This window comes from Panthera uncia, chromosome B4 (assembly GCF_023721935.1).
Source record: "Panthera uncia isolate 11264 chromosome B4, Puncia_PCG_1.0, whole genome shotgun sequence".
NCBI classification, from domain to species: Eukaryota; Metazoa; Chordata; class Mammalia; order Carnivora; family Felidae; genus Panthera; species Panthera uncia.
This window is the reverse complement of record NC_064809.1, coordinates 74485450-74555963: the sequence shown is the minus strand read 5'-3', so window position 1 is coordinate 74555963 and position 70514 is coordinate 74485450. Positions and strand designations below refer to the sequence as shown.

General features: G+C 47.7%; 2 protein-coding genes across 3 annotated transcripts; both read left to right on the top strand.

Moving 5' to 3' along the window:
• Positions 1 to 11790: 11790 nt before the first annotated feature.
• Positions 11791 to 18982, top strand: BCDIN3D (BCDIN3 domain containing RNA methyltransferase). The gene is made up of 2 exons (XM_049625422.1): positions 11791 to 12272; positions 14819 to 18982. Exons 1-2 carry the CDS (start codon positions 12039 to 12041, stop codon positions 15461 to 15463), a joined length of 879 nt encoding a protein of 292 aa, XP_049481379.1. The 5' UTR covers positions 11791 to 12038; the 3' UTR covers positions 15464 to 18982.
• A 13709-nt stretch (positions 18983 to 32691) lies between these two features.
• NCKAP5L (NCK associated protein 5 like) lies at positions 32692 to 65881 on the top strand. 2 transcript variants are annotated; one of them, XM_049625419.1, is made up of 12 exons: positions 32692 to 32827; positions 51901 to 53195; positions 54586 to 54654; positions 54779 to 54817; positions 55543 to 55662; positions 58315 to 58428; positions 59748 to 62368; positions 63274 to 63436; positions 63647 to 63728; positions 64086 to 64394; positions 64473 to 64615; positions 64983 to 65881. In XM_049625419.1, the coding sequence occupies exons 2-12, from the start codon at positions 52866 to 52868 to the stop codon at positions 65193 to 65195; spliced, it is 4203 nt and encodes a 1400-aa protein (XP_049481376.1). In that variant the 5' UTR covers positions 32692 to 32827; positions 51901 to 52865; the 3' UTR covers positions 65196 to 65881. The 2 variants fall into 2 exon arrangements, with proteins under 2 accessions (XP_049481376.1, XP_049481375.1); XM_049625418.1 differs by lacking the exons at positions 32692 to 32827; positions 51901 to 53195; positions 54586 to 54654; positions 54779 to 54817; positions 64086 to 64394 and having other exon boundaries at positions 54835 to 55662.
• The last annotated feature ends 4633 nt before the right edge of the window (positions 65882 to 70514 follow it).

The window sequence follows — 70514 nt, the reverse complement described above, 5'->3', positions numbered from 1 at the left end:
TATGAAACTCATTATGCCCAGGCAGTGGTACATGCTGAAAACGTAAGTAGGTTCAAACAACATTTAGAAAAATTTACAGACGCTAAGTCCATAGTGAATTCAGAAGGGGAACTGAGGATGCTTAGAGACATCATTCCTAACCTTAGTAATAAGCTGTGTTGGGGGTTTTTCTTTTCTGACTATAAAATTAATATGTGTGCATTATTGAAAGCATGGGAAATACATTAGTTTGAAGAAGAAAATAAAATGGCAGTCAGAGGGAAAAACAAACTGGGAGAGAGATGGAAATCAAGGGCATGAATGTGTGCGCAGACACACACACACACACACACACACACACACACTTCTCTTCCACCCACTCCCTGGCTCCTTCTGATTTGGTTGTCAATAATTGTGAATTAATCAATATTCAACGTTTACCTTATTAAGGTTATAAACCCTGTCGACGCTGAACTATGTAGTATACGGTGATTACTTTTCCTTTCTTGCACCATGTTTTGCTTTTCTGGAGGTTAATTGGTTATTGTGGTTAATTGTCCATTTGCTTAATTTCCTATGTCCTTATTAATAACTTATCTTTACTACTTACGTGGGTAAATATCCTCTCAATATGTCCAAATATATTAGATGTTCTATCAGTTTTATCTTGTTGACACCTTATTATCTTTCCAAATCTTCTGACTTCTCTAACCTGCACCGGTTGCTCCAAATATCTGTTGTTCAGCTGTTACACAGGAATCCTCGGGCCTCCCCATTCTGGGGAATACCCTTCACCACTCTCCTCTATTAGAAACATGCATTCTAGAGTCCATGGATTTCTTGGTTCTTACCTCATTTTGGTGGAAAACCTTTCCCAACGGCTTCCTGAGGAAGAGTTGATGGGAAAACATGTTTTTGGCTTCTCGCATGTCTGGAAGTGTCTTCATTTTGTGTTCACACTTGATTAATCATTTGGCTGTGTATCAAATGAAAGATTGGAAATAAATTTCCTTCAGAATTTTCAAAACATTGTTTCATTGCCTTCTAGCTGCCAGTGTTGCTGTTGAGAAATCCACTATTATGATTCTTGAACCCTTCCATGAAATCTTCCTAAGAACATGTAGGGTTTCCTCTTTTTCCTCAATGTTCTCAAAATTTACCGTGTTGTATCATGATGGGGAACTGTCTTTATCTATTATACTTCACACCTGATCAGCCCTTCAGCTCTGGGAAATTTTCTTGAATTAGTTCTTTGATAGTTCTTTAATAGATTGATGGTTCCGTTCTCTCTGCTTTGTCTTTCTGGAACTCCTATTATTCGGATACCAGACCTTTGGGGCTGGACTCTATTTTTTGTCTTCTATTTTCTATTCCTGCCTTCTTTGCTCTACTCTGTGGAAGACTGTCTCAATGTCATCTTCTAACTGTTCTATAGAGTGTTTCATTTCTGCTATTATATTTTTAATTCCCAAGACTTCTTTTTGTTCTTTAAATGTTCTTTTCACCCAATATTTTATTATGAAAGTTTCCAAACATATAGAAAAGTTGGAAGAATTTTATGGTAAATATCCATTTAACCACCACCTAGATTCTTTTTATAGCTTGTTTCATGCATGCACTATCTCTCTTATTTCTTAGAGGATGTTAATATTTAATATGAATATTTCATGATTTTTTATGCTTTCTTCTCCCTGCATAGTCTTTGCTCCTCTGTTTCTAGGCTGTTTGGACTCTTTCATATTAGAGACTTGCTTCAAATGTCTGATGAGCCAGGGTCACCCATCCTATTTTAAGAATAGTCCCCCCAATGGGATGTAGTAGGAAGAGTACATCCTCATCTAGGTAGTTTTCCTGCTCAAAACCAAATCTGAATCTGATTAAGACTCTAGAGCTAACCAACAATTCATATAGAATACAAAGTTAAAGAAACTTACTAAATGATTTCTACAATTCAGAATATCAGAAACTCTATAGGAGAATATATCTAATTTCTTCAACAAATAAGCTGTTAGGCTAAAGAAACAAAACCAAAAACACGCACACAAAAGAGGGAGTCACTACAGATTGAAAGACATATCAATCAAATGCCAGGTGTGGACCAACTGTAAAAATAGATATATTTATGAAACAATCAGGAAAATCTTATCCCTTACTAAATACATTTGATATTAAGAAATTATTACCTTTTCCTTTTTTAAATTTTTTTTAATGTTTATTTATTTTTGAGAGAGAGATAGAGTCAAGCAGGGGAGGGGCAGAGAGAGATGGAGATATAGAATCGAAAGCAGGCGCCAGGCTCTGAGCTGTCAGCACAGAGCCCGATGCAGGGCTTGAACCCATGAACCGTGAGATCACGACCGGAGCCAAAGTCAGACACTTAACCGACTGAGCCCCCCAGACGCCCCAAGAAATTATTATTATTAAATTGTTGTAGGTAATATGTGGCTGTATTAAAAAAAAAAAGTCCTTACCTATAGAAAGATCTGTGTATTTACAGGTAAAATATGACATCTAGGATTTGCTTCAAGACTTAGAGTGGAGGCACAGTGGGTAGAGGTATGCAAGAAAGAAGATTGGCTCTCTGTTAGTAATTGTTGGAGCTGGGTAGCAGGTGCATGGAGATTATTATACCATTCTCTCTACTTCCACATATGTATGAAATTTTCCATTAAAAAAAATGAGTGGGGCACTAGGAAGCTGATCACAAACTCTGAGCTGGTGGAGGGGCTTGTCTCTATGGGCTTCACTGGCTGGTGTTCTAGCTGGGCCATTTCCCTAGAGAACTCCTCCAAGAAGCCTCTTCAACCCTCCCAGTCAAAGGGTACAATCCTGGATGTCAGTTATCTAGAAAGTGATAGGTCAGGAAATCTGAGGTTTTCAACATTCAATGTATACATGTTTACTTAAGCTTGCCATAGGGTTATCCTTGCCACCAGTGGGCTGGTGTTCCCTAGACCAGAGATCCTCTATTTTACCTTTTCCACTTTCTTCTGGGATTCGTGAGAAGCAGTCAGATGCCTGCATTGGGTGGTTATGAGAGTGGGGGTATAACTGCTTCTTACATCGATTCTCTAGTAATTCCTCTTATTTAAAAAAAAAACTTTTTATTTTGAAATAATTATATGTGCACGGAAAGTCCCAAGATGGTTCAGTGAGGTCCCATATTTCCCTTAAAAGAAACCCTGTATCCATTAACAGTCAGTCCTTACTCTTCCTTTCCACACATCACTGCCCCATTCCTAAGTAACCATTAACTATTTTCTGATTCTAGAATTTTGCCTATTCTGGACATTTTATATATGGTATCATATAATATGTGGTCTTTTGCAACTGGCTTCTTTCACTTAGCATAGTTTCGAAGGTCATCCATATTTTATTAGTACTTCATCTTTTTTATTGCCAAATAATATAAATATACCACATTATAACATATTGTATTTAGCCATTCATCAGTTGAAGGACATGGGGGTTGTTTCTACTTTGGGGCTACTATTAATAATGCAGCTGAACATTTGTGTATAAACTTTGGTGTAGACACGTATTTTCATTTACCTTGGATATACACTAGGAGTGTAATTTCTGGGTCATAGCATACTCTACATCTAACTTTTTGAGGAACAGCCAACTATTCTCCATATACAATGTACCATTTTAGATTCTCACCAGCAATGTCTGAAGGTTCTAACTTCTCCACATTCTCATCAATATTTGTTATTATTATCTGTCTTTTTCATTTAATTTTTTTAATTTTTTAATGTTTATTTATTTTCGCGCGAGAGAGAAAACGAGAGAGCGGGGGAAGAACAGAGAGAGAGAGAGAGACAGACGGAATCCAAAGCAGGCTCCAGGCTCTAAGCTGTCAGCACAGAGCCCTACACGGGGTTCAAACTCACAGGCTACAAGATCATGACCTGAGCTGAAGTCAGATGCTTAACTGACTGAGCCACCCAGGCACCCCTGTCTTTTTCATTTTAAACATTCTAGTGGGTGTATGCTTAGGAGTTTTTGTTGTTTGTTTGTTTTGTTTGTTGTTTTTTATCTTTATTTAATTTTTAAAGATATGGTTTTTTTTATTTTTAAGCAATCTCTACACCAAACTTGGGGCTCAAACTGACAACCCCAAGATCAAGAGTTGCATGTTCTACCTACTGAGCCAGTCAGGTACTTTTGTTTGTTGTTTTTTAAAAGGAATCTGCCAAACTATTTTGGCTATGCCATTTGTCATTCTCAACAACAACATATGAGAATCCAAAATTTCTCTGCATTCAAGCATTTGAAGATGTCAGTGTGTTTTTTTATTCTCATTGTTCTAATAGGTGTATATGTATCGTGGTCTTAGTTTGCATTTCCCTAGAGGCTAGTAATGTTTAACATCTTTTCATGTGTTTATTTGCCACTGGTATATCCTCTTCAGTGAAATGTTTCCAGATCTTTTACATATTTTCTAGTTAGATTGTTTGGTTTGTTTTTTTTTTTTACCATAGGATTCTAAGAGGTCTTTACATATTTTATTTTTTTTAATGTTTATTTATATTTGAGAGAGAGAGCATGAGCAGGGGACGAGTAGAGAGAGAGGGAGACAGAGGATCTGAAGCAGGCTCCTCGCTGTCAGTGCAGAGCCTGATGAGGGGCTCAAATCCACCAACTATGAGATCATGACCTTAGCTGATTGGATGCTTGACGGATTGAGCCACACAGGGACCCACAGAGTTGTTTACATCTTTCCGATACAGATCTTTTGTTAGATGTGTAGTTTACTAGTGTCTTTTCCCTATTTGTAGCTTGTCTTTTTACCCTCTTAACCAGCTTTTTCACAAAGTAAAAGTGATTAAGTCCAATTAGCTTTGATTAAGTCCAATTCATTGATTTTCTTCTTTTATAGCTCATGCATTTGGTGTCATATATAAGAATTCTTCATCAAGCCCTTGGTCCTAAAGACACTCTCCTATATTTTCTTCAGAAAATTGTATAGTTCTACACATTACATTTAAGTCTATTATCCTTATTAATTTTTGTATATGGTGTTTAGGTTGGAATTCTTTTTTTCTTTTGTTTTTTGCCTATTGATATCTAATTGTTCGAGCATCATTTATTGAAAGGAATAATTCTTCTGTTTTTGAGACACATCTACTCGCCATGTATCAGAAGTGTTTTTGCCATCAATTCCTGAAATTTTAGGGGACTCCATAGCATGAATTGTGGTTCTTCCTGACTTTCTTTTCCTAATGCCTTAGGAGTGAGCTCTCCCGGTTAGCTCAATCGGTTACATTTGCGATCCACTTTCCAGTGTCCCACATTTTGTTGCTATTGTGCTTTCTCCAATTTTCTTTGTCCTTGAAGGTTTGTGAATTTACTATCATTTTAATGAGGTTTTAGGGGCACCTGGGTGGCTCAGTCGGTTAAACGTCCAACTCTGGCTCAGGTCATGATCTCATTGTTCGTGCGTTGCTGACAGCTCAGAGCCTGGAGCCTGCTTCGGGTTCTTTGTCTCCCTCTCTCTCTGCCCCTCCCCCACTCATGCTCGGTCTCTCTCTCAAAAAGAAATAAACATTAACAAACAAAATTTTTTTCGATAGAAATAAATAAATAAACAAACCAATGAGCCAACTAATGTACAAAAACCCAGCAGCAATCTTCTGGTCAGTATTCCACAAATATTCACTCCCTTCCTCCTCACTCATTCTTCCTGGACAGAGATCAGTTGGTTTTATCCCAAATTCACGTTTTCTTTTCTTTTTCTTGGGCACATTGCTATATTCTGCATCTCTCTTGCATCCATGTGGGCCATGGACCTGAGTTCTGGCCAATAGAATGTATGTGGGAGTAAAGAATACCTCTTCTGGATCTGGCTCCTAAATTATCCCTTGAGATTGTCCAGTGTCTCTCCTCAGCTGCCAGATATGGAGGACTCACTGGAGGACTCTGAAGCCCCAGGGAAAAGTGGACCTTCTAGATGGGTCCATGAAGTCTCTGAGAAGCAGAGAGCCCTTCCCTCATTGCCCACTGACCCACAATGGACTGTGACAACGAGGAAGAAATAAACTTATTATGGTACGGCACTGAGATTTGGGGGCTTTTTATTATTGTATTTAGCGTGCCCTGACTAATTTGGCTCCACCTTTGGAGAAACTGCCTTTACCACCTGGATCTCTGTTTCCTTGTCTGAAAATGAAGGGTTCAGAATAGGAGTTCTCTTTGTTGCCTTTCAGCTATAACATTCCATTTATAAATTGCATGGTTATAATTTTCAAGTGGTTTAAAATTCTGCAAGGACTAATTATAGAATTTCTCAACTATAATAAAGAGTAAGTTCTCCAGGGATGCCTGGGTGACTCAGTTGGCTGAGTGTCCAACTCAGCTCAGGTCATGATCTCACAGCACGTGAGTTCGAGCCCCACACCGTGCTCTCTGCTGTCAGCGTGGAGCCCACTTCGAATCCCCTGTCTCCCTCTTTCTCTACCCCTCCCCTACTCTCTCTCTCTCTCAAAAATAAATAAACATTAAAAAAATAAAAATAAAAAGGATAAGTTCTCCATTTACAGATGCAGTGTGTTCCGAAAGTCCAGGCAAGAGTCCCTTGCTGGGGTATTGTTTCTGTAAGGAAATAGATTCAATATTTAAAAATATACACAGATTCCTACTTAACTCTCAGCTCTGAGGCCCTATGACCCCCAAATGGAGGCAGTGAGTGAGGTGGAACAGCAGGGACTGAGCAGAGCCTCTAGGGCATGATTTGAGAGGGAAAGAATGGGAGGGTAGGATGGGCTAGACCATGGGCCAAGATATCAGCGGCACAAGGTTCCTTGGGAAGCTGTAGAAATCATTATACATGTCAACTGTCCCTTCCTGGGATATTTCCAATTCTGTATATATACCTCTTCGTTTTAGATTTTCTTGGGTACATGTTCCGTGCAGAGCAGAGATTAATTTTCCACGGAGCTAATGAAGCTCAGGTTTTAGGGTCCTCCTCCACATGTAGAACATAGCTAAGGCCCTAGAAATATGTTTACAAGGTCATTTGTTGTTGAATTTTTACCTGCTGCCCAGATGAAGGAAGAGTTCCAGAAGTCTCTTATCCACCCATGTGCTGACTCACATGATGTTATGACCTGTGGATGCAAGGCCAGAGTTCAAATCAATATCTAAACGTGTCCTACATTTAGCACCCGGCACCAGAAGTGTGCAGGAGTAGAGGAAAATAAAGCTTAGAAGATGTATAAAGCCAGAAGCTAGTCTGAAGAAAATTCTTCCGATTGTCAGCTGTGCAAAATATAAGCAGAGGATTCTGTCCATGTTGACATCCAGTCAAAACAAGTTTTGTCCTGTTGGCAATATCCTCAATAACACAGTATATCATTAAGTGTACCATACATTCTTTTCTTTTTTGATGGGAACTGTTCAAAATACAATTTCTCAGAATTCCTAGCTTTACATATTTTTGATGACACAAATGACTAATATCAATGCAGAAAAGGAAAAACTCATAATACACCAATTATAATGAGGTTTTCAAAGGCAAATCAGCTAGTAAATGTAGTCAATTTGAAGAGTATATCTAAGATTAGTCCCTGTACAGGAAAAATTTTTAAAGCTGACAAACACCACAAATATCACAAAAAAAACTCCCATAATAATTTGATGAATTAAATGCCAGCCACGATTGAATATTACTTTTTTCTTACATTTTTGGGTGCATATGTTTTGGTTGCTTCTTCATATGGCAAGGATTTAATAATACCATTTTTTAGAGAGGACAAGAAACATAATTCAGTCTTTTTTTTTAGCATCACAGATCAAATTTGCCTTATTGTTTGATCATTTAGAAAAGTCTGTTTCGGGGGCGCCTGGGTGGCTCAATCGGGTAAGCTTCCGACTTTGGCTCAGGTCATAATCTCACCGTTCGAGCTCCATGTGGGGCTCTGTGCTGACAGCTCGGAGTCTGGAGCCTGCTTCTGTCTCCCTCTCTCTCTGCCCCTCTCCCTCTTGCAGTCTGTCTCTGTCTCTGTCTGTCTGTCTCTCTCAAATATAAATAAACACTTAAAAATTTAAAAAAAATCTCTTTCCAATTCACAATTTGTTATTGGCAATGTCATGTAAATGTTATCAAACTGGGGGAAAACCTTAAACAAGTTTCTTTCACGTAGGAACTAAAATTCCAGAGCTTTTAAAAATGTGTAATTTGGTGTGATTTCTCATTGTAAATAAATATTCACTTTTACATCTGTCTTTGTATTTATAATTTTTTTTCTTTAAAGCATCCCCACTCCCACAATTGTGTATGCATTGGGATCCACAAAACCTGGCCAACTGCAGTGTAGCACATGCTCTTAGGTATCGCTATAGCTATTTGAAGTGTTCAGGCTGGTGAAAAGGCCCCAAACCCAGGAGCTGAGTATTGTCGGGTCATCTGGGTCATTCAAATATGACAAATGGGCACAGGGTCAAAAAGTCACCAGTAAGTCAAACTAAAATGCCTCTTTATGGGCTCATCTCTGAGATATTTTAGGTCCCCAGTAACATTACCAGACCCACCCCTATCTTGCTTCTCAAGGATCCCAGAATTAGGAGGGGCATGCCATTCACCATCAGTCCTGGCCCCTATTTTTTTTGCTGGCGAAGAGTGTTTCAAAAACTCAAAAACATACCAATGTCATTAATGAAATTAAACACTTAAATACTGCCAAAAATACATACTGTGTGTGTCTTTTTAAGATTGATTGATTGATTGATTGATTTATAGCATGAATAGGGGAGGGGGTAGAGGGGGAGAGACAGAGAATCCCAAGCAGGTTCCACACCCAGCTTGCAGCCCAACACAGGGCTCAGTCCAGCGACCCCTGGGATCATGACCTGAGGCGAAATCAAGAGTCAGATGCTCAACCACGTGAGCCACCCAGGAGCCCCTATGCTGTGTTTAAATACGCAAACAAAAAGGTGTTTACAAAAGCAAGGTGATTTCCAGCTGCTTGAAAATGAAGGGTATCAAGTGTTTGCTAGCACCATCTAGTGACAGAAAGAGGTAAGTCTGGCTCACCAAAATCTATCAAATACTGCGGAGAGAAATGGTACCAGTGCTGCTGTTCCACCCCCACCCTTTTCTGGAAGCTGTTCAGAGTACTGTGGTTTACTCAGTTCCACTGTGACTTTTGGTCATTAACGTATGTCCCGAAATAGATCAGATCAGGCAGAGATGAAAGTATGAAGTAAAAACTGGGAGGGAAAGAGACAAGGCTCATTTTAACCTCTGATAGCATTATCTCCAAACCGCAGGCCTCATGTAGTAAGAGGCCCTTTAAAATGGCTGGTCAGGTGGGGAGAGGTCAATACAACTCTGCTGACCCCTGGCTGAACCTGTTGCGTATTCTGGGCCATCTTGGCTTCTAACTGGAAACTGCTATCTGGGCTGACCCTTCAGTTTCTCTCCTTACCAGCTCTTTTTTTTCCCCCCATCTCTGGCTCAGCCCATATTTTGTCTACCTCCATTTCACTTTGTTTCAGTTCAGTTCCTTTCTTTCTTCCATTCTAATTTTCCCAAAGCAAACTTGGCTTTAGTCATTGACTTGCAGCCTCTATTGAGTTTGGTTTTGTTTTCCTAAATTTTATTTCATGTGGTAAGTACACTTAATATGAGATCTACCCTCTTAATGGATTTTGCATAACTAAAATTTTATAGCCATTGATTAACAGCTCTTCCTATCCCTTTCCCCCCAGTCTCTAGCAACTACCGTTATATTCTTTGCTTCTATGAATTTGACTACTTCAGATATCTTACATAAGTGGAATCATGCGGTATTTGTCTTTCCATGACTGGCTTATTTCACTTAGCAAAATGTCTGCAAGATTTGTCCACGTGGTCACATATGGCGGGATTTCCTTCTTTCATAAGATGAGTAGTATTCCCCTGTATGTAATATCACATTTATTTTATCTATTCATCTGTTCAGTGGACATCTAAGTTGTTCCCGCATCTTGGGGCGCCTGGGTGGCTCAGTCGGTTGATTGTCCAACTTCGGCTCAGGTCATGATCTTACAGTTTGTGAGTTCGTGCCCTACATCGGGCTTTCTGCTGTCAGCACAGAGTCTGCTTCGGATCCTGTCTCCCTCTCTCTCTCAAAAATAAAAAAACATTAAACAAATTTAAGTGGCTGCCACATCTTGACTCTTGCGAATAGTATCACAACGAACATGGGAGCGCTACTCTGCCTTCAAGATCTTGATTTTGGATAAATACCCACATATAGGATTGCTGGGTCATATAGTAGTTCTAGTTTTAATTTTTTGTAGAATTTCCATGGAGGCTGCACCATATAACATTCTCACCAACAGCGTACGAGTGTTCCACTTTCTCCACATCCTTGCCAACACTTGTTGTCTTTTGTTTGTGTTCTTCCATAACAGCCATCCTAACATGTATGAGGTGATATTGTGGTTTTCATTTGCATTTCCTTGATGATTAGTTACACTGAGCATCTGTTTATATACCTTTTGGCCGTTTATATGCCTTCCTTTGGAGAAATGTCTATTTAAGTCCATTGCCCATTTTTTAGTTATGTTACTAGTTCTTTTGCTATTAAGTTATAGAAGTTCCTTATATATTTTGGAAATTAATCCTTATCAGATACTATATATGGTTTGCAAATATTTTCTCCCATTCTGTAAGTTGCCTTTTTAGTCTATCAATGGTTTTCATTACTGTAGATAAATTTCTTAGTTTGATGTAGTCCCACTTGTCTATTTTTTCTTTTGTTGTCTGTGCTTTTGGTGTCATAGCTATGACATCATTGCCAAGATCAGTGTTTCCTCTATTTTTTTTTCTAGCTGTCACACAGTTTTAGGTCTTACATGCAAGTTCTGAATCCATTTTGAGCTAATTTTTGCGTAAGTTAATGGTCCGCTTTCATTATTTTAAATATGAATATCCAGTTTTCCCAGCACGATCTGTTGATATTGAGTTTTCATTCAACAAATATTTACTGAGCATCTTTGGGCCTGGTATTACGGTAGGCAAAAGGGGATTCAAGGCTGCAAGCACATCCTCTGGAGCCCAACTGCCTGGGTTCAAATCCTGGTACCATCATTTCTAACTGCATGACCTTGGGCAAATTACAAATTCGTTGTACCCCAATGTCCTCATATATAAAAAACGGATAATTATGGTCTTTGCCTCACAGGATTGATGTGAGGATTAAAAGGATTAATATAGAGGGGTGTCTGGGTGGCTCAGTCGGTTGAATGTCCGACTTTGCCTCAGGTCATGATTTCGCAGTTCACGAGTTTGAGCCCCACTTTGGGCTCTGTGCTGACCGCTCAGGGCCTGGAGCCTGCTTCAGATTCTGTGTCTCCCTCTTTCTCTCTGCCCCTCCCCTGCTTGCACTCTTTCTCTCAAAAATAAATAAACATTAAATTTTTTTTTAAAGAATTAATATAGAATTAATATATGCAGAGGTCTTAGAGAGGGTCTGGCACCTGATAAGCACTCTTCAGTGCAGGCTCATAAGCCATGGTCCTTGCCTCTCCAAGAGCTCACAAATCAGTTGCCCCTATCCACCTGTCCCACCTGGCAGTCAGGACTCTCTGGGTCTTCTGACATTTCAAGTGCCCCACAGCTCCTGGCAACCCTTTCCTGGAGCCATGGGATGAACCGGGTGCAAGTTCCTGTATCACAGATTCCTTGTGTGACTCGGTAATTTCCACTTCCTGAGTCTCAATGCATATGGAAAGAAAGGAAGCTGGACCAAAATTGATTTCCAACATCCCCACAAACTCCTTGTTCTGGGTATAGCTCAAGTTGAAACTGTATCGGCTTGGGCAAGGCACGGAACCTCTCTGCGTTTGTTTCCTCGCCTACAAAACCGGATAATGGAACTAACCACCCCCCAGGTGGTGGTGAGGGTGCAACAAAGTAACACAAGCCCCGGCTGTCCGCGCTCCCAGAGGGAACGTCAGCCTTCAGACCCACCCTTCTTTGCCACTTAACGCACGCGCGCTGGCGTCCCGTCCCCTCCCCGCGCCGGGATCCGACTTCCGGTTCCGCCGGGACCCAGAAGCCAGGCTGACAAATGGCGGCGTCCACGAAACAGGCCACCGGGGGCGTTGAAGAGGCCGCGGCGGAAGAGGAACCGCGAATTCTGGAACCCGGGGCCGCCCCGTTTGGAAATTTCCCTCAGTATTCCCGCTTCCATCCTCCAGAACAGCGGCTCCGCCTCTTGCCCCCGGAGCTGCTTCGCCGGCTTTTCCCTCAGAGTCCCGAATCGAGGCCGATCCTGGGGCTCGACGTAGGGTGTAACTCTGGGGTGAGTGACGGGGGCGGGGTCGGAGGTCGGGGAGCCTAGCGGTTGGCTTCCTCTGCGTTCGCTGGGGCTGTGGTTTGGGCGTGGCATCACACCCATCACCACTTTCCCCAAATGAGTTTAAACTCCGTTCCGAATTCCTGCGTCCCCGCTTGTGCGTTCGCCGCCTCACGGCCAAACCTCGGATGGGAAGGGCCACCGTTTTGGGGCTTCCGGCGCTTGCCTCCTGTACAGCGTGGCTGGCGACCTGGCTGCAGAGAGGGGGCGTCCGGACACCCGCCTTTGGGAGCGTAGGATTGGGATTGGGTTACTGGGAGAGAAGAGCCAGGGGTGACGGAATCACGCCTGGAATTAAGATTCGTGTGCCATACGGTGTAGGATGCATCCTGGAGCCAAGTAGATACTTATTTAAAAGCATTGAGTTGACTGAGTACAGTGGAGAGGGTTGAGAGGGAGGATACAGCTCCTTGGCGGAGGAAGGCATTGCCACGTCTTCTTACCTCAAAGTATTCTTAGGCGTAGAGTGATTATAGTGAAATTACATTCAAAATATCGACATGCCACCCTTGACACCTATCTAACTACTAGCATATCCTAGAGGAGCAGATATTTTGACCCTATGATTGCAAATCACAGGCATGTAACAAAAAGTAAGTCTCTATTCCTGACCCTAAATTCTCCTTCCCCCCTACACATTGGCAACCGCTGTTTATAATTTCTTGGGTATGTATCCTGTGTGTATGTAGGCATTTATGTATGTATAAATATCACCTCTTTTTACCTTTACAAACAATAGCACACTATTTGGCACCTTGCTTTTCACTTAATAATTTGGAGATCACTCGTGTCACGACATTCTTTTTAGCAGCTTCAAAATTGTATGCATGTACCATAATTTACAGGGTGCTTTATTTACATTTTTAAAACTCCCAGGCCCCACTGTAGCCCTACTGAAACAGGACTTGAGAGATTGAGCCCTTGAGTCTACATTTTCTTTTTCAAGCTCCCAGGGTATTCTGGGATTGGGGAATTGAGGTTGGAGAAGGTGAAGAGATGTGGTAGAGGAAGGATGAAGTGACAAATAGCTAGTGAAACTGGCACACCCAAGATCAGACAGGAAGAGGGAGTCAGCAAAGAAATAAGTATAGAAATGGGGAGAAAATTAAGCAGCATAGTATAGGACCTTCCTACTCTAAATATGGTCCTTGATCTACAACACCGGCATGACTTTTTAAAAGAATTTTTTGTGAACTATGCCACACATACAGAAAAGTGCATGAGACATAAATTTACACTTTATGAACTATTATAAAGCAGACACCTTTATGACCATTGTCCAGGTCAAGAATAAGACATTGTCAGAACCCCAAAAGTCTCTTAACTTTCTCTGTTCCTAAACCACCCCCCTCCACCCAGAGGGAACAACTAGCCTGACTTATGCTTATTTCCTTGATTTTCTTTATAGCTCACTATTTTTGTATCCCTAAACAATGTAATCTTATCCATTTTTGAAATTCATATAAATGGAAGCTTGCCATGTATTTTTTGCGTGTGTCTTGCTTTTTTGCTGAACATTGTATATTTGTAAGAGTCATCCATGTTGATGCACTGAGCTGAATTCCTTCATTTTTAACTGCTATTTAGTATTCCATCTTAATGAATATATCACATTTCTTCATCCATGCTACTATTGTTGGACATCTGGGTTGTTTCCAGCCACACTTTCTTCACCTGTACAAAGAGCATAAGTATTTTCCTTACAGCATTGTTGCACAGAGCAAAACAGGTGGTGCATAGAAAAATGCCTTGAAAAATGGATTAGAGCAACACAAATTTGAACTAGTTGTAATGGTTATAGAAGTCAACGTTAGACAAAGGAGATAGTGACTTGTTTAGGAGTCAAAGTGCTGAGGTGGTGAAAATCACAGATCATTAGACTTGGCTAGAAGGAAGTCAGCAGTGACTTTGGGAAGTGATAGATGCAGAAGTAGAATAAATCTCAAAAGGGGGTGGTGAAGCATAAGGCAGACAGTAAAATTGAGGCTGTAGAATGAAGGCTAAGCAAGGACTTTTGGAATCCAGACTTTTCCCAATCACAAGTCTGAGAAGCAGATGTTTATAAGAGGGTGCTTGTTCTGGTTCCTCACCTTCCTGGTAAGGAATGCTGGCTATGCCCTTGGAATCCTTTCTTTCTCCCTGAGGTCTGAGATACCTGAAAAAAGTGAGTTTACCAGCATATTACTCAAGCTGGACAAGACTGCTCTCAGCTCCTTTGCTGCATCCATTTGGCTGTAACTTTCAACCATACAGCCCAACCTACCATCAATGTCAGGGAAGTATAGAGATGACACATTATTGCCTGAGACCCGTGGAGGGCACTGAGAACCTGCTCTGTGGAAAACTTTTTGGGCAACCTTCTTAGTCTAGGAGCTTCATATCTTATAAAGCAAAGACTAAGTGGCAGTCCAATGAGATGATAAGAGATAGAGGTCTTTCTTCCATTCACTGGTTGAGAGCTGCAATGACAAAGCTCTTTTGGATTTCTCTAGGATCTGAGTGTGGCTCTATACAAACACTTCCTTTCCTTACGTGATGGGGAGACCTGCTCAGATGCCTCAGAAGAACTCCATCTACTCTGCTGCGACATAGATCCAGTCCTGGTGGAACGAGCTGAAAAAGAATGTCCTTTTCCTGATGCCCTGACCTTTATCACCCTGGACTTTATGAATCAAAGAACCCGGAAAGTTCTCTTGAGCTCTTTCTTAAACCAGTTTGGACGGTCAGTTTTTGACATTGGCTTCTGCATGTCAGTAACCATGTGGATTCATCTGAACCATGGGGACCGTGGTCTGTGGGAGTTCCTAGCCCACCTTTCCTCCCTCTGCCGCTACCTCCTTGTGGAGCCTCAGCCCTGGAAGTGTTACCGGGCAGCTGCAAGGCGTCTCCGGAAGCTAGGCCTCCATGACTTTGACCACTTCCGTTCCCTTGCCATCCGAGGTGATATGGCCAATCAGATTGTGCAGATCTTGACCCAGGACCATGGCATGGAATTAGTATGCTGCTTTGGCAACACCAGCTGGGACCGAAGCCTTCTGCTCTTCAGGGCAAAACAAGCCACAGAGACTCATCCAATTCCTGAATCACTGGTAGAGAAAGGGAAAGAAAAGGACAGATTACGATCCTGGAGACAGTGAAATGGGAGGGTGGGAAGGCCAGGAAAGAGATATTGAATTATATTATTATTATACAAAGAATTAAGTTCACTGTCCTTAATTCGTGATTGTAAGGCAGCCTCAAAACCTGGCAGAAACTTTTGGCAAAATGTCCAAGACATGCGATTGAAAGAATCAGTATCTATTCCCCACTGTTTGAGTTGATTCTGGAAGAAGAGACTGTATCTGTGGAGCAAGGAGCTGGGCTCTCCGGATTGAGATGGCATAGAAAAAGTGATCTTGGTTCTAGGATATGGAGGGGGCTGCTTCTAGTGGTTAGAGACTTAGCCCAGGCTAGCCTTAGAATGTATCTGTTCCATGGGCAACTTGAATCTGATCTGGCTGCTTCAGGCTTTTGCTGGACTTCCTTATCCTGCCTTCAGGCATCACCTCACAATACAATCTGGAATGAAGAGTCACTGGCTTGGCTAAAGGAGAGAATTAGTATGAAAAACATCTTATCTTTCCAGAGCAGGTCATGTATCCAACATGCCCAGGCTCAGCACAGCATGTAACAGATACTAGCCAAAATGCGCTGGCTAGCATTTATAAGATGTTTAAAAGATTTAAATTATGACCCAATATCCAGCTGGTACAAATACAATGAATGAAGTGGGACTGTATAATTATATATAATAAAAGTGACTTGAGTATGATTGAGAATGCCCTGTGACTCTGGGGTAGGTAGGAAACTTCTGCTTTTAACCACTCTATCCAGGGAGTTTTCAGCTCAAGAAAAAGAACCTCACCCAAGCTCAGAACAGAAAACATACCAGAGAGTAAGTTAATTTAGGACTTTTTTTTTTGTCAGAGTCCTCTGCCAAAGCACACCAACATGGGGGTGGGGGGTACACAGCATTACGGCAGTGGGAATATGTGCAGGGAAACAGGCATAAAATGCAGTCTACAATTGAATGACTATAGCATAAATGCTGTGGGATAGGCGTCACTGATATACATCAGGTTTTGACACCCATGAGTTGAGTCCAAGGGAAAGTGGGAGATGGAGAAGGATTTGGTGGAGAGAATATAGGAAAACAAAAGCTTCTTAGCTATACCTAGCTAAGAAGGGCGACTGGATTGATGAGCTTCAAAGTCCTTAAGATCCTATTATTTTCTGAAGTTATAGAAGGAAGGCTGGGGAATAAGAGTGTCTGAACCACCAATTAAACTTTGGACCTATTGGTAGAGAAGGTAGTAAAAGTTCCTGCTAGGGAATTTGAACTCTATGCATAGAGAGCAAAAGCTAGTACATTCCCCAAACTATAGGAGAGTGGAACCAAAACCTTCATTTAGGAAAACCGGTTTTTCTATTTTGTGCAGGATAATTATGTGGTTGGTGTCATTTCCAATCTCAGACTCCAGTACTACTTTTCAATCTTTTTATATTCCTGCTCCTGATCACTTTCATCCTAGTGACTCTTGTGGACTTTTACCCTTCTGCAGGTTCTTGACTCTATATCCCTGTACCACTAGTCTAAGCAGATTACCTAACCACCAACCAGCACCATTCTTGTTTGCTGTATCAGGAAGTCTTTTCTTGCTCTCAGTCTTTTTTTTTTTTTTTTTTTTTTAATTTTTGTTTTATTATTACTGGTTTATTTGACAGCGTGAACTTGGGAGGGGCAGAGAGGGAGACAGAGGATCCAAGCAAGCTCCAAGCTGACAGCAGAGATCCTGATGTGGGGTTGAACTCACAAACAGTGAGATCATGACCTGAGCGTAAGACTCTTAACTGAGCCATCCAGAGACAGTTGCCTTCAGTCTTAAACCCCTTCATCTTTCCACCTTTTCACTTCTGAACTTACCCAATGAACTTTTACCCAGATAACCTCTGCCTGAGTTCCTGATCCCAACCTCTACTACTTCTCCCAAACTGCTTTATTGAGGATCCCTTTGATGTCTCCTTGGCTTCATTAACTCCTTCCTGTCCACCTGCCAACGTGCTCAATTCTCTCTCTAAAACCACCAACTTTTCCTGTATCCGATCTCTCTTCAAGTTTATTCAGTCTCTCCATCTCTTCACCACCAAATGTGAGCAAAGCCCTTGAAAGAATAGACTCCACAGTCTATTTCCCATTTATCAATGACCTTCTGAGTGCCAAATTCTGAGGCCTCTTGTTCAGTCTTCCTCCTGGGTCATGGGACTATTCAGCACTATTGATCCCTTCTTTGAACTGCTCTCCCTTGGTTTCTTCGCCATACACTTCTCCCTTTATTCTCTTCCTATCTTAGTTTTTCTGTACTCTTTAAGCAGTTAGTTCAAATTTTAATTGAACACGTTACCTGGAGAGTCCTGGATTCATCTCCAGAAACAGTGATTCAGGTTAAGAATGGGGCTTAGGGGTTGGTTTGGTTTGGCTTGATTAGATTTGTGGGAGGGTTTGTTGTTTGTTTGGGTTTGTTTATTTGTTTGTTGCATTTTTTTTTATCGTGGTAAAATATGTAACAAAATTTACCATTTTAACTATTTTAAAGTGTATAATTCCATGGCATTAAATACATCCACAAGGAGGAACCTGTTTTTAACAAGCACCCCAGGTGACTCTGATGCAAAATAGACCACATTTTGATTGCTTAGGACCCCTTAGGGTCCATCCAGTCCTCTTCTACATATTTTTCATGGAGTGAGTTCCTTCACTCCCATGTCTTTAGCAACTACCTATATACTATAACCCCCAAATATATTGGTGGCCTCACTTCCACAGTTGCAGATTAGTATTTTTCCTGTTTTGTAATCATATCCTCTTAGATAGTTCTTAGGCACCTCAGATTCAATATTCCAGAAGCAAACTCATTACCCTCATTCTAAACCTAATCCTATCTCAGTTGTTGCCATCCACCCATTGCTCAAGCAACAAACTTCAGGTGAGTCTCCTTGTTTATGTGAGTCTCCCCACACTGAAATAGTCACAAAATCCAGTAAATTCTTACGTGTCCAATAACACGTAAGTCCCATTTATTCTATCCATGTGGCTGGTCCCTACGAGGCATTTCTGTGTTAAGCCATCTATCCTTATCTAATCCCTGCTGCCAGTGTTCCCTTCCTCAGATTCCTAGTTATGCTAGTATTATGCTTAAAAACCTTCAGTGTTTTGGGGCACCTGGGTGGCTTGGTTAAGCGTCTGACTTCAGCTCAGTTCCGATCTCACCGTTTGTGAGTTCGAGACCCGCATCAGGCTTTGTGCTGACAGCTCAGAGCCTGGAGCTCGCTTCAGATTTTGTGTCTCCCTCTCTCTCTGACCCTCCCCCACTCGCACTCTGTGTGTCTCTCTCTCAAAAATAAACATTAAAAAAAATTTTTTTAAACCTTCAGTGTTTCCTAGAGCTAAAGTCCTGTCCTTTATCCAGTGCCTAAACCAATGTTGTTCAGTAAGGTAGCTGCTTGCTATTTAAATGTAAATTAAATAAAATGAAATAAAATTTAAAATTCAGCTCCTCAGTCTTACTAGCCACGTTACAGGTGTTCAATAGCCATATGTGATTAGTGGCTACTTTATTGGACAGCACAAATTTAGACCATTTCCATCACTGCAGAAAGTTGTGTTGGAGAGCGCTGGCCTTCATGCTTTTCCTCCACACCCCAGTCACACTTGAACTTCTCACCTATCACCATATCCTACTTGCCGTGTCCTTTCATACCTCTGAGACTTAGCACAAACTCCCTCTATTTTCGTTCTCTCTCCCCCAGCTCTCCCACCTTGCAACCTGGCTGAACTGTTTGTCCTAAAAGAGAGTTAAGATGTTACATTTTGTCAGACATCTTCCCCCAACTCCTATAGCACTTTGCATTTGTTACTGTATTCTAGTGGGGCCTTTGCGTGGAAGCTTCTATTACAGTATTTACCCTATCACGTTATAATCTTTCTATGCCTGTGTGCCACCACCATAAGACTGATCTCCTCAAGCCCAACTTATCTTTGTACTTTGAGGCCTAGCACAATGACTGGCACATGGCGGGCAGCTGAGAAGTACTTGTTGAATTAATATATGAATGAACAAAAGAAGTGTATCTGAATTCAAGTATTGAGAAGAAAAGGGCATCTATGATCGGGCAGAAGACTGCCCAGGAAACTGAAAATGGGAAGAAATTAAAAAGTTAAGAAAGTGGGGCACCTCAGTGGCTCAATTAAGAGTGCGACTCTTGATCTCCGCTCAGGTCTTGATCTCAGGGTCATGATTTCAAGCTCTGCATTGGGCTCCACGCCAGCTGTGGAGTCTACTTAAAAAAGAAAAAAAAGTTGGAAGAGGGATAAGCCTAGTCTTTGGCATGGAAGTTTGAGGTATGTTTTCTCAAACATACCTTTGCAATAAGATGCCCATTTCAAGGCCATGGCTATTGATGGTTTGGGAGAGGACAGCAGATCAAGACTAGATATGAAATCTGGAAGTCATTCATATAGAGTAATCGAGATTTAATGAGTAGTAAATTCCAAAAACACATGGATATGATGAGAGGTCCTAGGTCTGAGGGCTGCCAATAGTTATTGAGTAAGGGGGAAAAGAGGAACCAAAAGAGGTCTGGTGGGAAATAGGAAAAAGTGGGGGCGGGGTGGTGTGCCGAGGTGGCTCAGTCAGTTAAGCAACCAACTTCGGCTCAGGTCATGATCTCACAGCTTGTGAGTTAAAGTCCTGAGCTGGGCTCTGTGTTGACAGCTCAGGGCCTGGAGCCTGCTTCGGATTCTGTCTTCTCTCTGCCCCTCCCCCCACTCACACACTGTCTCTCTCTCTCTCTCTCAAATATAAATAAACATTAAAAAAAAGAAAGAAAGAAATAGGAAAAAGAGGGGAAAAGACATATAGCACCATGTGCCAGACAACATAACAAAGCCAAAGCAGAGCTAGGACTTGAACCTAGGCGGTGAGGTGGCAGAGTCAGCCTTGGCTACCATTCCTTGAGATGTCAGAGAAATCTAAGGCTGGGAAGAGACTCCAGAAAGCCAGTGCAAGAGAGCATGGGCTTTAGAGTTGCTGTGCTTCCTCAAATTATGTGTTCACACTGGAGAATGAGAGACCCAGCCAGGCCACTCTTGGCTCTTCCAGATTCTCACAGAAATCCACTCACAGAAGTCAGACCTAATTCTAGGTTGAGTATCCGAGGAGCACTCCTGCCGCTGCCTACCAGTTAAACAGGCTTGGCCCTTCTGAGTGTTTTATTTTATTTTTTTATTTTTTTAAAGCAGTAGCCCTGGCCCATTTCAGAATGGCTGCTTTTTTTTTTTAATGTTTATTTACTTTTGAGGGAGAGAAAGGCAGAGTACGAGCGGAGGAAGGGCAGAGAGAGAGAGGGAGACACAGAATCCGAAGCAGGCTCCAGGCCCTGAGCTGTCAGCACAGAACCGGACTCAGGGCTTGAGCTCACGAGCTGTGTGAGACCATGACCTGAGCCGAAGTCGGATGCTTAACTGACTGAGCCACCCAGGAGCCCCTCTCCTGAGTGTTTTAGAAGCAGTTGGCAGGTACGTAGAGCAGACATAGACACTCTTAAGTCTCCCTCAGTCCTATTTACCTTCTCACTGTATCTCTGACTTGCCAGCTACCTTAACCTTCCCCTGAATTCCTGAAATTCCAATCTATCCCTAACTTTGACCCCTAAGTAAGACCTCCCAAAAGTGGGTTTCATTCTGTTTCATGCTTAGGAGGTAGGGATTCTGAGGCCAATTCCAGGATGTATTAAGATCCTGAGCTCAGATCCTTCTCAGCCCCATGAGATCAAGTTTGGCCCAGGAACAGTGCAGTGGAAAGAACATCAGGTTTGGAATCGAGATCTGTCAGTAACTCATTGCATGACCACCCTGTTCAAGTCAACCTCTCTGAACCTCATTCATTGGTACAACTAAAGTAACTATGCCCTAATGAACTAGAGGATGTAAAGGTATTTTGCAGAATATAGAATATTAAAAACAAGGTGCTGTTACACTGTAAGCATTCCACAGACCACAACTATGCTTGTTAAATTAAACACTTATGAAAAAAACATCTCATCTCTAGAAAACATACGTCTTACTATCTCTGATAATTTGTTTTTTAGGACAAGGAAGTAATGAGGAGTTCAGCTTCAGCACTACAGAGCATTTTAAAGGAAGCAATGCTGGGAGGGAGTGATCATTGCTAATGGAAACGAGGCCAGTTTAGGATAGTCTTGGTGGATCACAGTGGTTACAGATATGAATTTACCTACTTCTCTGTAAATCTCCGGAATACTTTGAAAACTCGTGACTTCACCGGTGCTCTCTCCCTCCACCAAAGTAATGCAGAGAAATGAGTGTAAGGCTGTGGCAGGCTAAATAATGGTTCCCCCAAGATGTTCACCTCCTAATCCCTGGAACTTGCTACCTTAGATAGCAAAGGGGATTTTGTAGATGTGTACAAATGTGTAAATGTATAGATTAAAAATCTTGGTTAAGGATTAAAGATTTTGAAATTGAAAGATTAATATGGAATATCAGGATGGACCCTAAATGTAATCACAAGTGTCCTTATAAGAGGGAGGCAAAGGGAGATTTGACCACAGCAAGAAATAGAAGGATAGAAGCAAGAGGTTGGAGTGATGTAAGGAAGGGTTGTGAGCCAAGAAATGCAGTTAGAAAAGGCAAGAAGGGCACCTGGATGGCTCAGTTGGTTAAGCATCTGATTTCAACTCAGGTCATGATCTCATGGTTCCTGAGTTTGAGCCCCCCCATTGGGTTCTCTGCTGTCAGCACAGAGCCTGCTTCAGATCCTGTCTCCCTCTCTTTCTGCCCCCTTCCACTTGCTCACACATGCTTGCTCTCTCTCTCTCTCTCAAAAATAAATAAAAACATTAAAAAAATAATAATAATTGAGCGCCTGGGTGGCCCAGTCGATTAAGCATCCAGCTTTAGCTCAGGTCATGATCTCGCAGTTCATGAGTTGGAGTCCTGAGTCGGGCTCTCTGCAGTCAGTGCAGAGCCCACCCCACTCTATCTGCCCCTCCCCTGCCTGCATGCACATTTTCTCTCAAAAATAAAACATTTAAACAATAATGATAATAAATAAATAACTAAAAGGAAAGAAAATGATTCTCCCCTGAAGCCTCCAGAAGGAATGCAGCTCTGCCAATCTCCCTTGATTTTAGACTCTGGCCTCCAGCACTATAAGAGAATACATTTGTGTCGTTTTATTTTGGTTTTATTTTTTTTAATGTTTATTTACTTTTGAGAGGGAGAGAGAGAGACCGAGCATGAGCAGGGGAGGGACAGAGAGAGGAGACACAGAATCTGAAGCAGGTTCCAGGCTCTGAGCTGTTAGCACAGAGCCCGATGCGGGGCTGGAACTCACGGACTAAAAGATCATGACCAGGGCCGAAGTCAGATGTTCAACCAAGTGAGCCACCCAAGTGCTCCAAATATGTGTTGTTTAAAAGCAATAAATTTGTGATGATTTGTTACAACAGGAACAGGAAACTAACACAGGGATCCTGACTACAATGAGACTAGGCTATGAGCCAAGTGGCACCTGTCCCAAATAACTCCTTGACAGCAGAAAATGGCCCCAGTGACCAAAGGGATAGTCAGGGGCTCCATCTACTTGGTTCGGTTCATTGAGGAATCTTCAGTCATTAAAACCTTTGGGAGATGCTTCAGCATCTGAACCTGACCTTTTCCCTACTAACATTTCTATTGGCTGAGCACTTAACCCTACCTGTTGAAAGGAAGTGTTGTATTTCAAGTCTGTAGCAGTTAATTTCAAAGAAGATGTGTAGTGTTCATAAAGATTAGGCCCTGATACCACGAAGATAATGATTGCATACTGGCCTATGAGAGCCTTTGGTTCCTAGAAAAGATCTTATTTATCCTCAAACCAGCCTCATTTAGGAGCCAACACTAAGCATGATGAGCCTCCTTGAGGGACAAGAATAGAGAATGGTCCTGGGTATACTTTAACTTAAAAACAAAAACAAATAGATATAGATACAGATATAGATATAGATGATATAGATATAGATATATAGATATGTAATCCAATATTTCCAAAAATTATCATTTCAACATGCAGTCAATATTATTAATGAAACATGTTACATTATTTTTTATACCATTGTCAAAATCCAATGAGTATTTAAACATTTTTTTATTGTTTATTTATGTTTGAGAGAGAGACAGAGCACAAGCAGGGGAGAGGCAGAGAGAGGAAGAATCTAAAGCGGGCTCAGGCTCTGGGCTGTCAGCACAGAGCCCAATGTGGGGCTCAAACCCACAAACCGTGAGATCATGACCTGAACCGAAGTCGGATACTCAACCAACTGAGCCACCCCTCCAATGTGTATTTTAACTTGCAGCTCATCTCATTTTGGATCAGCCATATTTCAGATGCTCATTAGCTACATACATGTGGCTAATGCATATACTTTTGTGGCAAATCAAGAAGTGTTTTATCGGGGCGCCTGGGTGGCGCAGTCGGTTAAGCGTCCGACTTCAGCCAGGTCACGATCTCGCGGTCCGTGAGTTCGAGCCCCGCGTCAGGCTCTGGGCTGATGGCTCAGAGCCTGGAGCCTGTTTCTGATTCTGTGTCTCCCTCTCTCTCTGCCCCTCACCCGTTCATTCTCTGTCTCTCTCTGTCCCAAAAAAAAAAAAAAAAGAAGTGTTTTATCAAATTCCATATACTCAGCGTGCTTTTAGCTGCTTTGGGTAGTAGGAAAAAGTAGATTAAACAAAGATTAGATTTGATTTGCTTAGCGACTATGTTAAAGTTGAGAAAAGAAGAGGCTCAAACAAGGAAGCATGTGATCATTTGAGCTTCAGCAAAGGGGAAAGTCTTTGCAGGCTACAGTGGGCATGGAAGACTTTCTAGAGGATATGGGATTTGAACTGTTCTTGAAAGGAATATAGCTTTTGCAGTGTTGGACAAGAGAGAAAGGAGCATGACCTGTGAGCCAGGAGAAAGGAACCTTTCAGCAAAGGTACAAAGGAACAGGTGTTGTGTACGTTGAGAACAGATAGGACTAAATGGTCTATAATGGAAATGTCATTCTGAGCAGTACGGAGAAATAACAGTGGCCTTTGCCATTTAAGTAGATTCTGGATGAAATATTTAAAGTAAAAAGAAAACCCATAAATGTACTAGAGAAAAAAGATTTTTTTAAAGATTTTTTAAATGTTTATTTCTGAGACAGAGCAGAGCATGAGTGGGGGAGGGGCAGAGAGAGAGGGAGACACAGAATGGGAAGCAGGCTCCAGGCTCTGAGCTGTCAGCACAGAGCCCGACGCGGGGCTCAAACTCACAAACCGTGAGATCATGACCTGGTCTGAAGTCGGTCGCTCAACTGACTGAGCCACCCAGGTACCCCAAGAAAAAAAGATTTTAAAAAAGTACTTTCTAAATATAAAAAGCCTAACAGCCATCAAGGAAAAGACCAATTTGACTACCTAAGGCAAAGAAAAAAATCCAAAAAAGCCACAAGAGAAACTACCAATCAGGAAAATAATATGCAATACAAGTGACAGATAAAAGGTGAATTTCATTATAATCCAAACAACTCTTATACATCTATCAGAAAAGACATTCACAGAAAATGATAATGGCAGATAAACACCTGAAAACTTATTTAATCTTACTAATTCATGCAAATAAAAACAATGAAAGAGTATTTTGTCACAACAATATTCACAAAATTTTTAAACAGTGATGGTGAATAAATAAACTAAGAAGTGGGGGAGGGCCCTGGGTGGCTCAGTCAGCTGGGCATCCAACTCTTGATTTCGGCTTAGGTCATGATCTCCCAGTTTATGAGATCGAGTCCCACATTGGGCTCTGCACTGACACTGTGGAGCCTACTTGGGATTCTCTCCCTCTCTCTCCGTCCCTCCCCCCTCAAAATAAATAAATAAACTTTAAACAGTGATGGTGAGAATCTGGGAAGACAGGTATTCTTCCACCCTGTTAGTGGGAGTGGTAAATCAACATGACCATATGGAAGGCAATTTGTCAATATTTATCAAAACATAAACTACACATACCCACGAATTCCACTGTTAGGAATCTGTCCTGTGGATATGCTCACATAAATATGCAAGGATAGAGGTGCCTGGATGGCTCAGTCAGTTAGGCGGCTGACTCTTGATTTCATCTCAGGTCATGATCTCATGGTTCGTGGCTTCAAGCCCTGCATCGAGCCCTGCATCGAGCCCCAGGTGGAGCCTCCTTGGGATTTTCTCTCACTCTCTCTCTCTGCCTTTCCTCGCTCTCTGTCACTCTCAAAAATAAATAAACTTTTAAAAAATACGCAAAGGTAAATGTACAGTATTAGCCATTACAGTTGTCTGATAAAAATTAAAAGCTGGAAACATCTTAAATGCTCATCGGTAGAAAACAATATGGTAGAGCCATAAATAGATTACTATGCAGTTCTTAAAAAGAACAAGGTAGCTCTATCTATGTTAAAGTAGAAAGGTCTCAGATATTTTAAGCGCAAGAAGTAAAGTGCAGAACAGTATGAATGGTAAGATTCCACTTTTGTACCTTTAAAAAAGAATATATACACAGAAGGTAATAAAACATGTAAAAGTGAAAAATCAAAGAATAGCCATGTAAGCATATTTAGTCATAATGAAGAATCAGCCAGAAAGTTAAAATGGCTCATTGTTGGGGGTGGGAAATGAGCACATAATTGCTTCTGTGTTGATTTGTTAACCATATGCACATAATGCTTTTTAAAAATAATGAATTTTAAATATGTTTTAAAATAAAATTAAGCAGTGGCTTTCTAAAAATAGCTTTCTAAAATAATTCTCATCCCCTGTTGCCCCGCCTACCTGTCTAACTTTTCCCTCACAGTATAGTTAAGAGTCTTGAAAAAGTTTTAAATACTTCTTGTCTCCATTCCTTACTTAGTACATCTTTCTCAATCCTTCAAAATTTGGGTTTGCCAAAGTCCCCAATGATGTGACTAAAGTCAGCAGATATGTGTCAGTCCTGATTCAACCTGACATTAGAATTATCAGGAACTTTTTTTTTTTTTTTTTTTTTTTTTGGAAACCCTTGGGGATCTGGTAACAGCATTCAGCCAGCTGTCTTCCTCCTTCTCTGGAGACCCCTCTCTAATGTTGCCGTTCCTTAGGGTTCTGTTCCAGTCCCTCTTCTCCTCACATGATCTTCACTTCATGGCTTCAGTTACCACCTATGTTCTGATGTTCTCATGCCTATAAATCCCTTATCTCTAATCTAGATCTGTCTCCTGAGCTTCAGAATTACTTATCCAATAGCATTACACATTAATACTTTCCGGCCTTTTCCAGATCATGGCACACATAGAGAATGATGGTGTTTTCATAGCAACATACCTTACCAAGACTGCTGTCTTTCAGAGGGAGTTCGTGCTACCTTGAGGGTTGAGAAAATCAATAGGCAGCACACCTGTAACCTCTTCATGAGGCATAACAGCTGGGAAGGTCTTACCTCTTGGATAGACATTTCCACTCGGACATCCCCCAGGCATTTCAAGGTTAACATGTTTGGAAGTGAGCATATAATGTCCCAAAACTGCTCTTCCTCCAGTGTTTTCTATTTCAGTGAGTGGTCCTGCCATCTGCAAGTTACTCAGTCCGGAAGTCTTGGCTTAGTTCTCTGCTTTCCTCCCCTTCCAATCTCAAGACCTGCTGACTCTGCTACACTTTATTTCTTGAAGTGATCTCCTCTCCATCACCCCTATCACTTTCCTAGTCCAGAGCACATCTTTTCTCACTTTTCCCCTCAATTACAACAAATACTTTCTCTCTGTTCTCCTTGACTTCACTCTTGCTCTCTCTAATCTGTTCCCCACACTGCAACCACAGAATTCTTTCTAAAATGCAATTCTGATTATGCCAATCCCCTGCTTAAAACCATTCAAAGTACTGATGTGAGCAGTGATCTACTGGTCAGTCATTAGCGCTATATGCACAGTTAGACCATGCCACCATACTGGTTTATTACTAGCAGCTTGTAGCAAAAAGAGGCCAAGAGACTAGCTTGTTTTATGACACAGACAACTCAAAGAACAATGTGATGAGTGGTATATAACAAGGGTGGAAGAACAAACCAGGGGACTTCTGTATATTTTGTAATAATTTAATTGAATAATACCACTGAGGAATCCAAGTGTCTTAAGCACTATCAAAGACAGAAAGCAATCATGGGGTAATAATAATTATACTTATTTAACCTCCTGTCAGTGAAGATGAAGGTTTATGAAGCGTAGAGAATATGCCAAAATCTGAATGCCTAAACTTTCAAGTGTGCAAGAGCTTTTAAGTAAGGAGAGAAGATACGTGCTGTGACAAGTGTAGATGTTCATTTTTTTTTTTTTGAGGGTGAGCATCTGAATGAAAAGGAAAAAATTCAGATGGTTTGTTTATTTCCAAAAATTTAGTTATTTGGAAACATCCCCAAATGGTTAGAAATGCTTGGCATACTGTTAAGGTTTTTCCACCCTGTGGTTGTGGAATGTAATAGATACGTGGAGTTTTCCTGGATTTTTAAGCCCTGTGAGGAAAGGATCATGTCTAATTTTTATTGTAAACCCAGGACTAGCCCACTGATTCCTTTTCAAGAAATATTGGATGATTGAATGAATAAGAATCAATGCCAAAAGATTCCAAAAGTACCAACAAGATGAGCTTCCTGAAGACTCCACTAAAAAAGCTATTAGAGGGGCGCCTGGGTGGCGCAGTTGGTTAAGCCTCCGACTTCAGCCAGGTCACGATCTCGCGGTCCGTGAGTTCGAGCCCCGCGTCAGGCTCTGGGCTGATGGCTCGGAGCCTGGAGCCTGTTTCCGATTCTGTGTCTCCCTCTCTCTCTGCCCCTCCCCTGTTCATGCTCTGTCTCTCTCTGTCCCAAAAATAAATAAAAAACGTTGAAAAAAAAATTAAAAAAAAAAAAGCTATTAGAATAAATGAGTAATAAATGAATTCGGTGAAGTTGCAGGATGCACAATTAATATACAGAAATCTGTTGTGTTTCTATAACCCTAATAACAAACTATGAGAAAGAGAAATTGAGAAAACAATCCCATTCACATTACATCAAAAAGAATAAAATACCTAGAAATAAATTTAACTGAGGAAGTAAAAGACCTGTACTCTGAAAACTATAAGAGACTGATGAAAGAAATTGAAGAAGACACAAATAAAAGGAAAGATATACCACACTCATGGATTGGAAGAATTAATATTGTTAAAATGTCCAGACTACCCAAAGCAATCTACAGATTCAATGCAATAACTATAAAAATACCAATGACATTTTTTACAGAAATAGAACAAATAATGCTAAAATTTGTATGGAACTACAAAAGACCCCAAATAGGCAAAGCAGCCTTGAAAAAGAAGAACAAAGGTAGACCCTGTTCCCAGACTTCAAACTATACTACAAAGCTGTAGTAATCAAAACCGAATGGTACTAGCACAAAACAGACACAAAGATCAATGGAACAGACTTGAGAACTAAGAAATAAATCCACACATATATGATCAATTAGTCTATGACAAAGGAGGCAAGAATATACAACAGGGAAAAGGCCATCTCTTCAAAGAATGGTGTTGGGAAAATTGTGCAATACATGCAAAAGATTAAAACTGAACCACTATCTTAACACTATACACAAAAATCAACTCAAAATGGATTATCAAGACTTAAATGTAAGACCTGAAACCATAAAAGTCCTCAAAGAAAGCATAATAAGTCCCTTGACATTAGTCTTAGCAATATTTCTTTGGACCTGACTCCACAGGCAAGGGCAACAAAAGCAAAAATAAACAAACGGGACTACATCAAACTAAAAACCTTTTGCACAGTGAAGCAAACTATGAAGAAAATGAAAAGGCAACTTTACTGAATGGAAGAAAATGTTTGCAAATCCTATGTGTGATAAGGGGCTAGTGTCTAAAATATATAAAGAACTCATACAGTTCAACAGCAAACAAAAACAAAAAAAAAATTCTGATTTAAAATAGGCAGAAGAGGGGGAACAGGGCAAAAAAAAAATTAAGATAAAGTGGGCAGACAGTCTGAGTGGACATTTTTCCGAAGACCTACAGATGACCAACAAGCACATGAAGAGATGCTCCACATCACTCATCATCAGGGAAATGCACATGGAAACCATAATGAGATATTACCTGACACCTGTCACAATGGTTATTATCAAAAAAACAAGAAATAACAAGTGTTGATGAGGATGGTGAAAAAAGCAAACACCTGTACACCGTTGGTGAGAATGTAAATTGGTGCAGCTACTATGGAAAACAGTATGAAGGTTATGCAAAAAATTAAAAATAGAACTAACATATGATCCAGCAATTCCACTCTGGAGTTTTTATCCAAGAAAACAAAAACACTAACTTGAAGAGATCTATGCACCACTGTGTCCACTGCAGCACTATTTACAGTAGCCAAGATATGGAGCGACTAAGTGTCCACCGATAAATGAGTGGATAAACAAGACGTGGGGTGTGTGTACGTACATATATATACAATACATATACCCATATACATACAATGGAATATTAGCCATAAAATAGAATGAAATCTTGCCACGTGGGACAATATACATGGACCTTGAGGGTATTATGCTAAGGGAAATAAGTCAGAAAAAGACAAATACCCCCATGATTTCACATACATGTAGAATCTGAAAAACAAAACAAACAAAACCAGACATAGATGCAGACAACAGACTGATAGTTGCCAGAAAAAAAAGAGGGTAGGGGGGTGGGCAATAAGAGTGAAGGGGATCAAGAGGCTTAAATTGCCAGTTATAGAGCAAATAAGTCATGAGAATGTATTGTATGACATGGGAAATACAGTCAAAAATATTGTATGAACTGGGACGCCTGGGTGGCTCAGTCGATCAAGCATCCAACTCTTGATTTTGGCTCGGGTCGTGATTTCACCTGGTTCGTGAGTTCGAGTCCCACAAGGGTCTCCACGCTGACAGCTCGGGGCCTGCTTTGGATTCTCTTTCTCTCCCTCTCTCTTTGTTCCTCCCCTGCTGTGCTCTCTCTCTCTCTTTCCCTCTCAAAATAAATAAACTCAAAAAAATTGTATGAACTTTAGGGACAGATGGTAACTAGACTTATGGTGATCATTTTGCAATGTATATAAATGTTGAATCACTCTGTTGTACACCTGAAATTAATATGATTGTATTTTAATAATACTTAAAAAAAATAAAGTGAGCTTTCTTAGAAATGAAAACATATTCATAAAAAGATTTGCACAAGTTTATAGTAGCCTTACTCATAATAGCCCCCAAACTGGAAACACCCAAATATATATCAACTGGAGAATGGATAAACAAATTGTGATATATTCGTACAATGGAATATTGCTCTCCAATAAAAAGAATAGACTCACTTTAGTCAAAAACATTACTAAGCTAAAGAATATAGACACAGGGGCGCCTGGGTGGCTCAGTAGGTTGAGCGTCCAACTTTGGCTCATATCATGGTCTCGCAGTCGGTGAGTTCGAGCCCCGGATTGGGCTCTGTGTTGACAGCTCAGAGTCTGGAGCCTGCTTCAGATTCTGTGTCTCCCTCTCTCTGCCCCTCCCCCACTCATGCTCTTTCTGTGGAAAATAAATAAATGTAAAAGAAAAAAGAGAATATAGACACAAGAAAGTGCATACTATTTGATTGCACTTATGTGAAATCCAAGAATAGACAAAACTATGGCGATAGAATTCAGGAGGTTGCCGGGGGTGGGTGGTGGTAGGTGCAGGGTAGTTCACTGTAAATATAAAGGGGCATGAGGGAATTTTCTGGGGTGATGGTTCAGTTTCTTGTTCAGGGTGTTCCATCGGTGTATGTTATTGTTGAAATTCACCAAACAAAACACCTAAGATCTGTGCATTTTATTGTATGTTAAGGATAAATCAATCAATAAAGTTTGTTTTAAACCAAAGGTGAGAGAGTTGGTGGGAAGAACCATTATGACATCTTTTAGGCTCCAATAATTGACCTCAGGCACTCATTTCTGTGCTCAAGAACCCAAAATGACTTCTTTATCACTTGTCTTGTCAAATCCATATCCTCATTCTGATCTCAGTACAAAAACCTCCTCCGCTAACTTCTACTTCCCACCCTACCAAGTGATCTCACTGTCCCATGCAACTAATCTGCTCTTTCCTACCTAGGTCGCTTTGTGTCCTTACCCTGTCTGAATTTGCTCAAGTTCTCTCTGCCCTTCAAATCCCATTCCCAAGTCCTCTCTCCTTCAGAGAGGAACTCTTAATTAATCCTAGACAATGTGAGCACCCCAAGATCCCTCAGCTTTTATGTTCCTTTATTGGGCTAATATAATGCATTACTACTTTCCGTGTATACCCACAACAGAAGCAATTTTAATAAAATGGGCTAGGGAGCCCTTTGTATTTCTCTGCAGAACCCCATTCAGAACTTGCATTAACAGGCCAGTCACTATGATGCAGTTTGTGAAGATTATACGGTATCCAGACAAGGGCAAATAGATGTTTAATCCAGCACCAATGAGAATGATACTGAAGGGAGCTCTGAGGCCCTGCAGGGGCCTAGGTGGGTGTTTGCTTTCTTCTTTTAAGCCTGAGGGTAGTTCTACTTGTCTCCACCGAGATAGCAAGTGGCTGAGAACAAGGTTATATCCTTTTTCTGCTCAGCCTTAACCTCTTCCAGTGAGGAAATCAGCGCTACTCTAAAGAGTGGAGCCCGTTCCCAACGCCCAGTTTTCCATATTACTGGGAAGACCCGATACCGATCCGGAGGAGGAAAAGTGAGGAGGGAGCATTTAAGGCCAAGGAGGCACTCGAGCGTCTTCCCATAGATTTACACCCCACACGTAAGCAGGAAGGCAAATTACAAACACCAAGGCTCACAACCACACATACACGTGCACGCCCAGCCCCACAGAAGCGGATGCGCATGCCCGTGGCTCCGCGCGTACCTACTTAGTTTTCTGTGCTGTAGATGCCCCCCATTCCACCCCCGCCCAGCCCAGCGCGGCTTCTTCTACCCCCCGCACCGGGAAGGTTTACCAAACCGGACCCCACCGGGCCAGAGGAGAGTGTTTCTCTATAGGGGGAGGGGAGGTCCTTCCCACCGGGGCGGAAGCGGCGCTCTCCGGACGGGCGGACTTAGCTCTCGTCCTGGGAACATCTGGAGGGGGCTGGGAGGGGCGCGCATCCAGGGCGAACGTGGATTGGCTGTGCGGAAGGAGGGAGGCGGGGTCTCGGCGAGGGGCGGGGCTCACTGGCCCCTTTAAAGCCTTGACATCAAGAGGCGGCCCCAGCACCCCCCTTCTTCTGCCCCCCGCCCCCGAGCCGCGGCCATGGACCCGGCGGATCCGGCCTGCCCTGGCCCAGTTCAGCACCTCATTTCGGTGAGTTCCAGGCCTACTTGGGATTTAAAAGGCGGCGAGTGGAGGGTCTGTAAGCTCTGGGCTGGGGGTGGGCGGTTTGAAGGGTAAGGCTCTCGTGGCAGCCTTGGGTCGGAGGGGGCGGCGCGCCTTCCTGCCCGGACCTAGCTGCCTGCCCCTCCCTCCCGCCGCACTGTCCCGGGGTGGGGGTGGGGGGTCCGGCTGCGACTCTGTCCACCCCTACCCCACCCTCTACCGCCCCCCGCGCCATCCTCGCGCACACTCCATGGCCCCGGAAGGGAAACTTTCGGGACAGGGGGATGTTCCGGGGGCCGGTCTCCCTCCCTCTTTGAAAGCACTGACCTTGCCCCAGCTGCGCACCCCACCCCACCCGCATCCCACTGTCCGGGTGCCGCTTAGCGGTGCGGGGTTGTTGCGCAGGGGGGAGGGAGGCTCTCCCCAAAGCGCAGGCGCGGAGACGAGCCCCGGGCTCCTCTTCGCCCTCCTTGCAGTCCCCGTGGCCTGGGGCGGTAGGGCGTGGGGAAGATGGGGAGAGGCGGAGAGATCAGGGTCTCTAGGAACAATCCTTCCGTGGCTTTGAGGGGCTGCGGGAAGGAAGGAGGCGGGGGCCGGGAGGCTGAACACTAAAGAGAGACTGAGGGAGGGAGAAGGGCTGGGCAGGGTGTGGGGCCAGGGCAGCGCCTGCAGAAAAGGCTCTCTGGGTCCTGGCTGCGGTGCCAGAAGAATGCAGAGAATTTATCTGTGCCCGACACTCCCCTGGCCTAGGCCGACTAGAAAAGCGGCTCACCGAACCCCAGCCCCCTTCTCCTCATTCTGGGCCCAAGGCCCCATGTCTCCAGTCCTGGCACTGCCCCAAGGGCACGAAGGTCCCTCACCTCCCGCAGGCCTGTTTTTCCAGGTTCTCAGCTCTATCCATCCAGCCTGCCAGCTGCTACTTCGCAAATGCTCGCCTTTCTGAGGAACCAGGGGAGTCTTACACTGATGGGTTCCTGGCTGTGAAGGCAAACCTCTCTTATTCCCTCCCAACCACCCTCGCCCTCTCCACGGGTCCTCTTGCCTAAGCACAACTGTCTGCCAGAGGTAGTGGCTGGAGGAAGATGCCTGGGACAGGGGTGGTCCTGGGGGACAGGAGAGAGGGAGTCAGTGTCTAACCATTCTATGGACAGTACTTTTGGAAAAAATGAACCCAGCCTAGTCGTCTTGTTGCAGACCCTCTCTTGGAAGACATTATGCCAGCTGACTCCAAGACCCCTGGTCTTTCAAGAAGGGAGACACAAAATTCACTTCTCGTATTGGTTCCCTGACTTTCTGTGAACAGCCTAGGGTTAGTGGGTTTCCTACTTCAGAGAAACATGTATTCCTGTCTGGGGAGCTATTCCCACATAATTCAACTTTGTTTTCTAAGTCTGTCGTCTCGGCATGAGGTGGCTCAGGCACTCCAGCATCTTTCTTCAGTTTAGGTCTTTGGAACAGAGTGGGAACCTAGAGAGGCAGATGGCCTGGGCTGCAGAGAAGGCTGTTCCACAGTAGGCAGAAACCAATGTATATGAGGACCAGGCTGCTATCTCTGTGGACTGGGAGTCAGAAGCACTGGTGTCTTCTCTTCCCAGCTTGCTGTGTGACTTTGGCCAAGAGAGCTTGCCTCTCTGGGGCTCTTTTTCTCCTATCTGTAAAATTCAGCAATTGCACTAGAGAGCTCTAACATTCCCTTTCGCTTTTTGACATTGTGTGGTTCCACTGATAAATGAATCTGAAAGGTAGAAAGGTCCTCTGGCAGGGTGGCTTTGAAGTTTGAAGGGGTAGATGTTGGGTGATACAGTTCTAAGTCATAGTTGCTTAGGACTGGAACCTTGGGGTGGAGAGGAGCAGACTCCCTTATTCTGCCTGAGAAGAATTGCTTCTTCTGCCATTGTCTTGCTTACCCTTGGTGGATTGGGGTATGAACTCTTGTTGGCTGGGGTTTGGCCCACCCATCAAGGCCTCTGCTGAGACATCCTGGCAGGCCAGTCTTTGAGTTGGGCCTTTGGGGAGGAGTTGAGAGAAGGGGCGGCAGCCAAGGGCCAGTAGGGTAAGCAGATTCCCAGGAGACAGTTTGCATCTCAGCTGTTGGGACTTGTTTTAGGATCTGAGCCAGGGAGCACAGCACACTCATCCACCCTCTTATGGGAAGAGGACGAGAGCCCTGCTGCTGTTGCCCATCTCACTCCCTGACCCTACTCACCTCACCTGTGCCCTCCCCCACCCCTCTTCCCTACCTAGTCCCCAGGCAGTGGGCTTAAGGAGTCTTCCCTGCTGCCTTTATCCAGTCCAGCCAGCCTCCCAAGCCCTTCCATGGCAGCCAAGCAGCAGGGAGAAACTGCCCCAGCCCCACCTTTCCCAGCCTCCTTCCCTCCTGAGGGTACAGTTTCTCAGGAGTCAGGTTCTCCAGGTTGGGACTTGCTCTCTAGCCCAAGAGCCAAAGCCTTCACGTTTTCCTTGTTTGTTTTCATCCTTGATCTCCCAGGTGCCAAGGGGGATGTTAGAGGAGGTGGTAGTTAGAGAGGCTGTGGGATTGGTTAGACATGGGACGCATTCTCCTGCATTGCTAGCTCTCCTGGGCCTGGGGAGGCCTCTTCCCTGGGCCCTGCTGCCCATGGATTGAAGCTACAACAGGAGGTATTTAGGTTAGACCCCAAGGAAACCTTCCTCACTGCGAGGAGTCCCTGGATTGGAGAATGGAAGCTCCCAGGGAGGTCACTTTCCCAGAAAGTGGTTAATGGTGGAGTCCCTGTCAGAGTGAAGGATGCGGCTGTTGCTAGGCAGAGGCTGCTGTTTCCTCTTGGGGTGTGGCTCCGAGGCTGGCCAGCCAGAGGCCCCGTTAGAAGCAGGAGGAGAAAGGACCCTTGCCTGATAGCTGAAGAGGGGACCCTGGCCCCGTCAGCTCTGGCTCACCAGAACTGCATCCCTTAGAACAAATGCCACTTCTCGCCCTGCTTCCCCCGGCTCCTCCCCCAATTCACCACCACTACCACAGTCTGCTTTGACAATCCTCACCCGAACCTGGCAGGCTCCTCCAGCCCTAGTCTGGCTGCACTAATGGACTGATTGGATTTTCTATACTTGGAGTTTGGGATTTCTGATTGAACATGCAAATTTATGTAAATCAACCTGGGATCTGCCACCACATCAAAACAACATAGTCATAGGCTGGAAGGAATCCTAGAGACATCTAGTCCAACGCCCTCGTGTTAAAAATGGGGAAACTGTGAAGTCCAGAGGGGGAAGTGATTCATGCAATGATGAGTGTCAGAGGCAGGGCTCCTGACTCTGGTCTAGTGTTTTACATGGTTCCAGCCTGCCTTAATTTCTCATGCATGAGGGGCCTGGCCAAACTTAAAGCAGAGAGGGCATTTCTTGAACCTGAGATTGTGGAGAGCTGGACTTTTGGAGGGTCAGAGTGTTATCTCAGGGGCTCTGGTCAGCTCTAACATGCTGAAGAAAAATAACTTCCAATCCCCTAGAGCAACACCCTTAATGTTTTTCCCCAGGCCCTGCCCTGGAAGGTTGGAGGACAAGGTCATTGGCTGCTCCTGGCTTGGCCCTTGCGGTTTCCCCAGAGCTGAGATTGTGTCTGTTCCCAGCATCTCTCACAGTACCAGGCACATAGGCTGTGGATGGCTCCGCACAGGCAGTGCCTCTGTGTTGACCCTCCCATCCTCATTTGAGCCTCTGCTGCTTCCCTCCATGGCCATGATGGGAAAAGATCTTTAGTCGTCTGTGACTCTTTGCCTACCTTCCCCTGCCCTTCTGGAGGGCACAGGCCAGCTGGACCTCCTCTGCAGGTTTCTACAACAGTGACAGACCACGCCACCTTGCTATAAGAAGGGTCTCGTTATTTTGAAATCAGTGCCAAAGTTGGAAGGGGGTTGCAGAGATGGGCTTGACTCCCTGAGAAGTAGTCTCCCCACTTCTAGACATATTTCTGATCTGATCCACCCTCCCAGCTGCAAGATGCCCCTTGTTCCCACTTTGCAGATGGCGCCCGCGGTGTGGGGCTGTTGGGAGGGCTGAGCGCTCACTTACCCTGCAGTGCCTGTGTGCGTTGCAGAGATCCAGAGGTGCTCAAAGCAGCTGTTGATCTGCTTTGCAGTACTTTGGCAGAGTGAGTGTCCACACACATTCAAGATCAGAGGCCCTGGCCCAAAACGCAGCAGGAACGGAACCAGCACCTTCAGTTCCTCACTACCTAGTGGCCCTCAGCTCCTGTATTCTTAGTTCTGTGTGAGGGGAAAGCCTCCCTGGGCCTCAGTTTCCCAGCCTGTGCTGATGGATTAATAACACATCATAGCTGGGGTGTGGCACTTGCTCAATAATTACCATTTTCCCAGCTCTGGGAGTTAACACAGATGAAAGAAGCCTGAGGAGGCCAGGCTGTTATTAAGGTGAATTATCATTGCTATTATTACTGATTTCTACAAATCCAGCAGCCTCTGAGAAGAGCACAGCCAGGCACACTACCTGGACCTTATAGCTGTCCTTGGGCTCTGGAATTTCTCCAGTATTCACCAAGCTTTTAAAAAATATCTATCTACGGGCACCTGGGTGGCTCAGTCAGTTAAGCGTCCGACTTCGGCTCAGGTCATGATCTCGTGGTTTGTGAGTTCGAGCCCCGCGTCGGGCTCTGTGCTGACAGCTCGGAGCCTGGAGCCTGCTTCCGATTCTGTGTCTCCATCTCTCTCTGCCCCTCCCCCACTTGTGCTCTGTCTCTCTCTATCAAAAATAAATAAAATGTAAAAAAAAAAAAAAATTTAAAAAATATCTATCTATATGCATATAGATAGGTATTTTTTATTTTATTTATTTTTTCTTTTACTTAAAAAAATTTTAAGTTTATTTATGCTTGAGCAAGAAAGAGAGAGCAGCAGAGAGAGCATCTCAAGCAGGCTCCACACTATCAGCATGGAGCCTGATGTGGGGCTTGAACTCCTGAACCGTGAGGTCATGACCTGAGCTAAAATCAAGAATCGGATGGATGCTTAACCTCCTGAGCCACCCAGGGGTCCCTATAGATAGATATTTTAAAAAGAGAGATGACCCCATTCTGCTTCTCATGCTGATGCCTGCAAGGCTTGAGTGGTTGTGGGTGCTGCTTGGGGCACTCGTCTACAGTTCTCACTGTCATGAAGGGCTTGAAATTGTCCCTCCCTGGGTAGAATGATGAGGTTGATCCTAGATGGGACTGTGAGGGGCCCCAGAACTCCTGGGGTGTGGCCCTAGGATTCTCAGCAGTCACAGTTCTGTGGCCTGATTCATTTTACCCCTAGCTGACTTGATGTGGGGGCTGCAGATGGTCCTTTTATGGGAGGACCTGTTGAGACACCCCCAGAACCTGTCCGCAGCAGCTGTAGGTACTCCCGGGTGTCATTTACCCCAGTGTACTCCCATCTGCCCCAAACTCTCCCCTTGCCCAACCTCCCACCTTTGCCTCTGCCCTGTGCGATCTAGAATGAACCCAGGAGGAGGCGGCCCTGACCACCTTCTGAATAGTTTGGTGCTACCATGCTGCACCACAGCCTGGGTGTGAAAGGGCCTGTCTCCTAGCTCAGTGAAGAAAGGGAGTGAAGACTGGTGTCCTTTGGCCTCATCTAGCCAGATCTCCTCACCACTCCCTTGTCCCAGGGACCTGGTCCCTACTTCTAATACGGGAATATCCCCATATTCCCCATTCTAATAATCCCCAGCTGGGATGAGCTTTAGAAATCACCTGGGAGGGGCATGTAGGTAGCTCAGTTGGTTAAGCATCCAACTTCGGCTCAGATCGTGATCTTGCAGTTCATGAGTTCGAGCCCCGTGTCAGGCTCTGTGCTGACAGCTCAGAGCCTGGAGCCTGTTCCGATTCTGTATCCCCCTCTTTCTCTGCCCCTCCCCTGCTCACACTCTCTCTGCCTTAAAAATAAATAAGCATTAAAAAAATTAAAAAAAAAAAAGAAATCACTTGGGAAAGTGGTTATACCTTCTTTTTTTTTTTTAAGTTTCGTATTGCAGTTTTTCATTAGACATATTTTTAACATAGTCCAAAAATCAAAATGGTACAAAAAGGTATACGTTGAGAAATTGTGCTCCCACCTCCACCCTCTTTTCCTCTACAGATAATCACTTATTTTTTACATAGCCCTCAAGAATGTCTTTACGCAGGGGCACCTGGGTGGCTCATTTGGTTAAGCAACTGACTCTTAACTTTTAGCTCAGGTCGTGATCTCATGGTTGTGGGATTGAGCCCCATGTCATGCTCAGCGTAGAGCTTTTTTGGAATTCTCTCTCTCTCCCTCTCTCTTGTTCTCTCCCTCCCCCGCTCATTCTCTCCCTTGCTCATTCTCTCTCTCTCTCTCTCTCTCAAAATAAATAAAAATTAAACTTAAAAAAGAATACACAAAACGAATGTAATGCGTATTCTTGGGTTTTTTCCCTTACCCAAAAGACAGCAGATAGCATATATTGTCTTCATCTGGTACCTGTTGGCAATATCTGAGTGTGCATGGGTTTTTTCCTTCCATCTCTGTCAGGTCTCTGGTTTCTGATCTTTACCACCCACCCAGGGCCCCCCCAGTTGGCCCCAGGCCATTAGCAGGGTTTGTTCAGCTTCGTATACTAAACTTCATTCAGATGCCAAGGTGTAGGCCAAAACCAGCCTCTGAGGAATTCTCAAGCTCTGTCCAGCAGTTACCATGTGCTAGTGTTGTGCTAAGGAAAGGGCATATATTGTAAGAACCAGTAATCAGAGGACCTGGTCCACCTTGGTGTGTGTGGGAGTGTGCATGTGTTGCCGAGGGGGGCGGGGCACATGGTATGGCACAGTATGAAGCTGGGAGCAAGGGTCTGGGCCCAGGACTGCGATGTGGTGCCACGTGACCTGGAAGGCTGGGTTTTTCAGCTTGACCTCTTTCCCAGTCTGCGGGATGTCCTGGGCCCCTTGACTTTTATTATGTCCAAAACAAGAAACCCCTTTCTCTGTCAGATGGCATGGATAAGGCCTCCTCCCCACCCCCACCCCACCGCCTTCTGTCCCCAGCTCTGGGCCTGCAGGCTGCTGAAGCTGGAACCTTCCTTTCCACTGCAGGCTGAGGGGAAGTTGGGGGGGTGTTTGCTTCTCACTTCCTCTCTAGACGGCACCTCACTTCCTGTCCCTGGGACTAGAAGAAGGCTAAAGCTCTTGGCTTTGCTGTCCCTTCCTCTCCCCACTCTCCGCCCCCCACCCCCTGCTTTCCTGAGAAGCCTGTGGGCCCTGTGGGAAGAAGGCAGAATCAAAGCCAAGGGCTTCTCCTAAAAGCCCTGCCAAGCTCCTCACCTTCAACCCCCTACCCCACATGAGGGGACCTGTCTTCTCAGCTGCAATCCCTTTCCAGACATGATCTCATCCTTCTATGTCCTGCAGGAGGAGAGAAGTCAGAGAATTCATCCCATTTTACAGATAGGAAAACTGAGTCCCAGAAGGGTTCTAGGCTTCACCCAGGGTCATTCGGTATGGCTGAGCCAGAACCGGAATCCAGGAAGTCTCACTCCCGTTTGTGGGCACAAATAAGAGCAGAGAGTGAGGGTTTGTGAGTGTGCCAGAGCTACTTTTGTTCCCAGGGAAGGCTACTTTCTTCTTGCCAGAGCTGGTAGCTTAGGAGGTCACCTCCACGCTCTGGCCAAATGGCAACCACGAAGTCAACACTGAAGCCGCCTGGACGTGGAAGGCATTTGGCTGGCCAAAGCCTGTTCCCTTTGAAGAAAGAGGCCAAGAAAGGAAGCTGGGGGAGTCAGCCCTGGGGGCTGGGAGGGTAGAGCCTGCAGGTGCAGCCTGAGAGCCATCAGTCTATGCAGCCTCCCAGGCCCTTTTCCTCTTGGACCTGAGAGTAGATCTCTGATGTACCAGTAGTCAACTCAGCAGTCGCCTCTACTGCTGCCTCCAGGAGCCTCTCTGCCTCAGCTCTTCCTGTGGGACCCAGCACGTGTCTCTGGTTACACCCAAGGTGTTGAAAATATGCTGACTCTGCTGTTGGGTCAGGAGATAGGAGAGGAGTTAGTAACTGGCATGGGCCAGGGGACCAGGAAGCACTCACCTTCAAATGCCCTTCAATCCAGCTGCACTGAGTCATTCTGTTTCCGTACACACCCACAGATTTCTGCCTTCTTCTGTTTATGCCTGCCTTTTGCCTAGAATGACCCCCTTGCCGTTCCCTTGTCCCTAAACCCTACGGGTCTATAAAGTCCCACTTCACTTGATGCCTTGAGTTCTGAAAAAACTGTTTCAACTGCAGCTCAATATTTCTCTCCTGGTTTTTAAAGTTCTCAAAAAAAAAAAATTCTCTTGTGGGACTTCCTTCACAGTACAGCTATCACCTACATGTCTTATGTCCCCCAACAGACTGCAAGCCCCAAGAGGTGAGAAGAACTGATCCTTCTCTGAGTGGCCCCCCAGTACCCAGTGTTGTGACTCCCACTGAGTGATCTGTTTGGAAATATCCTCAAAATAAATAGATTAGTCCCATTTGCCAGAGGGAACCACTGAGGCTTGGGAGTGGGTTGAGGGCTTGGATAGGGACAAATCTGAAACCGTCCCTTCCTCACCTCTCAGCATGGTTTGTCATATGGGCCCTCAGAGCCATTTGGATGGGGCACAGTTGGGGGTCTTGAAGAGACCCTGATGAGCCCACCATCTCTTCTTTCTGGTCTTATTCTGTCTGGAATGAAAGGAGATCACCAGGTTCAGGGCCTCGTGGACAGAAGCAGTGCACTGGCAGCAAGTGGGGGTACAATTATGTAGGCAGGGCTCCTCGGGGAGCTCCCCTTCTGATAGCCCGGGAAGTCCCGTCTTCCTCATAGGGGAGGACTAGAGAACAGGACACAGTACAGTTGGTCCTGCAGGAGGCACTTCAAGAAGACAGATCAATGTGGGCAGCATCAGTTCAGGACAGCTTTTCAGGAGAATTGCTCTGGAGCCAGGGCAGGGCTTCCAGGACTGTGCCGAGGGCTTTGGTCTGTCCCCGAGGCACTCAGAGGTCATGGGAAGATTTGAGGCAGGAGGGACACAATTAGACTTACAGTTTTAGAAAGATGATTGCTCTGGTGGAGCTTCTTGGAAAAGTGATTGTGGCAGGGAAAATATAAGATAAGTCTGGAACATTTTATGGTGCCAGAAAGTAAGCAGATGTTAAAAAGTAAATACATTTTCGGGGTGCCTGAATGGCTCAGTCAGTTGAGCGTCTGACTTCGGCTCAGGCCGTGATCCCACGGTTCATGTGTTCGAGCTCCACATCGGGCTCTATGCTGACAGCTCAGAGCCTGGAGCCTGCTTCGGATTCTGTCCGTCTCCCTCTCTTGCTGCCCTTCCCTCACTCACACTCTCTCTCTCTTTCTCTCAAAAATGAATAAATGTTAAAAAAAAAATTTTTTTAAGTAAATACATTTTCTTTATATGGGGGCATGTTGAAAGGATACAGGAGCCAGCCTGAAAGAGTTCTCCATGATCAAGGCTGGAATTTAAGCAATGAATTAAATGATGATACTATTGGATTATAATCCAAAGAATAAAATATCCATGAGTTTGTGCTAATATAAATATGTAATTAGGTAAATCAGTGGCAGTGAAGGGACGGCTTTTCCTTATAGAAAACTTCTCAATAAATGTGTAAGGAATGAAGGCAATCAGAAATTATCATTAGAATGCTATAGCAATTGCTGTGAGCAAGATCCACTGATGAATCCTAAAGTTAGTGGGTGAGAATTTAAGAAGAAACAGGGTGTTTGCATGGTCAATAAGTATTGCCCCCCAAACTGGTTACTAATTACAAAAGGAAAAATAGTAACTTTACAGTGGATAAACCCACTAGCAGATACCGTCTAACCAGGTGGTCAAGGTTAACCTCACCAGTCATAAGACGTCGCAACATTATACCCCTGATACAATGCACTGAGAAGGGCACCCTCTATGGTATTCCTTCTAAAAATTCAGAACCTCAGTCTAACTGGAGAAAACATCAACCAAACCCCAATAAGGGAACGTTCTCTAAAATACTGACCTGATCCATTCCCTTCCCTTCCAAAATGTCAAGGTCATGAAAGACAAAGACTGAGGAACTATCATGAATCATAGGAGAATAAGGAGATTTGGTGATTAAATACAGTGTGGGATCCTAGATTAGATGTTGGATTAGAAAACATCAGTGGAGTGGACATCAGTGGAAAAACTGGTAAAAGCCAAATAAAGTCTGTGGTTTGGTGTTTGTTTTTTTTTTTTAATTGTTTTTCTAAAGAAAGGTATAGAACAGTGAGAAGAACATGGTGCTATGTCTATTTTTTTTTAAGTGTGTGTGTGTGTGTGTGTGTGTGTGTGTGTGTGTGTATACACAACCCTACAAAACCATGCTAAGTTTTAAAATACACACAGAAGTATGGGGCGCCTGGGTGGCACAGTCGGTTAAGCGTCCGACTTCAGCCAGGTCACGATCTCGCGGTCCGTGAGTTCGAGCCCCGCGTCGGGCTCTGGGCTGATGGCTCGGAGCCCGGAGCCTGTTTCCGATTCTGTGTCTCCCTCTCTCTCTGCCCCTCCCCCGTTCATGCTCTGTCTCTCTCTGTCCCAAAAATAAATAAAAAACGTTGAAAAAAAATTAAAAAAAAAAAAATACACACAGAAGTAGAGGTGCAAGATGGCTGGGGCAAGGGCAGGGAGGAGCATCGTAAAAAAGGGAAAAGTCATCCAGGAGAAAGTGGTCACCATCAAAGACAAGCTATAGAATGGGAGAAAATACTTGCAAATAATATATAAGAGACTTGTGAGGATTTTTTATATATATTTTGAATACAACTCAATTAAAAAAAAAACATAATTGGGGCACCTGGGTGGCTCAGTCGGTTAAGTGTCCAACTCTTGATTTTGGCTCAGGTCACCATCTCACGGGTACATAAATTCGAGCCCTGCATCAGGCTCTGCGCTGACAGTGCAGAGCCTGCTTGGGGTTCTCTCTCTCTGCCCCTCCCCAGCTCTCTTTCTCTCTCTCAAAATAAATAAACATTTAAAATGATGATAATAATAAATTTAAAAACCCCATATAATCTGATTAAGAATGAACAAGGATCTGAATGGACATTCTTCCAGGGAAGATACACAGATGGCCAATAAGCACATGAAAAGATGCTCAAAATCACTAACTGGGGAACTAAAAATCAAAACCAGAATGAGATACCGTATCACACTTGCTAGGGTGACTAAAACCAGGAAATCAGACAATAACAAGCAGTGAGGACATGGAGCAACGGAGAAACACTTGTACACTGTTGGCCGGACTGTAAAATGGTGCATTCAGTTTGGAAAACAGCTTGGTAGTTCCTCCAAAAGGTAAACCTAAAGTTACCGTAGGATCCAGCAGGCCCACTCCTAGGTATATACCCAAGGGAGATGAAAACATAAATCCACATGAAAACTTGCACATAGATGCTCATAGCAGCATTATTCGGGACAGCCAAAAAGTGGAAACAGCCCAAACGTCCATCAACAGATGAATGGATGAACAACTGATAACGTATTCATACCATGGAATATTATTTGGTCATGAAAAAGGAGTGTAGTACTGATATGTGCTTCGACGTGGATGAACCTTGAAAACGTGCTAAGTGAAAGAAGCCGTTCACAAAGACGACCTCTACTACGATTCCATTCATATGAAATGTCCAGAATAGGGTGATCTATAGAGACAGAAAATAGATTACTGGTTGCCTAGGGTTGAGGGTGAGGGGATGCTAATTAAAGGGTAATGAAAACATTCTGAAGTTATCACAGTTGCATATATCTGTGATTACACTACGAACCATTAATTGCACACTTTATTTTTTTTTAATTTTTTTAATGTTTTATTATTTATTTTTGAGACAGAGACAGAGCATGAATGGGGGAGGGTCAGAGAGAGAGGGAGACACAGAATCTGAAGCAGGCTCCAGGCTCCGAGCTGTCAGCACAGAGCCCGACGTGGGGCTCAAACTCACAGACCATGAGATCGTGACCTGAGCCGAAGTTGGACGCTCAACCGACTGAGCCACCCAGGCGCCCCTGATTGCACACTTTAAATAGGTGAGTCATATGGGATGTGAACTATGTCTCACAACTTAAAAAGGGGCACCTGGTGGGGCGCCTGGGTGGCTCAGTCGGTTGAGCTTCCGACTTCGGCTCAGGTCACGATCTCGCGGTCTGTGAGTTCGAGCCCCGCGTCGGGCTCTGTGCTGACAGCTCGGAGCCTGGAGCCTGCTTCGGATTCTGTGTCTCCCTCGCTCTCTGCCCCTCCCCCACTCATGCTCTGTCTCAGAAATAAACATTTAAAAAAAATTTTGTTTAAAAAAATGGCACCTGGGTGGCTTGGTCAGTTAAGCATCCAACTCCTGATACTGGCTCAGGTCATGATCTCACAGTTCACGAGATCAAGCCCTGGGTTAGTCTCTGTGCTGACAGCATGGAGCCTGCTTGGGATTCTCTCTCTCCCTCTGCCCCTCCCCCACTTGCACATTCTCTCTCTGTCTCTCTCAAAATAAACATTTTTTTTTAACCTTAAAAAAAAAAAAAGTCTATGAGGAAGTGGCCATTAGAGGCACTTGTGCCTGAGAAGGCAACGGGGATGGGAAAATATTGTATGGATTTAGCAGTGTGGCAGTTACTGCTGACATTGGACCAGGCTGAGGAAGGAGTAAGACGCAAGGAGGGTTTTTTTTGTTGTTTTTGTTTTTGTTTTGAGAAGTTTGGTTGTGGAAGGCAGAAGAGGGCAGCGTCTAGAAATGTCGGGCAAGATTATTTTTCAGATGAAAGACAGCCTCAGAAGTTTTAAAGGCGGGTGGGAAGGGTCTCTTCAGGAGGTAAATACTCAAGACCTAAATGGGGATAGGCCGGGGCAGGAAGGCCTGACCTTCCCTGGGAAAATGACAGACCCTCTGTTGTCAACGGGAGGAGATGAGGAGGTGGGAGGGTTCCGAGGGGCCGGGTGGCAAGAGATCTGAGGGGTTTTCCCTCTGCTGATTTTGACCCTCTGGGGAAACCAGGGCAGGTGATAGGGCAGGCGACTGAGGGAGTGGAGTAGGCGTGAAGCCCTATATACTGCAGATCTAACAGGGAACTGGGTAGGAGTGCCAGGCAGGACTGGCGGTGATCTGGCTGGGACGGCTTTCCTTTGGTGAGGAGAGGATAAGAAATAACGTAAGCAAAAGTCTGGGGACAGGAGTGAGGGTCAAGTCCTGTGCTACCCCATCCTCTAGACTCTGTGTGGAAAGAAAGCATTGGCCCAGAAGGCTCAAGTCAGGGAATCCTGGCGATCTTCTAGAACTCTACCATCCGGTAAAGTAGCTGCATGTGGTAATTCAAACGTAAAATGCAGTTACTCAATTGAACTAGCTACATGTCGGGTGCCCAATAGCTACATACAGCCAGTGGCTACCATATTGGACAGTACAGAGTAAACATTTCATCATCACAGAAAGTTCTGTCGGAAAACACTTCTAGAAAAGTGATTCTTGGGGCACCTGGGTGGCTCAGTCGGTTAAGCGTCCGACTTCGGCTCAGGTCATGATCTCACGGTTCATGAGTTGGAGCCCCGCGTCGGGCTCTGTGCTGACAGCTCAGAGCCTGAAACTTGCTTCGGATTCTGTGTCTCCCTCTCTCTCTCTTCCTCCCCCGCTCGTGCTCTGTCTCTCAAAAATAAACATTAAAAAAAAAATTAAAAACAAAAAAGAAAAGTGACTCTCAGGCTGTTTTGACCTGAGGACCCCTCCAACCTCTAAAAATGTGAGGACCCCCAAAGATCATGACCTGAGCCAGTATCAGGAGTTGGATGCTTAACTGACCAAGCCACCCAGGTGCCCTTTTTTTAAACAAATTTTTTTTTTAATGTTTATTTCTGAGACAGAACATGAGTGGGGAAGGGGCAGAGAGCGAGGGAGACACAGAATCCAAAGCAGGCTCCAGGCTCCGAGCTGTCAGCACAGAGCCCGACGCGGGGCTCGAACTCACAGACCGCGAGATCGTGACCTGAGCCGAAGTCAGGAGCTCAACCGACTGAGCCACCAGGCGCCCACCAGGTGCCCCTTTTTAAGTTGTGAGACATAGTTCACATCCCATATGACTCACCTATTTAAAGTGTGCAATCAGGGGCGCCTGGGTGGCTCAGTCGGTCGAGGTTTATATGGGGTATACCTATTGACATTTACTGTCATGTAAATTAGTACTGAGAGTTTTCAACATCTAATTAAGTTAAAATAATAAACCCATTACATGTTGACATATTTTAAGTAACTGTATATTTTCCAAAGCAAAAAAATAGTGAAAAGAATGGCATTGTTCTTCATTCTGGCATATCTGTCACGTCTGACAATAAAAGGCAGCTGGATTCTCATATCTGCTTCTGTATTTAGTCTGTTGTGATATCACATAACACATAGTCTCTGGAAAATGCCACTGTATACTCAGAGAATGAGAGTTAGTGTAGTATCTACATTAATGTACATTAATATAGTGTCTACATGAGAGTAATGTAGTATAGTGTCTTAGTAGTATTATGAAAATAGTTTTGATTCCGTGGATTCCTTGGAAGAACATCAGGGCCCCTGGACCGCATTTTGAGAACATGGTTCTAGAACAGCTTCCACTTGGCGTAAAGGAACTTGTGAGAGACTAAAGTGATTTGCCTAAAGTCACACAGCAAGTAAATTGCAGTGCTGGGACTAGACTCTAAATCTTCTGCCTTTTGGCTAAGATGGGTCCGGCTGGGCTTTCGGGAGTGGGGACTAGGCTTCTGGGCCACAGAGCCCCTGGCCATGTGGCCCTATAAATAAACACTTTGTGTCTGTGTCTGAGCCCCTTTCCTCTGCCTACCCCCAGCAGCTGCTTTTTGTTGTTGTTGGGTTATGCTGTGGGCAGGGAGCATGAAGGAACTAGGAGAAGAGAGGTAAGGGGTGTTGAAGTCTAAGACTTTGGGGCTCAACTGCCCTTCCTCCAGCCTGCCTGGAGGGCAGGAGACCGAGGTTAGAAAGAACCCACGGGCGCCTGGGTGGCTCAGTTGGTTAAGCCTCTGACTTCAGCTCAGGTCATGATCTTTAGGTTCATGAGTTCGAGCCCTGTGTCAGAATCTGCGCTGGCAGTGCGGAGCCTGCTTGGGATTCTTGCTGTCTCCTCTCTCTGCCCCTCCTCTGCTCGTGCTTTCTCTCTCTCTCAAAATAAATAAATGAACTTACGAAAGAAAGAAAGGAAGGAAGAAAGAACCCACACCATGGGATGGAAGCTCTTGCATCCAAAGTCCTCTTGTGAAGAGGAAGTTGGAAGGAGATGCTGGGGGCCCCTTCCCCATGGACACAAGCCTCTCAGTAGGGCTATTGTGTCTTGGGGCCAGTTGTCGGGAGGAGGGAAGGAAATTCTTGTCTGTCCTCTTTCCATGAGGGGGGAGGAGACCAGTTGGAATTCTTAGGGCTGAAAGATGCTTTGGGCAGGGATTAAGGTGGCTGCTTTCAGGCCAGGAATGCCCTGGGGCCTCAGTCCCTCTATCCCTCCCCGACCCAGGGCTGATACTGTCTGGAAAGGAGTGTTTGCTGTGGGTGCAGAAGTTGCTGTTTACAAGTGGACTCTTGGGTGTGACGGGGATTCCAGAAAGCAGCTGGGGGATGGGGGGGAGCGGGGGGGGGGGGGGACGGTTGTTGTTACGGATGATTCTGTTATTAAAGTGAGCTTCTCCATCTCTGCCTTCCCACAGCTGCCCCCTCTCCCCCACCCCCTGGTCCCTGGCTTCTCTCCCTAAAGGACTCTGGGGGGAACAGCTGGTGAGTGAGGGGCTCACTGGGGCCCAAAGCCCTTGGCTGAGGGCCAGGGTGAGGGAGCATGGAAGTCAGGCTTGCTGCCACCTCTCTAGTCTCTTCCTCCCAGGCCTGGCCTTGGAGGGCAGGGAGGGGTCTGTGCCCCAGCTGGGGAGAGGGTGGGCACTGCAATCCTTACTCCTTTGATCTGTCTGATTGAAAGGCCCGGACAGTCCGCTCTCTTCTGGGCCCTGTGACTAGGCCAAAGAGATCGTGTCACCCAGATTTGCTCGGTGATTGGGCTGAACCAGCTGTGTCCCCAGGTTACCCAGACCCCCTTGAGCAGCTGCTCCCCCTCCCTGTCCCTGGCTGCTGCTTACTGCCCCAGCTCTGGTCTTCCTCCCTTCCCCTTCCTCCCTCCCCTCAGCGGCACTGAGGTCACCTCCCTCTGAATCAGGCCTTTGTGGGGGGCGGGGCCACCCGTTGGCAGTTCTGGCGGGAGAAGCCTCCAGTTCGAGTTGGAGCTCCCACCTCCTGCAGCTCCATCTCTACCCACCATGGCCGGCATCATGTGTTCCAGACCCAACATCCAACATCCAGGCGTGTCGTGGGACCACCGGAGGAATGTTTGAAACCAGGGCCACCCTGAAGCACCCAGATTGGGGGTTTTCCAGGCCGGGGGGTAGAGCTGAGCACAGAAGCTGTGAGTAGGAGTTGTGGGGCCTGAGGGAGGATGGGGAGGGGGTGGGGGTGCAGCCCCTGGGAGAGGGGCCCCCACTGACACCCAGCACGGGGAGCTACTGGGGAGCCAGTCTGGGTTGGTTTTCTTCCCATGAGATTGAGGCTGAAAACCCAGACTCTGAAGGGCCAGATTCCTAATTAGGCTCAGATTGGGAGCTGGAGGTGGTACTCTCTCGATTCCCTAGTGGAGAGTGAGGCTGCAGGAAGTTTTCTTTTCACCATAGGAATCTTGAACTTAAACCGGGGTCCTGCTCACAGCACGCTCTGCTCCTGGTGCCAAGTTTAAGTGTCGACCTCTTCCCTGTGACTCCATAGCGATCTGAGCTGACAGCTTCCTGCCCTCTGCTTGTGGCCCTGCAGATGAAGAGAAGGCCTCTGGGCCTGAGTTGGCCAGACCACCTCGACTGAGGGCAGAAAACTTCTCCCCAAAGCGAGGTTGAGTCACGGTCTGCCTTCATTTCCGGAGCCTCTCCTAAGCCCAGCTGGGGATCCAGAGACAGACGCGCGTGACAGAGCTGTTGCTTTTGGGTGGCTCATCACTTGGAGGGTCTCCTCGAGGTCGCGGTGGGACTCAGGCCTCCCTGCTCTGGGATCCACAGAGGCTCAGCTTGAGAGAGTGGCAGCGGTCAGCTCTGTGGTGTGTTTGGGTCCCCACCCTCCTCAACACACATAAAACCACATACATAATCCACTGCCAGTCCCCACGATCTGGGCCTCATGGATGTGTTTTTACTTTTGTTGTTTTAGGAAGAGAGATTCTCCTAAACCGTCTTCCACCCTGAGTTTGGTTTTTGCTGTTGTGTTGGGAGCACAAAGACTCCGGCTCTTCTCAGCTTTAGCTCTCTCCCTTTCTGGCCCCTGGACACTGGCCTGTTCACCCCACTCCTTTCCTTCGCCCTCCCAACTTTGTCTCTCCCATCCCCCAGCACTCCTTCTGCAACCCCAACCCCACTATTCCCGGGGAGCGTCTGCAGGGAAGAAATGGTGAGGGGATTGAGGGAAGGCGAGGAAACCGTGGGGACAGTGGGAGCCTCTGACTCAAAGGATCGGAGCCGTGCTGGGGGAAGGGTGGAACTCGAATGGCGGAGGTAACCTGAGGCCTTTTTTGGTTTTAGCCCCTATTTATGTATGTGGGAAGGGGAGGATATTTCCTGAATTTTTTTCATTTTTTTCCAAGCCTGTCCATTTCTAAAAATATCAAACACGATAATGTCATGAGGCGAATGAAGTTCTACTTGATACATTTTTTATGATGTTAAAATAACAAAGGACTTTAGATTGTTGTGGAATGTTTAAAAATAAGTGTTACAAGTTTTTCCTTTTCCTGCAGTTTCCAGAAGCCCCCTTTCCCAGTGTCACATAAACACGTACACACACTGTCTCTTACTTGCAAAGAAATGGTTCTCTCCTTTTGCAGTTGCCCCTTTCTCCCTCTAGGGTGGGGAGGGGTTGGGGAGGAAGAGGGCCCTGAGTGCAGCCAGGCTGGGGCCGCACTCTCAGATCTCTGGATGCCCCTACTGCCCCGACCCCACAGGGAGGAGCCTGGGACTCAGAGTCCCTTACAGGTGAACAGACAGTAGCAGCAGGCTGTGAGGCAGGACTTTGCATCCTGTCTCTGTCAGGATGTGATCATGAAAATCCTCCATTTACCGAGTTCATGCAAGATACTCTTTATACATGATCTCATTTCATCCTCCAGCAACCACGTGGGCTAAGTATTCTTACGCCCATTTTATAGGTGAGGAAACAGAGTTTGTAGAGTCAGGATTCTAACCCGGATCCGTCCATGTGCAAAGCTCCAGGAGCCCTGGGACTGTATGGAGCTTACAGAATACAAGGAGCTTACGGTACAACTTGTGGGTGTACAGAGAGGCCTCATGGGAAGGAGGAAAAGGAGGCCTGTCCAGTGTGTGTTGTGAACCGGCGTTTATGTCTTGGGCAGCATCCTTTGCCTCCAGTAACTGCTTCCTCAACCCAGGCCGGTACCCCCGCTCCCCATAAAGTTGTTAGGAGAATCAGATGTAGGAGTGCATGAGAAAGTGCCAACACACTGCTCAGCACGCAGGGTATACGCAGTGTATGTGAGCGTAACTCCTGCCCTTTGGTTTCCTTAGCTCGAATACAGGTGTTGACAGTAACATTCAATTCCTTTTGTGGCTGTGGGGATTAAAGAAGACGATGTGTGTTGTGGAAGGGCCCCAAAGCGTCATGTGTTGCTGTTCCCTCCTATTTCTCATCTGAGTGATTTCTGGCTGAAAGCCGGGGACCTTCGCGCTGACTCTTTTCTGTGTCTGGAATGCTCTTCCCATTCCAGGGTTTCCTCTGGACTCCACTGAGGTCTCTGCTTCGGTGTCACCTGTCAGTGCCTTGTTGGGACCCGATGTGCGTTCATTGGTTTATCTGTATACTATGTGCCTCTCCCAGTGGAATGGAAGCTTCATAGAGGCAGAGCTCTCTCTGGCTTGTTCACCCCTATGGCCCAGTGCCTGGTACACGGCAGGAGCCGAATAAATGCTTGTGGCTTGCATGGCTAACATCGTCTCCCTCTTTCTCAACAGCCGAGGTGACCATTCTGGCTTCTAGAGTGTGTGCCAGCCTGGGTGAGGAGGCAGAGACAGGTGAGGGGCTTTGAGCCTGTGCATGCTGCTGGGGGGACTGGAGGAGGACGATGGGGGGCGGGAGAGGCATCCCCAGTGCCCTACAGCAGAGGATGGGGTCGGGGGTACCAATCAGATGTGGGGTTGGAGAGCTGTTAAAGGACTCCTTCCTCTCTTCCTTAGGCTGAAAGTGCTTAACTCAGCTCTGCAGGGGGGTCAAAGAGGCCAGTAGTCACTGGTGGACTGGGGCCCCCACACTTTTAGGAAGGGTTTCCCATCTACGGGAAATTTCTACAATATGGGTGCAAAAGAAAGAAACGAGTACTTTCCTCTAGTAGAGAAATTGAAACTCAAAGGGCAGATGAAGACTCATCAGCTAAAGCCAGTAACCATGGCAGTAGCTGGGAGTGGGGGAGGCACATAACACGACACGGGACAGAACCCTGGCTGTGTTGTGTTCAGGCAGTGACAAACTCATCTGTGTAGTCATCATTCTGTCTCTTACATGCCAGCTTCCACACCAACAAGTGGGGACCTGGGCAGTAAAGTGAATGTAGAGCCCCTGCCCTCATGGGGTTGACAGTCTCGGGGAGGCGGTTACAGAACTGTGTAGGAAGGGTGCCTGGCACGGCCTTGGAGTGGGGGCCCTGAAGTATGAGTAGAAAGGAGCTGGCCAAGTGGAAAGCAGGGAGGGGTCAGGAGACCCTGCAGAGGGAAGGGCATGCGCAGTGGGGCCTCTCGGGGAGCAGGGAGCTTGTGAGGCTTGCAGGCCACCTCCCACCACCGTGCCCAGGAAGATACAGTTCAAGGCCCATCTCAGCCGAGAATCCCGGTCTCTTGGCAGTTGGCCAACATCTGTGTGACCTGTGGTAGGCTGAGCTGAGCGCAGTTGCAGGGGTTGTAAAACAGTGGTCCCCGTTCTTAAAATGGGAAGAGTGTGTCTGTGCATCCGTCTGTCCCGTGACCAGAAGAGCCTGAGTCAGACCCTGAGTTGTTACAGTATCCGTGGCACATCAGTCACACTAAACTCCGAGAATACTGACAAGTTTTGTCTTTGTCCTCCTCCTCCACTCACCTCCTCCCTGTGCCCTGGAGGAGCCGCCAGGGCTTCCTTCACTTGTTCCCAGGGCCCGATGTCGGACGCCATGGAGCAGCCAGCCACGAGTCCTGGAAAGCCGAGGCCGGGAGAGGGTGGTGACGGCGGCACGGAGACGGGCACCTGCCAGGAGCTCCTGCACCGGCTGCGGGAGCTGGAGGTGGGGCACCGGGCGGCATGGGGGTGGCGGTGCTGGCCAGGACCCTGGGGAGCTTGGGTGGGCTTTGTGGATGTGGATGTGGAGCCTCGCCAGGCTGGAGCAGAGCTCCTCTGAGAAGCCCTTTCTTTGCTCTGAACTCTCCAACCTGGGGCCAGCTTGGAACAGGAGGCATGCACCGGGGTGGGCCTATCCCAACCCCCACACGTCTCTCCTCTTTACCCCTTTCTTCCCCGCTTTTATGCCCGTGCTGATCTAGGAAAGGCATGGTCACAGAGCCCACAGGAAGAAGGATTTAGATGACCTGGGGCTCAGGAGTTGAACGACAAGGACACGGATCCCTAAACTAGGCTTTTTGCCAATTCTTTTTTTCTTTTTTTTTTTTAATGTTTATTTATTTTTGAGAGAGAGAGCATGAGCAGAGGAGGGGCAGAGAGAGAGGGGAACAGAAGATGGGAAATGGGCTTCTCGGTGACAGCAGCGAGCCTGATGCAGGACTCCAGCTCACAAACTGAAGTCAGACGCTCAACTGACTGAGCCACCCCAGGCACCCCTCTTTGCCATATTCTTTTTTTTTTTTTTTTTTTTAATTTTTTTTTTTCAACGTTTTTTTTTTTTATTTATTTTTGAGACAGAGAGAGGCAGAGCATGAACGGGGGAGGGGCAGAGAGAGAGGGAGACACAGAATCGGAAACAGGCTCCAGGCTCCGAGCCGTCAGCCCAGAGCCTGACGCGGGGCTCGAACTCACGGACTGCGAGATCGTGACCTGGCTGAAGTCAGACGCTCAACCGACTGCGCCACCCAGGCGCCCCATCTTTGCCATATTCTTAAGAACCTGCCCTCCTCTCTCCAGCCTCCTCTGCCCTCTCCCCAGGGAAATAAGGATTACTTTTTTTTTTTTTAAGTTCATTTATTTTCAGAGAGAGAAAGAGCATGCAAGCAGGAGAGAGGCAGAGAGAGAGGGAGAGGGAGAATTCGAAGCAGGCTCCATGCTATAAGTGCAAAACCCGACGTGGGGCTCAAACTCCGTGAACCATGAGATCATGACCTGAGCCAAAATCAAGAGTCAGACGCTCAACCAACTGAGCCACCCAGGCGCCCCAAGTATTACTTTTGACACCTCCCAGCTTAAGTCCTGGCCACTGTATCTCCCTGGCCCCTCCAACCTCACTGACTGAGGTTGGGGTTTACAGAAACCCAGCCATCTTAGCTCTGCCTTCCTGAATGCCTATGGTCTGTCTCTGTAGGCCTCCCCATGGTAGAATCCAATCAGAGCCAAGAACTGGGGCAGGGGTGTAGCTAGTAGTCTCCATGTCTCTCTTTCCTCCAAAAGGAATTTTCCCTGGCAGACAAATGATCCCATAGCCCTTTTTTGCCCTCTTCCTCCCGTAGGCAGAGAACTCGGCGCTTGCCCAGGCCAATGAAAACCAGCGGGAGACCTATGAGCGCTGTCTAGATGAGGTCTGTCGTGTCTCCATTGGGACTGATGCTGGGGGATATCGGGAGGTGGGGGGAGCATGGGTTGTCAATGCTCCAGGCAGAGGTTCATGGGCTGATGGCTCTCTATTGGGCTTTCTGTCCCCAGGTTGCCAACCATGTGGTACAGGCACTGCTAAACCAAAAGGTAAGCAGCCATGGGAGACATTCTTACCCCTAAGCCCAGACGCCCTGGGGAGAGACCCTGGGTCCAGCAGGGGAAGTCCTTCCTGGGGACCCCTGAGCCTACTCAGATAGGGGCTAGAGGAGGGAGCTTGGTGGAAATGGCCTATTGACCCTCCAACAAAGCCCCCTCTCCCCACCTCAGACAGGTCCATACTGTTCTACCTGGAGGCAGAGGAGGGCTAGGTAAGGCCAGGTCTCTGAGCTATGGTAACTTTGATTTGGGCTTTGACTCTTTCCCTTATCCTGGCCCGAGCTGTTTTCTCCAGATTGTGATGGCCCTGACAGCAGTGTTAATATTGTGAGCACAAGGTGTCACCTAAATATTTACTCAAGTACTGTGGGAACTTCTTGACTTATGAGCCACTCTGACCCCCAGGTCTTCCTCTGCCTTATATGGGCCTTTCTTTGATGTGTGGTTTCTAAGAGGCAGGGGGTTGGCTCCAGGGATGGGAAGGATGCCAAAGGGAATAGGATTTACCTCCCACCAAGGGTGATAAACTTTAGGGAGTTTACCATCCCCAGACAATGTGACAGCTATACACATAGGCAGGCTCAGATCTCCATAGAAGGGGGCCGTGGGGGCAGGGCATGCCCAGCAGGAGTGCTGCCACTCTGATGAAGGAGACTGAGCTCATACCACTCGCCCTCTCCCCGCCACCCTCCCCTGGCCTCCTTGGGCGGTGGCAGGACCTGCGGGAGGAGTGCATCAAGCTGAAGAAGAGGGTGTTTGACCTGGAACGGCAGAACCAGATGCTCAGCGCCCTGTTCCAGCAGAAACTCCAGCTGACGACAGGCTCCCTTCCCCAGGTGGGCACAAGCAATTCTCCTTCCCTCCTCCTACCTCAGCTCCTGCCTCTCCCAGCCCTACCATCATCACCTTCTTTTCTCCCAGCACCTGAAGAAGCAGGCCACAGCCATTCCCCTCCATTCTGGGGGCTGTAGCCATCTGGGAAAGGCCCATCTGGCCTGATAGATCTGAGCCTTAGATGGGGACATGGGGAGACTCTCTGAGACCTTCATGCTTGGCTTTCCCCAGCCTCCCGGGTGCTCCTCGCCCAATTGGATGGCATCCCTTCTTATTGACAGACAAGGTTCTTGCTTGTTCCTGCCCTATGTGGGGAGATGGGTGGAGGCTGAAAATGCAATGATTTCAAGCTCCCCGGGGGCCCCTTTGGCCACTGCTTTGCTGCTTCTTGGCCAGGGGCAGGGGTGGGGCTGGGTGTAAGGCACCCCGTGCTTAGTGTCACAGAGAGGTCAGGAAAGGCACTTCAGCCGGGTCATTCTGTGCGCATGCCTGGTTGTGAGTGCTCGCCCGCTGACACACAGGCATGTCCTCAACTGCTAGTCCCTGATTCTAGCCCTGGCACCTGGCTTACCCGGGAAAAGCAGAAGGCTACTAGGGGTGAATCCTGAACTCAGTTAAGATGTCCCTCGGGGTCGGTCTGTCAGTAGCCCCAAGGCCGGGGTGAGACATGGGACTGGGAGGATCAGGAGCAGCTCCAGGGACCCGAGGTGAGCATCAGGTGTGAGGGGCGCCAGCACACCTCTAGCCCACCCCCAACCTTGACAAGGAGAGAAGCACCTTCTGTGTGTATCTGTCTGATGCACACCGGGCAGCCCTTGCCCCCCACACCCTGAGCACGATGCCCCACGGCTCCCTGAGAAGCCTGGACCCTGGCAGAGGCTTTTCATCACCATGGTCTTTTAGGAGCCTCTGTCCCTGCTCCAGAGTCCACCCTGGGATCCCAGAACCCAAACCACACTGGCCAAGCTCACCCTGTCCACAGCTTTCTCGGTGACCAGTGATAACAGAGGTGTAGGTCATCCTTAAGTCACTGATTCCTTAAATGAAATCTGGGACCTCTTGGGGTTTGGGGCAATAGATCTATCTCCCCCAGCGGTAACATGACATAATGGAAAGAGCATGAACCTTGGCCTCAGAAACACTTGGATTGGGTCCCTGACTTAGCTAATTCTTAGTTATGTGACCCTGGGCAAATTACTTAACTTTCTGAACCCCAGTTTTTGTCTTATAAATGAGGTTCGAGATACCCACACTGCACGTCGTCGTAAGGGTGAAATAAGATAATATATAGCGTTTGGCCCATAGTGGTAGTCAATAATCAGCAGCTCTTTTTCATTATCAGTGTCACTCTCAAGTTGTGCTTTGCTAGCATGAAAGCTCCACTGAGCAGATGTTAATTAAGCTCTTGCTGTGAGCAGCTCCTTTGCCGACACATGTATGGAACTGGACAGGGGTGTGGCCTGTGCAGAGCACATAAACCCTGAAGGCTGGGACTGCTTACAGACAGCCTTAGTACAGAGCAGAGTGTGACAGTACTGTCCAGGAGCCCAGAGGGGAAAGAGGCCAGCAGAGAAGGGACCTCAAGGAGGTAACATGGGACCCGGGCCTTGCTGGACAGGAGATTTAAAAAAAAGTACAGTTGGGGTTGAGAGAAGGGATACCCTGTGGAAGGAAGCACAGGGAAGCCTAGGCAGCAGCAGCTGTTCAGCTGGGCCGGAACAAAGGCTCTACAAAGGAGCAGTGAGTGAGAACCAGAGGTGGCATCGGGGAAGGTCCTGCAGGCCGGGCCCAGGATGCCAGCAGAGGAGTCCAGACTCGTCTTCTTAGGCAGTGAGCAGGAATCGGAGGCTTTGAGCACAAAGATGCTTTGGATGAAAAGAAGAAAATACTGTAGGCTGCCTCGTGTGTCAGAGATTTGTAAAGGCACCAAACCGGGTCAGGGAGACAAATGCTTAGCAGCATCCAGGCCACAGCAGTAAGGATCTGGGCTGGAGCCCGCCGGCCAGAGGGGAAGCAGAGACGCCACAGAAGCGGGAGTTTTAAGCTGCCTCATGTCTAGTGGAGATGCCTAGGGGATGGAAATGACATTTTCAGGGACTGAGAGAGAAGTAACCTGTGTTTAAGTAGTACCTTTGTCCTCCTCAGAGACCAGTCGGTGGGGACAGAGATGATAACTCCTGCCATCTCTTTTCTAGGACCCAGTGACAAATGCTTTTCCATTAGTCTCAGCCATCCCTGTGATGCTAGGGTCACAGGCAGTCAGAACAGGAAAGGGGCTTCGAGGCTGGCCCTCTCTGTAATCAAGGAGGAGGTCCTGCAGAAAAGCAGAGTGGTCCTGGGGCCGCCATGGGCACAGAGGTTAGGCCTGCCATTGCCATTGCCACTGCCTGTGGTTTCTCGACAGCCCCAGAGTAGTTCCGTCTCCCTGCCACCAGGCCTCACACTTCTTCATTCTATCTGTGCATCTTCTCCCAAGGCTCCTCTGACCAGGTGATAGGGACAGTGGTGAAAGCCACACTGTAGGTTAAGAGACATCCCTGAAGGAGCAAACTTGGAAGAATGTTCTCCTACCCTGGATGGGAAGTCCTAACTTTGTGAGGGGGTAAGGACCTGGGACAGACAAGGCCCTATGCTAACTCTGCCTCTCCCTGCAGATCCCACTTACCCCACTCCAGCCTCCATCAGAGCCACCAGCCTCTCCCTCCTTGAGCTCTGTCGAGGGACCGACCACCTCGCTGCCTCTGGGGCACTGTACTGGACAGAGAGAGGTAGGAGATCTGGGCACAGTGGTCGAGGGCTTCGCTGGCTGCAGACTCTTCAGTGGGTACTCCATTGCTGTTTCCTAAGGAGTTCCAGGGGAAGGGCTGCTTCCTGGGGCACAGATAGGAGCCCTCAGCAGTCAGCCTTATACTAAGAACAAAATCCCACTGCCAGTCGCTAGCCTTGCAAGCAAAGTTAGTTAGGTGTTAGTAAGACTTGTAGTTAACATTTCCTGAGCTTTTACCCTATGCCAGGCACTGTGCTGAACACCTGGATGTCATTTATCTTTTTTTTTTTAATAACTTTTGGCATACGTTTATAATTTTTTTAATGTTTATTCGTTTTTGAGATAGAAACAGAACGTGAGTGGGGGAGGGGCAGAGAGTGAGGGAGACACAGAATCTGAAGCAGGTTCCGGGCTCTGAGCCGTCAGCACAGAGCCTGATGCAGGGCTCGAACTTGTGAACCACAAGGTCATAACCTGAGCTGAAGTCAGATGCTTAACCAGCTGAGTCACCTAGGTGCCCCTTGGCATACATTTATAATTGTATACATACTTATTTATTCAAGTCTAGAACTATTATGGACTTATTCTTTTGCATCCCTGGTCTCATTTATTTTATAAGGTTAATCATAGGGACCATCCCCTTTTATAGGTGATGCAGTGAAGCTTAGAGGTTAAGAAACTTGCTGAAGTTCATATGACTAGTGAAGCAGCAGACCTGGGACCTGAACCGACACAGTCTGGCTCCAGAGCCTTATCTAGTTAACCATGACACCAGGTGGACTGGGTCCAAGAAGGAGCCGGGCAGAAACAGGGAAGGGCTTGCAGTAGAGTTATCCCAGTTGCCTTCTCCACAGGGATCAGGTCAGCTGTCTGACCTGAGAAGGCCTGGGCTTGCCTGCAGTTACTGACTGAGGACTCGGCCCCAACACATCCCCTTCTATAGTTTCTGTGTTCTTTCTGGAGCCTGCAAAACAGGCCTCCCTCCCCTGGGGCAAACCTAGATAATCAGGGTTGTAGGGGTAGGGGTGTCAACCCTGCTGACCCCAACAGCGGTGGGAAGTGGTGGAGGAGGGGGGTGCTGGGATCACCAGGAAGGGAGGTGGGGTACCCACCCAACCCCAAGGACACCAGGAAGAAGAGTTGGGGTAACCGGGGCTCAGTGACTCTGGAGGAAGCCGAGCTGTCCCATCGGAGAAGCTAGTAATTCCTTTTGCGACTCAGACAAAACCAGGCCGGCTCTGTCCCTGACATAGTCAGTTACTCCCAGCTCAGGTCCTGGGCCTGCACATGGCCTCCTCATCATGCCGTTTCTCCCCGAAGGTGTGTTGGGAGCAGCAGCTGCGGCCAGGAGGCCCAGGACCCCCAGCCGCCCCGCCCCCAGCGCTGGATGCCCTGTCCCCTTTCCTTCGAAAGAAAGCCCAGATCCTGGAGGTGCTGAGAGCCCTGGAAGAGACGGACCCCTTGCTTCTTTGCTCACCTGCCACTCCCTGGCGGCCTCCAAGCCAGGGTCCTGGCTCCCCAGAGCCCATCAACGGCGAGCTGTGTGGCCCACCCCAGCCTGAACCCTCATCCTGGGCCCCCTACTTGCTACTAGGCCCTGGTAGCCTGGGAGGCCTGCTACACTGGGAGCGCCTCTTGGGGGGCCCAGGGGAGGAAGAGGGTGCTGGGCGGCCCTGGGGCCCTAGTAGAGTCTCCTCCCAGGCCCAAGGCACTGGCTCTGGGCCTCCCTGTGCCCCAGGCAGCAGTTCCTCTTCCTCCTCTGATGAGGCAGGTGACCCCAACGAGGCACCCAGCCCTGACACCCTGCTTGGGGCCCTGGCCCGCAAACAGCTGAACTTGGGCCAGCTCCTTGAGGACACAGAGTCTTACCTACAGGCCTTCTTGGCCGGGGCTGCAGGCCCACTCAGTGGGGACCAACCAGGTCCTGGGCAGCCATCTTCCCCAGACCAGGGGCCCCCACAGCTGTCCAAGTCCAAAGGCCTCCCCAAGTCAGCTTGGGGTGGGGGTACCCCAGAGGCCCACAGGCCGGGCTTTGGTGCTACCTCAGAGGGCCAGGGGCCCCTCCCCTTCCTCAGCATGTTCATGGGTGCAGGTGATGCCCCCCTGGGCTCTCGGCCTGGCCACCCCTACTCCTCATCTCAGGTGAAAAGCAAGCTCCAAATTGGTCCCCCTTCTCCTGGGGAAGCCCAGGGACCCCTTCTGCCCTCTCCAGCCAGAGGTCTCAAGTTTCTAAAGTTGCCTCCAGCCTCGGAGAAGGTGCCCAGCCCAGGAGGCCCCCAGCTCAGCCCCCAGCTTCCCCGGAACTCCCGAATTCCCTGTCGAAACAGCGGCTCAGACGGCAGCCCCTCCCCATTGCTGGCCCGCAGGGGTCTGGGTGGAGGAGAGCTGTCCCCAGAGGGGGCACAGGCCCTGCCTACCAGTCCTTCACCCTGCTCCGTGGCCCTGGACTCTGCACAGTTGAGACCTCCCCAGCCGGCCTTGTCCACCACGCTGTCCCCAGGACCTGTGGTATCTCCCTGCTATGAGAACATCCTGGACCTTTCCCGGAGCACCTTTAGGGGGCCTTCCCCAGAGCCACCTCCTTCCCCACTGCAGGTACCCACCTACCCACAATTAACTCTAGAGGTGCCACGGGCCCCTGAGGTCCTCAGAAGTCCTGGAGCTCCTCCTAGCCCTTGCCTCCCAGAATCCTGCTCCTATGGGAGTGCCCAGGAGAAGAGTTTGGACAAATCAGGCTCAGAGTCTCCCCATCCTGGCCGCAGGACCCCAGGCAGCTCATCCAAGAAGCCCAGCCAGGGGGCAGGGCGGCGACCTGGGGATCCTGGCTACACACCTCTGCGGGACAGACTGGCAGCCCTAGGGAAACTGAAGACTGGCCCTGAGGGGCCAGAGAAAAACGGGGTGCCAGCCAGGCCTGGCACTGAGAAGTCCCGGGGAGCAGGGAGGTCAGGGGAGAGCGCTGGAGACATGGCACCCCCCGCCCCCAGGCCTCCCGAGGGGCCAGACGCCAAGGGGGCCTTGCGGGGGGCAGTGGCCTTAGGCACAAACAGCCTGAAGCAGCAAGAACCTGGGCTCCTGGGGGACCCCGGGGCCCGAGTCTACTCCTCCCACTCCATGGGGGCCCGGGTGGACCTGGAGCCTGTCTCACCAAGGAGCTGCCTCACCAAAGTGGAGTTGGCCAAGAGCCGGCTGGCAGGGGCCCTGTGCCCCCAGGTACCCCGTGCCCCTGCCAAAGTGCCAACCTCAGCCCCCAGCCTTGGCAAGCCCAATAAGAGCCCCCATGGCAGCCCTACAAAGCTGCCTTCCAAGTCACCCACCAAGGTGGTACCCCGACCTCTGGCCCCACCAACTACCAAGGAGCCCCCCAAGCCTGACAAGAGCAAGGGCCCACCTTGGGCAGAGTGTGGCAGCACTACCGCCCAGCCTACGTCCCCCGCACCCAGCCCTGCTGACCCAAGCCAAGGCCCTGAGGGGCGGGCCCCACACTCCGCCATCGAGGAGAAGGTAATGAAGGGCATCGAGGAGAATGTGCTGCGGCTCCAGGGCCAGGAGCGGGCGCCAGGCGCTGAGGCCAAGCACCGCAACACCAGCAGCATCGCCAGCTGGTTTGGCCTTAAGAAGAGCAAGCTGCCAGCGCTGAACCGCCGCACAGAGACCGCCAAGAGCAAGGAGGGGGCCAGTGGGGGCTCCCCACTCCGGAAGGAAGTCAAGATGGAAGCCCGGAAGCTGGAGGCGGAGAGTCTCAACATCTCCAAGTTGATGGCTAAGGCGGAAGACCTACGCCGGGCACTGGAGGAGGAGAAGGCCTACCTGAGCAGCAGGGCCCGGCCCCGGGCCGGAGGGCCAGCGCCAGGACCAAGTACGGGGCTGGGGCAGGTGCAGGGCCAGCTGGCTGGCATGTACCAGGGCGCAGACACCTTCATGCAGCAGCTGCTCAACAGGTGAGGGCCTGGGACCAGTCAGCAGGTGCTCAGTGGCTGGGGGCGCTTTTCCATGGGCACACCTGGGGTTGTGACTGCTTTTCCTGAGAGCAAAAAGGGTAGGAGGTCAAGTAAAATGCCGCCGAAGTGTCTGGGAGTTCATGGTCTGGCCCAGAGGAAAGATGGGGTCTTGAATCAGAAGCCTGGGGTCTGTGCCCCCACTCCCCTTCTCTCTGGCTGTCTGATGTGGGACACGCTGGGCCCATTTAAGAGGGGTTCACAGTCCACATTTCCCTAGATTTGTCTCCAATGCTGCCTGCGTGTGGTAGTTAAAGGGGCTGCTAGTTCCTAACTGTGGGCTGATAAAGGTCTTACTCTGGGATTTTCTATCCTATAGAACAAGGAGGGTCCCCTTCCCATCTTGCCCATTGACACCTGCCACAGACTCAGCAGCAGGAGCTATGGTTCAGAGAAGGGGCCACCCCATCTTGGGATTGCTCCGTCTGGGCCAGATGAGGCAGAATGTCCATAGGGGTTGGGTGCAGGTGGGGTGCAGTTTGGACAGCAAGTGTGCTCAAGTTCAGCTGGGGCTGGCAAGATGTGTCCTGTGTGGACCAGGAAGTGACCAGTCTGCCATCTATTAGCAAACAGTGTCCCGAGGTCTCTAGGCTCGGCCTTGTGTAACTTTGGGGAAGTCGTCTCGTGTCCCCTGCCCCTGCTGTTTCTCTGAGGTTTTCCCCAGGGTCTCCGCCTGTGCCCAGCATCAGGAGGAGTTGATGGAGGCAACCACCAGGGATATGTCCCCAATCCCAGGGGCAGGGGTCAGTGGGTATTCCACTAGGCCCGGCACCATTGGAGGGAGTGAGGTCAGCATGTCTGGGTAGACCCAAGCTTCCCTTTGTCTCCGTCTGCACTGCTGCCTGTAGGGTGGATGGCAAGGAGCTGCCCCCCAAGAACTGGCGGGAGCCCAAACCAGAGTATGGCGATTTCCAGCCAGTGTCCTCTGACCCCAAGAACCCCTGGCCAGCCTGTGGGCCCCGAAATGGCCTGGTGGGGCCTCTTCAGGGCTGCGGAAAACCTCCTGGAAAGGTAGGTTCTTGGGAGAGGGGCTAGGTATTGGGCCTGGAGGGTTCCCCGTCCCTGGGGCCTGGAAGCTGCTGGATGTACTCATGGTCACTGCATGCTGGTGGACTGCAGACACTAGGACCCACAATTCAGGGGTTCCAACGGCAGAACTTGGGGAGGGCTGTGGGTGAGGGTGGGAGGACTGGGTTCTGAGGTCTCCTGTACCGCACACAGCCGAGCAGCGAGCCGGGAAGGCGGGAAGAGATGCCCTCCGAGGACAGCCTGGCTGAGCCAGTGCCCACCTCACACTTCACAGGTCAGCAGGGTCAGGGGCCAAGGATGGGACCTCTTCCTCGCCCCCTGCCCACTTTACTCCTGTCCTGTCACTGTAGCAGGTGCCAGGCCCGGAGTGCCGTCGTGGTGCCAAGCACCAGATAGGCACCGGGGCTGCGCAGAACTAAACCCCTCCCTGCCCTTGGGGTACCCGGCCTGCCGTCCACACGTGTTTCTCCAAGCACAGGGGAGGTGGGGGGAGGGCTGGCAGGGATGACGGCCTGTCGGGCCAGGAGGGGCCCTGACCAGGTGGGGAGCCTGGGCTGGGGCAGGACGCCAGAAGAAGGCAGAGGGGCTGAGCCCACAGCCTCACGTCCTTGACTTACCCTCCCCTCCCCAGCCTGTGGCTCCTTGACTCGAACCCTGGACAGTGGCATTGGGACCTTTCCACCCCCAGACCATGGCAGCAATGGGACCCCCAGCAAGAATCTTCCCAAGACAAAGCCACCACGGCTGGATCCCCCACCCGGAGTCCCCCCAGCTCGGCCCCCGCCCCTTACCAAAGTCCCCCGCCGCGCCCACACGCTGGAGCGTGAGGTGCCAGGCATAGAGGAACTGCTGGTGAGCGGGCGGCACCCTAGCATGCCAGCCTTCCCTGCTCTGCTCACTGCTGCTCCGGGCCACCGGGGCCATCAGGCCTGTCCTGACGGTGAGTGTCTGGGTAGAAGGGTGGGCCATCCCTGGAGCTTTACGCGCCACCATCCACCTTCCCTTTGTTCCCATGCAGATCCGTGTGAGGACCCAGGCCCTCCCCCTCCTGTCCAGCTGGCTAAGAACTGGACCTTCCCCAATGCGAGGGCGGCCGGCAGCTCCACTGACCCTTTCCTGTGCCCATCCCGACAATTGGAGGGGCTGCCCAGGACCCCCATGGTAAGCATGGCCAAAAGGAAAAGGGGAACAGGCCTGGAGGGCAGGAGGGATGATGTGGGAAGACCAGTCCCTGCAATGAGGTACAGCGCTGTCTTGGAAGCGGATGAAGGGTCAGCCACATTGGATGCCCCTCTGGGCAGCCCACCCACCTGCCCCTTCTCACACCCTTCTTGGAGAAAGGGTTTATTGCCCTCCCCAGAACCTTGGCAGACCACGCTCAGTGGTGCCTCTAGCCCGCTTCCTCTGAAATGTGCCCCACCACGGTGAGCCCCGCCTGCAGCACCCCATCAGTGGGCAGAGCCCAGCACCCCTTGGACTGGACCAGGAGGTGGAGGGACTTCCTCCTGAGCTTCCTTTCCTTTCCCAGGCCCTGCCCATGGACCGGAAGCAGAACCTGGAGCCCAGCCGTCCAGCCCCTGCACCCCAGGGCCCGACGTTTGGAGGTAGCCGCACGCCCAGCACGTCGGACATGGGCGAGGAAGGGAGAGTGGCCAGTGGGGGCCCCCCAGGTCTGGAGACCTCAGAGTCTCTCAGTGACTCCCTCTACGACTCACTCTCCTCCTGTGGGAGTCAGGGCTGAGGGGCTGCACCGCACTACGGTCCCTCTCTGGAGTTGGAGACCGCTGACTGGACCAGCTCTCCTGGCGCCCCATCCCTCGGGGCCAGTGGGGCCCCTCCCTGCAGGGACCAAGGAGGCAGATGGAAAAGAAGATGAAGGGGGTCCCTGACACACCCCACTGCCCACTGCTGCTGTGGAGGGGACGACCGCTCTCAGCTCAGGGAGAGACCCCACCCTTGGTCCCTTCTCTCACCTGGAGTAAGGCTCTTCTCTGAGGGACCGGGGGTGCAAGGCGGCTGTGTCCCAGCCCCCGGCTCCCCCTTCAGGCTGAGCCATCTTGTGGTGCTGGGCTTCCTGCCCGCCAGCTGTGCCGTCTCTGCCCAACCTGGCTGCTCCCTGCCCTGGAGCCCCGCGGGGCCAGCCCAGAGTCCCCGTGCTGGTGGAGTTTGGGGGCGAAGGGTCAAGTTGCCTTCTCTCTCTGTCTGCCCTGGTCCTCCCTGCTGTCTGGATGGTGCTGCCCTCCCCCGCCCCATGTCTCTGGGGTCCGTCCGTCTGTCTTTTTGTTGTTTTTTTATATTAAAGCGCCGGCCCGGTCCCCACCCCGCATCCCCGCGCTGCGGTTAATTTATCTGTCGTTAAGAACTCGGCTGCTCTGCTTCCAGCCTCTGCTTCTGCCCTATTCCTAATAAAATGTGGAGGCCCCTCCCTGCCCTGGACTCTGCTTTTTCTGTGGGAGGACTCGGGGATGGACAGGTGGGTGGAGGCTGCGTGGGCAGCAGGATGAAAGACCCCAGGGACGTAGACTTTCCCTCAGGTTCTCCTGTGAGGCAGCCCCCCAACACACACACACAGGCCTCGAGTGGTCCCTGGGGTCAGGGGGATTCCTGGGGTCGGGCAGAAGGCTGGACAGCTTGCGGCAAGGGAGGCTGTGGGCATGCACTCAAACTCCTGTACGTACTGGGTGGGATAGGACGTACAAACTGAGCTTCAGGGGCCCAAGTGTCGATGGGGTTAAGTGTCTATAGCCTTCTGTTGCCAGGAAGTGAAGCACAGCTGGTTCTCCGACTGCTGCCACCTTATCTCTCCTCAGATGTTGGGCTTTACCCCCCGCCCCCACCCCCCCCCGCCAATCTTCTTGCCCCTATTTCTACCTCAGATTTCCACCTCAGGTTCCCCTCACTCTGAAATTCTCCATATGGGAAGGGAAGGCCGGGAATGAGGCTGCGTGGAAGGGCCTAGGCTTCTGGGAGTTATTCCGTACTCTCCCCATGGCATGAAAAGGCCATGGGGCAGCTGTGGCCCCCTAGCCTTTAGATTTCCTGTTGGACGTGGAGCTGGGCGTTACCTGAGGGTGAGGCAGGTGGCAGCCAGACCATCACATTGGCCAGCCACGTTGGGCCCTGGAAGGCCTCCTTTTTGCCTAGCTTGTAAGACGTGGGGTGACTTGTCTAGAGCGCCCACCTGACCTAGCCTACACTTCCCCTCTCCCCACGAAATACAGTCTGAAGACCACCTGGCAGCATGCACCATCAGCACCCCGGGCCTTGTGACTGGGATTCTGAACAGTTCGTCTTGGGGGTGGGGGCCCTGTGGTGAACACATGGTCTGCACCACAGGCTTGCAGAGCCAAGGTCACAGGGGTGTCTGGCAGGGAGTAGAGCTGGGCCCATTCACAAGTTGGTTAAACCACTGGTTCCTTCCTGTGCTCTGGCCAGCCCAAGGAAGCTTAGGGTGGGGAGGATGTCAGGGCCCCCCTTTATACTAGCTCCTTCCACCAGTGTCTCCAGCCCCTGAATGCTCCAGAGAGTGGTAGAACTCCCTCCGTTAAAATAAACACCTACCATGCCACCAGCCTCCTGGTCCCTAACCACCTCCCCCCACCAAGCCTCATTTCAGAGATGAAGATGCCAAGGCTCTGAGATGTTCAATGGTTTTTCCAAGGCTGAGAAGTGATGGAGCCTGATGGGAGTGGTTCGCTTCTGAGGATGAAGCTTTCCTTTCTTCTGGCAGGACTTTAATCCCCTCCTCCCTTTTTGGCCGATGGATCAGTCCTAATGGACAGGGCTTGAGAGCACTAGACTGGAAGTTAAGAGTCTTGGCCATGGAGTCTGGTTTTGTGGGAAAGTTCCATCCTTTCTCTGGGTTTTGGTTTTCCTTCCCTATGGAAGATTAGGAGGTTGGGTCAGACCACCTCCGTCCTTAGCTCTCTAGCCTTCCTACGCCTCCCTCAGTCTGGCCTCTCTCCCTCTTGTTTCCCTTGGTTGATGTTGTCGAAGAAATTAACAAGATTTCTAGAAGGGTCAAGTCAGAGATCTTGGGTTTTCTTACTTCCACCTTCTACTTACAAGTCCTATCCCACTGTCCCTTCTACTTCTATGGGCTTAAGTATGATATTGCCATGCTGCTAATCTGCCTCTTGCCGGGAGGGCGTATAAAAGTCCTACATCCTTCTAACTTTTTATTTCTGGGGTTTTCAAGCCCCTTTCTCTGTTTGAACCTGATGTATGACCTCATTTCCTTGTTAGAACAGAATTGTTTGCCTGCGGGATATTTATCCTATTTCCTTTCCGGGAAAGAGTTTGGCGCGGTGGGTTTGACTCTGGGCTCCACCTCTCGCAAGCTGATACCAAAGGGTCCATCCATGTTTCTGTCACCAGGGTCTGGTCAGTGGGCAGCCAGGCTCTGTTCCGCAGTGTTTGCAAATGCAAGGTGTCACCGTGGCCCCTAGGGCAGCGTGGGCCAAGCAACATCAGCCACACCTGGTTCTTTGGAACCAGCCCAGCCCTACTGACTGTTCCAAGGCGAGCAGCTCTCATTTCTAAGTCCCCCCCCCCCCCCGCCCACCCCGCTCCAGGGTGCTGCTAAGGAGTGGTAGGCCCCTGTGAGCCATCTCATAGCCCACATAACCATGTGTGCCCTCCATAGAGACCAAAATAGTCCATCTCAAGTAATTCTGTGGAAGGGGACATGCAAGTGAGTTAAAGACAGTCCTGGGGAATCAGTTTCTCCTTGTACTTCAAGAAAAGGGTTTGGCTAAAAGACGACTTGATCTTCACTATGGGGGAACACTTCATATCTCGGTTTGCAACATCTGCTTGCAGGATTAAGGTGACCTCACTATTTTCTCCATGAACAATGGGTGAATGTTTGTCTTACCATTGTGTGTGACCCTCTCTGCTGAATTTCCCAAACAGAGGAAGCCAAAACTGCCAGCCCCCCCCCCCTTATCCCCCCAAATGGCACCAGAGCATCAGCAAAAGACTGATAAGGTTTCAGGTTCCACCTCTCTGGGCACCCTGCCTTTTACAGGAAATGTCCTAAAATGTTAACAGGTTTTCTCTGGGTTGCCAAGAGTTTCTGTTGCTAGCTTTTCTACAAATGGTGTGTTTTGTTTTCTTCATCAAAAAAAAAAAGTTTTAAAAAAGAAACAGTCACGGTCCGCAGCAAACTCTAGATATACACACCCATTCTGTAATCCTGTGTGAGTTAAATCAAATATAGATTTTTTTTAAGACAAGTGAATTTGAAGTAAATATAGGTGAGCATTTCTCTGACCTTGGGGTGGGGAAGAACTTTTAAAAATCTTTTTTATAGGGGCACCTGGGTTTATCACTCAGAGAGTGATAAAGAATAAACTATAGAGAGTATTTGGCTTTGGCTCAGGTCATGACCTCACGGTTTATGAGTTCAAGCCCTGCATTCGGTTCTGTGCTAACAGCTCAGAGCCTGGAGCCTGCTTCAGATTCTGTGTCTCCCTCTCTCTCTGCCCCTCCCCTGCTCACGCTGTCTCTCTCTCAAAAATAAATAAACATTAAAAAAATTGTTTAAATCTTTTTTTATAATTATTAAAGACATACAAATTATAAAAATGCATGTTCACACTTTTTTCTTTTTTTTTTTTTAAAGGAATTGAAGTTGAATAGAATGTTATATACAAGGAAGAAACATCTCTTTCATACTCCAATCCCAACCTCACTCCCCAGACAGAACCCAGGTTGATTGGTAATCTTTTAAAATAATTTTTGTGTGTTTTTTAAAAATTTTGAGAGAGAAAGAGAGAGAGAGAGAGAGCATGAGTACAAGTTGGGAAGGGGCAGAGAGAGAGGGAGAGAGAGAGAATCCCAAGCAGGCTCCATAATGTCAGTACACAGAGCCCCTTGTGGGGCTTGAACTCACAAACCGTGAAATCATGACCTGAACTGAAGTAGGACGCTTAACCAACTGAACCACCCAGGCACTCTGCAAATCATATTTTAGATGTGGGCACACACCTTCATATATAGAGTGTGTTTGTATTGACCTTTTATTAGACAATGAGATTATTGTATCATGACTGATCTGCTTCTTTTAGCATTTAGTAATATGCCTTGGAGATCTTTCCAAAGCCCATGAATCTCCATTACCATACATGGTCTTCCATTGTATGGAAGTGCCTTGTTAATTTGTGTTCCCATGACAGGCAGTGCTGCAGTGAATATTGCATCTGTGTCTTTGGCCATTTGTGATGAATTCTCACAAATGGAATTGCTAGGGCATAGCATATGCTTAATTTAAATTTTTCATAGATATTAACACATTGCATTTCTCTAACAATGTATAAGTGGGACTATCTTCTACATCATTCAGTATTAGCACACTTTTTATTCTTAGCCAATCTGGTCAGAGTAAGGGATCATGTAGACAGTCTTGTAGCCCAATGTTAGGGACTTTGACTTTTACTCAGGGTGAAATGGGGAGCCATTAGAGGGTAATAAAGAATAAACTATAGAGGGCAAGTATGGAAGCAGACCAGTAAGGGGGCCTCTTGGGTAACTCCAGTGATAGATGGTGGTGACCTGTTCCAGGGTGGGGGCAGTGTAGATAATAAAACCTGCTAATGTAATTGATGTGAAGAAAGGAGAAGGGCCAAGGGTAACTCCAAGGTTTTTGGAGCAATTGGTAGGAAGAAATTGTCACTAACTGATAAGGAGGAGGGTAAATAGAGCAGACTTCAGGGAGGGAAGATCAGGAGTTAAGTGTTGGCCATGTTAAATTTGAGATGTCTATTGGACAACATCCAATGGAAAATGTGGAGTAAGCAATTGGTTATACAAGTCCAGAGTTTAGAAAAGAAGCCTGGGCTAGAGATATAAATTAGTAAGTCATAAACATATGGATGTTATTTAAAGCCAGGGGACTGGATGAGATCAACAAGGGAGTAAGAAGAGGAAAGGTCTGAGTCCTAAATCCTGGGATATTTCATTTCTTTAGAGGTCAGTGGGAATGAGGAGAGATCACACAAGAGGCAGTAAAGACAGTAGTACCAAGAAAATGTGGGGTTCTGGAATACCAGTGAAGCAA

Bases quoted from the DNA above. Each gene is read 5' to 3' on its own strand.
- NCKAP5L (XM_049625419.1), top strand. From the start codon at position 52,866: ATGGGAAGAGTGTGTCTGTGCATCCGTCTGTCCCGTGACCAGAAGAGC. The intron at 55,663-58,314 runs GTGGGCACAAGC...CTCTCCCTGCAG, and splicing joins CGACAGGCTCCCTTCCCCAG to ATCCCACTTACCCCACTCCA. The intron at 63,437-63,646 runs GTAGGTTCTTGG...TACCGCACACAG, and splicing joins GCGGAAAACCTCCTGGAAAG to CCGAGCAGCGAGCCGGGAAG.
- BCDIN3D (XM_049625422.1), top strand. From the start codon at position 12,039: ATGGCGGCGTCCACGAAACAGGCCACCGGGGGCGTTGAAGAGGCCGCG. The intron at 12,273-14,818 runs GTGAGTGACGGG...GGATTTCTCTAG, and splicing joins ACGTAGGGTGTAACTCTGGG to GATCTGAGTGTGGCTCTATA.